This window comes from Nicotiana tomentosiformis, chromosome 11 (genome assembly GCF_000390325.3).
Source record: "Nicotiana tomentosiformis chromosome 11, ASM39032v3, whole genome shotgun sequence".
NCBI classification, from domain to species: domain Eukaryota; kingdom Viridiplantae; phylum Streptophyta; class Magnoliopsida; order Solanales; family Solanaceae; genus Nicotiana; species Nicotiana tomentosiformis.
In genome coordinates, this window is record NC_090822.1 from 15,504,152 (window position 1) to 15,576,240 (window position 72,089).

Genomic DNA, 72,089 nt, shown 5'->3' on the forward strand with positions numbered 1-72,089 from the left:
GGTAGACAACCACAAGCAATGGCACGCAAAGTTACCATTTGCCTTATTGGGGTACCGTACCATAGTCCGCACATCAACCAGGGCAACTCCCTATTTGCTGGTCTACGGTACCGAAGCTGTCATTCCTGCCGAGGTTGACGGGATGCAGAATGGATAAGAAGCTGCTATGAACAATTAACTCTCATTGACGGGAAAAGAATGAATGCAGTGTGTCATGGTCAACTCTATCAGAATAGGATGTCCAGAGCTTTCAATAAAAGGGTCAAACCTAGACAGTTTGCACCGGGGCAGCTGGTACTGAAGAGGATATTCCTGCATCAAGATGAAGCCAAAAGGAAATGTTCGCCCAATTGGTAAGGGCCCTACATGGTTCACAGAGTACTAACAAGATGAGCACTCATACTCGCAGAAATGGACAGAGAGGTTTGGCCAAAGCCTATCAATTCAGACGCAGTCAAAAGATATTATGTTTAGAATGTTTCGCATCTGATGTAATTGAACTACCCTCAACCTGATTCCTGTTTAAGAGGTGATACGTAGGCAGCCCTATGGGTTCGGTCACAATTCAATAAAATTTTCATTTTTCCCACAACCAGAAACTGGGGCAAAATTTTTAGGAAAGACCCTCAAAATTCCTGAGCAAGTCCAGCTAATGTTATCATATGCAAAACGGTCAGAGAATCGCCTAAGTATACTGGGGCAGAATTTTGAGGAGGACCCTCAAAATTCTAAGGAAGTTGCAATGTTTCTAAAGTGTCACAGTCATTGGTTCATCTAATTTATCCGATATTGCATACTAATGTATTATAAATAACTACATTCATCATATGCACGCACATTTTTGAAAACTTTATTTTTATGAAACAGCCAGATGCTACCCGTGGTAACTCGAGCAGGATTTCGATGCAGAGCAAGGCAAAGCAAGTAGGCAAAGGCACGAACGAACCTTCCCCGTAGAACTCACGATTTTCCTTTAGATGCAGGAACAAGGAATATTCGCAAATACGGGCACACCTCAGAATTACTATCTTCATAACGACAAAGCTGCCAAGCGCAAACATATTTCCAGCTAAGAAATACCCTGCTACTACTTATTATCTATTCATTGCATGACACTAAGCATTGTCTCCATCTTGCATGGGGCTAAGCCCCGTCTCCTTAATTGCATAAGGCTAAGCACTGCCTTCCCCTCTATAAAACTAAGCATTGTCTATATTTTGCATGAGGCTAAGCCCTACCTCCTTAATTGCATAAGGCTAAGCACTGCCTTCCCCTGCATGAGACTAAGCATTGTCTCTATTTTACATGAGGCTAAGCCTTGCCTCCTCAATTATATAAGGCTAAGCATTTCTTTCCCCTGCATGAGACTAAGCATTGTCTCTATTTTGCATGAGGCTAAGCCCTGCCTCCTCAATTGCATAAGGCTAAGTATTGCCTTCCCCTACATGAGACTAAGCATTGTCTCTACCTTTGCATGAGGCTAAGCCGTGCCTCCTCAATTGCATAAGTGTAATGACCCGACTGATCGTTTTGAGCATTTACGCTCCTTCCAACTATTTAAAGTCTTGAATAACTTCCTATGAGGTATTATGACTTGTGTGAATTGTCGGTTTTGGTTTTAAGGTATTTCAGAGTTAGCTTGGAAGAATGAATTTTTATGTTGGAAGCATAAGTTGAAATAGTTGACCGGATATTGACTTATGTGTAAACGACCTCGGAATTAAATTTTGATGATTCCAATAGCTCCATATGGTGATTTTGGACTTAGAAGCGTGTCCGTAAAATTATTCAGAGGTCCGTAGTGGAATTAGGCTTGAAATGCCGAAAATTGAATTTTGGGAAGTTTGATCGGGAGGTTGACTTTTTGATATCGAGGTCGGAATCTGATTTTGAAAATTGGAATAACTCTGTTATGTGATTTATGACTTGTGTGCAAAATTTGAGATCAATCGGACGTGATTTGATAGGTTCCGGAGACGTTTGTAGAAATTAGAAATTTCAAAGTTCATTAGGCTTGAATTGGGGTGTAATTCATGGTTTTAGCATTGTTTTAGGTGATTTGAGAGTTCGACTAAGTTCGTATGATATTTTAGGACTTGTTGGTATATTTAGTTGAGGTCTCGAGGGGCTCGGGTGAGTTCCGGATGGTTAACGGGTTGGATTTTGGACTTTTTCTAATGCACCATTTGGTTTCCTTCATCGCGTTCGTGAGTGGAGCCTCACGTTCACGAAGAGGAATTGAGAAGCTGGAAATATTTTCTCTGTGCGTTCACGAAGAGAAGAACGCATTCGCGAAGGGTGAACCGGGTGTGCATTGCGAACGCGAGAGGTGTTACACGTTCACGAAGAAGAGAGGAAGCAGCTGAGGACCCCAGGCAATTGGTCTACGCGTTTGCATAGAGGGTGTCGCGTTCGCATAGTGAGGGGGAACGAAGCATCGCGTTCGCGATGGTGGAACGCGTTCGCGTAGAAGGCATTGAGGCAGAGGCATTTTGTGCTTCGCGAACGCGAGGGTGATGTCGCGTTCGCAAAGGAGGAATTTGGACGGGAACTATTTTGTGCTTCGCGAACGCGAGGCACTGACCGCGTTCGCGAAGAAGAAAAGCCTAGGCAGTGAGTTTAAGTTCTGAAAATGGGACTGTTTTTGACGGATTGGAGCTCGGGAGAGGCGATCTTCGGGAGTTTGTCATGGAAAACAACAGGGTAAGTGTTCTTAACTCAATATTGGTTAAATTACCCGAATCCATGGTTATTTTTATCATTTAATTGGTGAATTAAGTTGGAAAAGTTTGAAAACCCTCTTGGTTTAAATTGAAGATTTGAGGGTCGAGTTGGGGTCAGATTTTGGTAAACTTAGTATGGTTAGACTCGTGGTTAAATGAGCTTCCAGATTTTATAAATTTTGTCGGGTTCCGAGACGTCAAATTTTGAGCTAAATTTTGAATTTTTATGGGAAATTAGTATTTTCTTATGGAATTAATTCCAATAAATTTTATTGACTGAATTGATTGAATTGTGGATAGATTTGAGGCGTTTGGAGGCCAATTCACGAGGCAAAGGCATAGCAGTGTAAAGAATTACACAGTTTGAGGTAAGTAACACTTCTAAACTTGGTTCTGAGGGTATGAATCCCCGAATTTGGTATGATATTAAATGTTTGGAGGTGACACACACGATAGGTAACGAACATGTAGACGTGAACTACAGAAAGTGTGTCTTGAATAAATCCTGTGAAGTAGTAAAATTAAAGAACTATGTTATTATCTTAACATGTGGCACGTGTTAAAGGAATTTATCTAAGGCTAGTAATAAAGATCATGTTTAGGCTATTTGCCGATATTTTAGGACCCATAGGGTCGTGATGCTGTTGAATTAATTATTCTAAAATATACATTTCACACTCAGTAATAATTGTCCATTGTGAGAGTATTTATGTGATTGAGATGCGCAACTCAGCAGGCCATTCGGCTTTATATATGTTATTATTAAATGGATCGGGGCTGCCCGCCTGCAGCAGGCCAGAATGGCTTTATACATTATTATTGTTCTGGATCGGGGCCGCCCGCTTACAGCAGGCCTTATTGGCTATACTATTTTATGGATCGGGGTTGCTCGCCTGTAGCAGGCCTTATAGGCTTTACTATTTTATGGATCGGGACTGCCCACCTGCAGCATGCCTTATTGGCATTGTATTACGCTTGGGCTGAAGGAGCCCCTCCGAAGTCTATACACACCCCCAGTGAGCGTAGATGATCATCGATATTCGGGATGGACTTCCCAGGGCATGGACTTTCCTTACTTACTGCTTATATATATATATATATATATATATATATTTGGGATGGAGTTTTCTAGGGCATGGACTTGCCTTACTTATTTATATGGTAATGAGTTATGTGGACATGGATCTTGTCAGTATCATTTATATTCAGGGATAACCAGGGCTGGATGGGCCTTATACGGTATTGGGTGACTGATTGTCAGTCGATGTGCATATATATACGGGTTGGAATACCCCTGGGCTGGATTGGCCATAAACAGTATCAAGTGACCGGATAATTTGTGACTAGTATTTACTTGATGTCTTTCTACTGAGATGTCCTATGCCTCATATAATGTAGTATTGATCTATTTCACTTGTACTGGGTTTACAGTTGAGCTTGAAAGCATGCCTATATTTCTGTACCATTATTTTTACTGGATTGTACCTGCGGAGCTCATAATTTCTTTTAGCCCAGAGGTTAGTCTTGTTACTTATTGAGTTAGTTGTACTCATACTACACTATGCACCTCGTGTGCAGATCCAGGTACTTTCGGACACGGAGATTGTTAGATTTCAGAGAACTATCAGTTGGAGACTATCAAGGTAGTTGCTTGGTGTCCGATGACCTTGTCTCTCTTTCCTTCAGTTATTGTATTGTTCTATATTTTCAGACAGTTGTTTTTATCAGTCAATCATTGCACTAATATTAGATGCTCATGTACTCAGTGAAACCGGTTTTTGGGAGTGTTATATTTGAAATTGTGAGATTTCCTATGCTGAATTTAATTATTTGTTTTCAAATTTAAATGATATGATGGATTATTGAGATTTTTGGCTTGCCTAGTATTGAGATAGGCGCCATCACGACAGGTGAGATTTTGGGTCGTGACAATAAGGCTAAGCATTTCTTTCTCCTGCATGAGACTAAGCATTGTCTCCCGCTTGCATGAGGCTAATCCATGCCTCCTCAATTGCATAAGGCTAAGCATTGCCTTCCCCTGCACGAGACTAAGCGTTGTCTCCCAGTTGCATAAGGCTAAGCCCTGCCTCCTCTGCATGAGACTAAGCATTGTCTCCCATCTGCATAAGGCTAAGCCCTGCTTCCTCCTTGAATGAGACTAAGCATTGTCTCTTATTTCGCATGAGGCTAAGCCTTGCCTCCCTAATTGTATAAGGCTAAGCTCTGTCTTTCCTTGCATAACACCAAATGCTATGCTACTTAAAATCTAGCATTATTTTCTATTTTTCTCGGGGCTAAGCTCTGCCCCCGATTAGGAGTGTTCTCCGGTCGATACGGTATGGTATTTAGATATTTCGGTTTGGTATATTCAGTATTCAGTTTCTTAAAATGCAATACCAATACCGTACCTAATTAAATTTGGTATGGTTCAGTTTTTCTCCTTTCGGTTTGGGTTTATTTGATTTGGTAACTTCGGTTTATTCGGTTTGTATACTAACTAGTGCATAGAGTCATAGCCTGTAATATTCTAAATTAAAGTACTCAAAAGTACAAAACAAAAAATATTTGTTGACAAAAGTTTTGTTCCAAACTAGCAAATATCAACCCAGAGAGAGAAAACTGTACATAAAAGAATAAATTTGATCATTAGAATTGTTTTGTTACTTACTTAGAATTAATTGATGAACTTAGAGAATAAAGAAAAGTTAAAATTTTAGATTTTTATATTTATTTTATAATTAATAATATGCGTATTGTATAATATAATATATATATTTTGGTACGGTATCGGTATTTCGGTATTTTATTTTAAAATACCAAATACCATACCTAATACCAATATTTTTTAAAACTTAAACAAAATACCATACCGAATACCAAATTATCGAATACCAAAAGTTTTGGTTTCGGTATGGTAATTCGGTATTTACCAAATTATGCACAGCCCTACCCCCGATCTTACACAAGACTAAGCTCTGTCTTGTTTCGCTTCTTATATGACCAAACATCATGTCTTTGCATCTCATGGGCTGAAACATCGCCATTCTGTCCAAAGACATCATAGTCCGAAGGCATCATCCTCATAGCCAAAAGACACCATGCCATGGCCTGAGGATCTCTCAATATTTCACATCATTATTCAAAGGTGTCATAGTTCAGAGGCACCATTTTCATGGCCCGAGAACATCATTTCATGGCCTGCGAATCCCTTATCATGCAATTCATAGCCCAGGACATCATGGTCTAAGGACATTATCCCCATCGTCCAAAGACAACTTTCATGGTCCAAAGGGAATTTGCATCATGTTTAAATTATCGCTATATACACCTGCATGCATTGTATTTAAGTTTTGAAGGTAATCCAGGAGGTAACCGTTCTCCCAACGTTCGCTCCAGTTTCCGTTCAATATTCACACCCTGTAACTACCTTAAATACACCCAACCACCATCCGTTGCCCATTTTCACTTGATGACCATTCAAATACCCATAACCGTTCCAAGGTACATTCATTCACAACTCCGATGTCGTCCTATTTAGAAGAACTTGTCCATTCCTACAACAACTCCATCAGCTCAGTTCACCGTTGGATCCAGAACTACACACGACCTGATTCCCGTAAAACCAGGGTTATGTAGGCAACTCAGAAATCGGAGTTCGGCCTCCATTTTCAAATCACCACATTCGGTCAAAATCGGTCATCATTTCTTTATCCGATAACTCTTTCATCATTCTCGGGTAAAGAGGGGCAGCTATTGATACCCAATTTTCCCTCATATTTTTAAAGTATATATATACACTTTCAAAATAGTATATTTGCATTATCATTTAGTTTATAAACCTATACAAGCCTTTTTTCATAATTTTCCACAATTTTTAAAGGCTTTAAATAAATTTCTTTCTGCATTTTATTCTATAAATATCCAATAATTATCCTTCAAATTACTTTTATGATGCTTTAATCATCCAAACTTATCATTTACACCAACATGTATATTTTTAAATATTTTACTGCATTGTTTATAATTACATTTGTATTTTTAGGCTAATTACATATTTTTACAATAATAGCCCATATTCATGTATAATTACATTATTTAAGCAAAAAATAACTTTTTATATTTTTATAATGTAAGTTATTATTTTTAATCATTTTAGTGCACAGGTAATATTTTTGTTATTTATTAATTACTTTTATAATTTGTTTTTTTTTTTGCTAAAATATTGGGTATTTAAAAATCTAGCCCACTCTTGAACTTATTTTCGGACCAAACAAAGGCTCAAAGCCTAATACACTAGACCAAACAACCCCCAACCCAAACCAAATTATCCCAACCCCTAATCCGGCCGCAACCCGTTTCTAATAACCCGACCCAACTAACCTTTAATCATGGCCGTTGATCTTTGAGATCAACGGCCCATATCAAACCCTCCCCTTTAAACTAACCCAAACCCCAACCCTAATCCCAACCCTAATCCAATTCTCCCCCGTTCGCCGCCCTAATATCCCTCACCTCCCTTCTCCCTCCTAAGAACCCCAGCCGCCGCCCCCTAAATCCTCTCATAATCCCGTCTAATATGGGATTCTATGGCTACTACTTGCCATATATGACCTCCTCCGGGTATTGGTTACTCTCCTATACTGCTTATCTAAACATGGCAAGCAGATCTCCACAAGATTGAACCAAAATAGGTTCAAATCACTGATATTTCTGCTATTATGTCTATGTTCATCCTTTGTTCTATTGTGAGTACGGATATTTTTTGTTGATTCTTATTTTTCCTAAAAAAACTAGGGTTTACAGATCTCTTCAAATCAAACCAAAATTGGTTCGATTCTCTAATTTTGAGAATTATTTGTGTCTATATTCGTCCTATGCTACCGTTTCTGTGTATATTCCGTTGATATTTATTTTTCCTAAAAAACTAGGACTAGGGTTTACCGGCTTATTCTCCTAATTTAATTTTAAATTGATTTATGTGTTCTTCTTTCCTTTTATGGTCTGGTTGTTTGTATTTCCTTACTTATGTGCTAATTTTTACCACTATATAAACCAATTCCCTTTACTTTTTTTTGGACAGACGAAAATTCACTAAAAAAACTCTCACTAACAATTGAGGTTTCTACTCTATATTTATTTACTATTCTGTTCTATTTGACTCTTGGCCGGCTGAAAGCCAAGCCCACCGGATTTCTACTTTTTTGACCATCTCTTGGGTGTGAGCATTGCCCTGGGTTCTTGAAACCCTTGGGAACTTGACACATTTGAGACTTTGGGTCCTTACTGCTATTCTTTTCTTGTTTATTGAACAATTGCTGGTTAGTTTTTGAACCCTCGCAATATTTATTCTCTTATGTTAGCATGTTCTTTGAAACTGCATGGCTTAATGTATTCCCTTGACTCTCTTTATGTGTGATTCTGCCTATAATTGCTAGCCTAATAATGTCTTTGCACATAACTTAGTTAATTTAGACAGAATGAAGCATGTTTAGTTTGGTGTTGTTGATAATTAGAATGTTCTGCCTTGATTATATGGTTTAATCCATGTTCTCTACCTAATTCTGAACTTCTAGTGATTAATCGATGTTGTTAGCATGCCTTAGCGTGTTTAAGATCTTTACTCTAAGTGTAGTATGCTCCTATGACTATGGTTGCCACTCTATGTGTTCTTTTCATGTCCAATTCTACACCTCTAACAACCTGTTATCCTTTAAACTGATACCCTCTATGATATCTAATCCTGTTTGTATTATACTGTGTGATCCTGAGTTTGGTATAATCTGATTCTTTAAGTTCAACACTGGTTGCATTACTTGGTTTTACTAGTCTAATGCCCTTACCTGTTAACTTGTAATCCCAGGCTCCTTGTTCCTTATCATGTGACACCCTGCCCAGTGTGTTTATTTGCTTTTGGAGTTCATTATGTGACTATCTTACAAGTTTGAAAATGTTTTACAAACCTATTACCCTACTACTATTTTCACTGGTTGTTTCTTATTTAATTCTGGGGCTGGCTGAAAGCCAAAGTCCTCCCTCTAAGTCTCCTCTATCAACCTCCCTAGTGTGAGCACTGCCCTGGGTTCTTGAAGCCCTTGGGAACTCTGAAACACTAGGGTCCAAGGTTCTTTGCCACATTTTTTCCTAATTGCTCAACTTTGCCCCCTCTTCTCACCTACTGGACAAACCAGTTGGTTTGTGTAAATGGCTGTTGATCAGCTCTGGGTACTGGGTTTTGGCTATTTTGTGTAAATGAAGATAGTTTTTCTGGGTTTGATTGGCTATGACTTCTGGGCTGTGGTGAAGCCGGTTGGATATGTAATTGAAGGCTTGGCTGGGTTAGGTATACATTGGGCCTGCCTTAGGCCCACTATAACTATTCTGTAATTCTGTAATTTATTTCACTCATTGGGCTTCTAATAATGTTATAATAACAATTGGGGTGTTAGTAAAATTGGGAAAAGGGGTTTATTTTAATATTTACATGAAATGGGCAGAAATCCTGCCTATAGGTGTTTACTTTGCTCGAACATGTTCTGCTATTATGTGTGTTAGATAACCTGCCTATAGGTATTTAATTCGTTTAACATATTTTGTTTCTACATGCTATATGTCATGTCTATAGAAAATAAAATGACCAATGTCTCAATGTGCATTATAGCATATTCATTAGGTGCTACGACCATAGGGTTCTGTTAATTTATGTTCTACTAAATCTGCATTTTAGAAATCATGCCTATAGGGTTTAATTGGTTAATGTGTTGCTGTTATAATCGCTCATTTAGGAAACATGCCTATAAGAGCTAAAATCAGTTTCAATCGCTAATCGTAGAAATCTTGCTTTAAGTGCTAAAGTTGAACTTTCAACACTGTTTCATTGCTTAACTCTGCCGCTATTAGAAAGCATGCCTATAGGATCAAACTGGGTAATTCTAAGTATTTTCAATAGTTATCACTGCCAACTACTGTGCAAATCACCTAGAAATCATGTCTATAGGTTTAACCACTTGTAATCTATAATTTCAATAATCAACTCGCAAAACTAGATTCCCTAAAATGTATAGTTGTTCAGAAATCACGTCTATAAAGGTAGCATCTTTGCATACAAAACTGTCTTCACGTTCAAAATCAAGTTTATATAGAAACCATGTATATAGGGCCTAATGGCTTTAATTTGCCACAATCCTGAAATAGTCTAACGTTTAATGTGAAAATTTGTTCGCGTGCATTTGTTATCTAAGTGTGGAGGCTAACTTGAGCCCTTAATTGCTTTTACATGAAGTCCAATTTGTTTTGTATGTCGCCTAGTTTTATCATTTCTGAGTAGCTTAAGCTAAGTTTAGAAACCATCTAAAATAGAGGTCCAAACGCCTCCTGGGCCATAGGCATGGGATGGGTAGTGCACGCATAGGGCACGGTTTAGAATCAACTAGTGCGCTTTAGGTAAAAACTTAAAGATAGTAAACGGATAGCAGGAGATGATAGTTTGTGCCCGCTGAATAATACGAGTAACACCTCATCTCGAGGGAGTCACGAAATATTATTTATGTTGCACGGGGTGCTCCTTTAGGCTAAAAAACTTAGGACCCCCCATCTTGACTTTAAACCAATTATCTGTGTTTACTCAAGGACTTTCTAATAATGATTTTTTTTTCAAACTTCTTGTTTTTCTCTCTGACTATTTAACTAATTCATATAATTCAAGTTCGGTCGGAACCCATAGTTGTGGACCTCGAAGAGTGCCTAATACCTTCTCTTCGAGGTAATTTGAGTCCTTACCCGATCTTTAGTGACACAAACTGGTTAAACCAGAGTTATTTATAAATAGGTGCCCTAACGTACCTCAAACCCGTTAGGTGGCAACTCTCTCTTTTAACACCTTCCTTTAAAAGAGTTGTCACGTGTCAAAACCCGATTTCGCAAGAAAGAGGGGCGCGACACTCGGTAATCGATAAATACAAGGTGCAGCAGGTCTAACGAACCTGTCGTTAGCTACGGGATTCTTTAATGTCTCCTCCAATTAATACTCTTTCTTGTAAACAGTAAATACTCATACAAAAGCATTTTCAAAATAATGAAGGGCATATCATTTCTTATCAAATCTTGAAATTTTATTTCGGTAACGGTAATCATGTCTCGAGTAACCGTAAAAAATATGTCTAGTAACAGTGAGAATATTTTAAATAACGGTTACATCTCAAGTAACGGTAAAACATATCTAGTAACGATGAAGATATTTTGGTTAACCGGTAAACATCTAAAGTAAACTGTTCGGTACCATATCAAGTAAAGGACTTGTCCCACACGCAAATTTCAAAGCATCGGTAACACATTTATTTTCAAAATTATATATAAACCATGAAAGTTATGAAAACACAAATTGTGATAAGATTACTACTCACATTACTCGTGCCGAATTACCAAATACTTCACCTCGAGCAATTCGTACAGCTTCCTCCAATCAATCTATAATTACATAATACATTTAGTTTTCATGTTTTGGCTAATTCATAGCTAATTTAGAATACCCAACCCTTGAGGTTTCATATTTGACTCTTAATTCGCCTAATTATATTTACTCATAGAACTAGTCCATAATCTATCAACTTCAAACTATTTAGTATAATTTATTCCCCTGAAATTAGACCTATCAGTGCTTAAACCAAACCTTTATAGCCTTACTGTCCATAGAATTTTTTTTTTTTAAAAAAAACAAACTGATATTGAATTCTTTTGTACTTTGAGAAATCGCATAGATGCAGTAAAATAATTCAACGAGCGATTAGAAGAAGGTTAACCTCTTGCGCCGAAGGAGAATTGCTACTTTCAATTCTAACTCCTAGTTCTTCTTAAAGCCTCTGTCCAAAGATTTCTTCTTCTTCTCTTTTTTTCTCTTTCCCAGTCACGACTTACTGTTAAAGCCCCTCTTTCCAAACCCCTAATTTGATTTCTTAAGTAACAAATAAGGTTTTAGACTCCCCCGTTAAATCAAATTCCCGTCCCAGGTTTTCTCGGCACTTTAGCGCTTTGTCTTCTTTTGTTTTACTGTTTTTGATGCTTTGTGGCCTAAGGTATTTTTTTGTTTCTAAAATCCATTTTCTTGCCTTCGTACTTGACTAGATGGGCTAAGGCCCACTAATTGCATTCACTCTTTATTTTATTATTATTTCTTTTTTTGTGTCTTATAGTATTTGATTGCTATTTATGTACTTATTATTATTTTTTTGCAAATTACTTAATTACTTATTATTTAATAGGAGATATTAAATTCTCCTCACTTTTTGAAATTCGGTCCCTGAATTTAAATCGAGTGCATACATGTGGACTGAAATAAGTGAGGATACTTGACTCGCATAGCCTCTTCCACTTTCCATGTAGCTTCTTCAATTGTATGATTTCTCTATAGAACTTTTACGAACATAATTTCTTTTAAACGTAGATTTCTTACTTGCCTATCAACAATAGCCATTGGCTCCTCCTCGTAAGACAACTTCTCATCAAGCGGTATAGTCGGTGCTTCAAGAACATGAGAGGAGTCTAATATATATTTTCTAAGCATAGAGACATTAAATACTGGATGAATAAAAGACAACTCAGGAGGAAGTGCCAAACAATAAGCCACAACTCCCACTCGGTCTAGTATCTCATACGGTCCTATAAACCTGGGGCTCAACTTGCCTCTTTTCCCAAACTGCATCACACCTTTCATAGGGGAGACGTGTAGGAACACTTTGTCCCCAATTGTGAACACTAAATCTCTTCTTCTCTTATCTGCATAAGACTTTTGTCTGCTTTGAGCTGTGAGCAATCTCTGCCTGATTAATTGGACCTTGTCAATAGCTTCTTGTACTAAGTCGGGTCCCAATAAGTTAGTCTCACAAGTTTCAAACCATCCGATAGGACAACGATATCTTCTACCATACAGAGCTTTGTACGGTGCCATTTGAATACTGGATTGGAAGCTATTATTGTAAGCAAATTCAGCTAAAGGTATATAAGTGTCCCAACTACATCCAAACTCAAGAATTCAAGCTCTCAACATATCCTCCAAGATATGTATAGTACGTTTAGAATGCTCGCCTGTCTACCGATAAAATAGAGTACTAAGATCTACTCGTGTAACCAATATTTTTTGAAAAGATTTTCAAATCGTGAAGTGAATGTGATCCTCTATTAGAGGTGATGAACAATAGAGCTCTATTGAGTCGGATAATTTTCTGTTCATATATATCTACGCATATGTTACCTCACTATAAGAGGTTTTAACTAACAAGAAATGTGCCTACTTTGTAAGCCAATTTACAACTTTCCCCCATATAATCATACCTCTAATGGTTTAAGTAATTTAGTCATATAATGTATTGTTCTATTGTATTTCCACTTCAGAGTCTTGAGTTATTTTAGTGGGCCTCTGAATCGCAAGTGCTTTCCTTAACATACTGATATGTCAAATAGTTAGAAACAAAGTTAACAAAAAAATAATTTCCTTCTTTCTTTTCCAACAAATCATTTTTTTTCTTTTATAGTCATGGTGCATCTTAGAGACTGGAGATATACAGTGTATCTAGAGTTGTGAGCTCCATCACGAATAGCTTGTCTCAACCCATATATGTTTGCTACACATAATTAGTTACCTAGTCGGAGAATACCCTCACTATTAACAGTCATATCCTTATTTTTACCAGCTAGAAACTAATCTCGGTAATTAAATAATCGCTCATCCTCGTATTGACTAGCCTTTATACACTCTACATCAGGCTTGACCAATAGCCAATAATGTCTTTAAATTTTTTTTCTACATTGAATCTAATACGTGTACCCTCTATTCTATGCATATCTTCGTTTTGAAGTATCTCTACAGGAGCTATATGCGCCAAATCACCCATAGTTTTTATTTTTTGTACAAGCTATAATATTTATCTTTCCCGAACGATTCAAAACGGCACAATTATATCTTCAGTAGTTCCCTCCATCAGCATTGCTAAATATTTATATCTCTATTGATTTTAAATGTACTTCAGGCTCTTGTGCTAGGTATAAATCCCATAGGTTTCTTCATATAAATAGTGTCTCTAAATCTTAAAAGAAAATACCACTATGACCATCTCCAAATCATGAATGACATAATACGACTTGAACTTCTTCAATTTCCTTAGAGCATAGACTATCACGCGACTATTTTGCATGAGAAAATATCCTAATCATATCCTCGAAGTATCACATAACATCGTGAATTCTCTAGAACCTATTGGAATAAGGCTAACATTAGTGTAATTGTCAAGCATGCTTTCTCATTGTACATTTCTCCATCCACTGAAATTTAGCGATTTTCTATGTTAACTTGGTGAGTGGTGGTGCTATTCTAGAGAAATCCTATACAAATGCCTATAGTAGCTTGTCAAAGAAATGGGTCTCGACCATTTATGAACTGTTTCTATCTTCTTAGAATCTACTATTTTTTCATTCTTAGATAACATGTGTCCTATGAATACCATCAAGACCAGCTAATTGAAGAACAGTTGATTTTTCTGTAGTGTCTTTGACATATTTTTCAAGTAATTCTCGTGCTCTTCCCGGGTACGAGAATATACTAGAGTATAGTAAGTAAAAACTATGATTTTTGTTTTCCAAAAATAACTTTGAACAGCATATTCATTATATACATCAAGGTAATTGGGGAATTGGCCGATCTGAATGACATCACATGTAACTCATAATGTTTGTACCGAGTACTAGAGGCAATATCGAAATATCTTCCTTTATTATTCTAAGCTGATAATAACCAAACTAAAGATCAATGGCTCCTTGTAACTAATCAAACAAGATATCTATACAAGACAAGGGATATTTGTTGTGTATTGTTATCTTATTTAATTTTCTGTAGTTGGCCCACATTCCTAAAGACTCGTCCCTTTTTTTTCCAAACAAACAATGTGTACCCCATGGTGCAACACTCGGTATGATAAAATATGTATCCAGTAGGTCTCTCAATTATTCAATTAGTTCTCTCAACTTTGTTGGTGCCATATGGTATAGTTTACGTGTCAGGTGTCAGTTTAATACCGAAGTCTATTTCTCATATTGGAGGTAGTCCTAGTAAATCCTTAGGAATACATTAGAGAATCTCTCATTATGATACTTTTTTTTCAAACTAAGTGTTTCTCCTTTTGTGCCCCTTACCGTATCTATGAGATCCAAACAACGTTTCACCTATAACCGTTAAGTCTTCAAAATATATAATTTGCTCGTCTCTAAAACCTATAATCCCCTTTTGGACAAAACTAGCTTTTAAGTTCACCAAACCTAATAGTCTTTCCATAGTAATCGGGGGTAGCATGGTAAGAAGATAATTAATCCATATCCATATGTACGTTAGAGTCAACCATATCAAGTACAACTTGGTTAGCTAGGGTTTATTTCTCTTAACTTGAATCTTAAAAGTTTTAAACACATGTCTAACAACTATAAATTTTTCACAGATGTGGCAACCCAAAAAGGATCGCTTAATATCTCAAAATATTCTTGATTTTTAAATCTTCGACCCATATTAAAATTCATACTAAAAGATATTCTAATCTCGATCTTCTTATGTGAGTTCTTGCACGCCTATCATGTCCATATTTTCAATCTTTATGGTAAGTGAAACTGCTACAAAATAGGTTTAAGTCTTCATATATGCAGTTACTATCTTGTTTAAACAATTAACCAACCTTTCAACGAGCCTCTAAACTTAAGATGTTACTTGCATATCCAGCTGAGAAAGTTCGGTGTTATATGTAAGTATACCCAACGTATAAATCAATTTCTTAAATGATCTAGTAGGCAAGTTCACGTCACAAACTATCAAGAAGGAAGTGATTCATAAACACTTTAGTGAAATTATTTCTAAATTAGTTGTGTTGCTCTTGTTGGCATCTCTAATAGTACCGTAGCATTTCATGTATTCGCCATGTTCTCTAGTCTAAAAGTTGCATGTTCCATAGACCTCTTCATAAAATATCCTATAGCTCATAACGTGGTAAGTATTTTACTAAAACCTTTAAGGATCCTTTGAACTATCAGAAATAGTAAACTTAGTAGTTTCACCTTAAGGAACTTTATTAAGAATATTTTGTTGTTCCCCATAATCTTCAAAGTGCATGAGGACTTTAGAGCCCCTATTTTGTTGCTCATTCTTCTCATATTCATCTATTATATCCATAAAGATCTCAATTGTTTTTTTTTTTCATGGAGGTAAGTACCTTTTTATGATAGCACTCCTTTATCGCTGTAGTGGTGGACTAGTATAAATTTTCGAAATGGACTCTATTACGCATCTTACTGGAAAGCACCTCATATGGCACAATGAACCTTTCACTGGTCTTGTATACTACTTATGTAGCATTTCTTTGCTTGGAGATGGCTGCATGTCCATTGGCGAAATATGACGTCTTTGAAGTTTGAACCTCTAGCCAAATTCTATTATAGGTTAATTGGTCCGAGCCATACATGAATAGGATAAGTAATGAAATATTTAGTTATTTGATCATAATCATCACAAACGTACGGAGGAATAAAAAAGAAAGACAAGACACATCCTATCACGCCCTCGCAGAATCACGATTATGGGAATGACCGGCTACATAACCATAATTGAGATTCTACTACCGGCATGTGCTCCATTAGTCAAAAGAATAACCTAGGGCTCTAATACCAATTTTGTCACAACTTAATTTAGGACTATGACCGGTACTTAGGAGCAAGTGCCCCCAAGTAAGCCTCATCATATTTTACAGAAAATCGGACAGAGTTTCCCTTATTTTTGGACTATCCCAAAAATTTCCCTATCTCAAATCAACAACCAAACATCCTAATATCAATCCAAACAACAATAGCTTTATCAATTAACCTAAACCAAAATCTACTATTAATAGTCCATCCACTAACAGTTACAAATGCTAATTTATCTCCAACTTTGATAATAAAGAGCGATACTCAACATAAGTCTATAATAACAAAAGAATACTCATAACACAAAAAGAATGACTATGGAGCGACTCTAAAAGTTCAAAGAAAAGACCATAACAATAAATAAAATCTCCACCCACGCGAACAAGTGCGAGACTCACCAAGAACTATCAACCTATGCGTTCTAATTAATGAAATCCTCGCCTGCGTCAATTGATGTCTCTGTAAAACAAAATTAGCGGGGAATGAGTCGCTAGCTTAGTGAGTAATAATATTTAACCACAACCGTTTTTATTGGGGACAAGCCAGAAAACATGTTAGTATATCAAACAGAAAATACCATAAGAATGCCCTTTCTAAAACAGTAAATATAATCAGTCTTTTCATGTGTTTCCTCTAACAGAAATCAATTTTAAAAAATTCGGTAATAAACTTAGTAAACACTTTCTCATAGCAAATCTTTATGTTTGGGAGATTTCCAAGAAAGGATCATCTAATCTATATCACTGTGTGGACCCCTTCATAAAAGGAGTCAAATATAACTGTAGGTCCCTACTCGAGGAAAAACTGCAACTGTATGATAGTTCTACCTTCCCACTAGCAAGGGCTATAACTGTACTCGGTAATCCATAAATACAAGGTGCACCAGATCTATCAAACCCGCCGTTAGCTACGGGATCCTTCAAAGTCTCCTCCCATTAATACTCTTTCTTGTAAACAATAAATACTCGTACAAAAGCATTTTCAAAATAATGAAGGGCATATCATTTCTTATCAAATCTTAAAATTTTATTTCGGTAACGGTAACCATGTCTCGATTACCCAACCCTTGAGATTTCATATTTGACTCTTAATTCGCCGAATTATATTTACTCATAGAACTAGTCCATAATCTATCAACTTCAAACTATTTAGTATAATTTATTCCCCTAAAATTAGACTTATCAGTGCTTAAACCAAACCTTTATAGCCTTACTGTCCATATAATTATTATTTTTTAAAAAACAAACTGATATTGAATTCTTTTATACTTTGAGAAATCGCATAGATGCAGTAAAATAATTCAACGGGCGATAAGAAGAAGGTTAACCTCTTAAGCCGAAGGAGAATTGCTACTTTCAATTCCAACGCCTAGTTCTTCTTAAAGCCTCTGTCCAAAGCTTTCTTCTTCTTCTGTTTTTTTCTCTTTCCCAGTCACGACTTACTGTTAAAGCCCCTCTTTCCAAACCCCTAATTTGATTTCTTAAGTAACAGATAAAGTTTTAGACTCTCCCCTTAAATCAAATTCATGTCCCAGGTTTTCTCGGCACTTTGGTGCTTTGTTTTCTTTTGTTTTACTGTTTTTGATGCTTTGTGGCCTAAGGTATTTTTTTTGTTTTTAAAATCCATTTTCTTGCCTTCGTACTTGATCAGATGGGCTAAGGCCCACTACTTGCATTCACTCTTTATTTTATTATTATTTCTTTTTTTTTTTGTATATTATAGTATTTGATTGCTATTTATTTATTTTTTATTTTTTTGCAAATTCTTTAACTACTTATTATTTAATAGGAGATATTACATTCTCCTCGCAAAGGGGTCCGAACTTAGTATCTGTAACGACCCGACTGGTCGTTTTGAGCATTTTTGCTCCTTTCAACTATTTAAAGTTAGCTTGGAAGAATGAATTTCATGTTAGAAGCTTAAGTTGAAATAGTTGACAGGGAAGTTGACTTTTTGATATCGGGGTCGGAATCTGATTCTGAAAATTTAAATACCTCCGTTATGTTATTTATGACTTGTGTACAAAATTTGAGGTTAATCCGACGTGATTTGATAGGTTCCGACGTCGTTTGTAGAAACTTAAAATTTTAAAGTTTATTAGGCTTGAATTGGGGTATGATTCGTAGTTTTAGCATTGTTTGATGTGATTTGAGGGCTCGACTACGTTTATATGGTGTTTTAGGACTTGATAGTAACTTTGATTGAGGTCCCGAGGGGCTTAGGTATATTTTTGGATCATTGGTTTAGAGATTTGTAAAGTTAAAAATTTTGAGAGTTTGGCCATGGTCAATATCGGCTGAGGACGACCTTGTTTCAGTGTTTTGAGTGCGCGAGCAAGTTTGTAGCGTGTTTTATGATTGAAATTCATATATGGTTTGTGTCCGGGAGGTTCCGGATGAGTTTCAGAGTGAGTTTTGAGCGAGTCCGGGCATTTCGGCACTTCAGAGGAAAAGTGCGGACCACAGAGGATAAATGCGGACCCCACAATTTTGTGTGCGGCTGCACTCCACCTAGTGCGGACCGCACAATTTTGTCTACGGCCGCACTCTAGGGAGTTCTGCAGATTTGCTGGTCCGATTTCGGAAGCTTATATCTTTTGATCTACAAGGAATTCTGAGATGATTCAAAAACAAAAGTTGTAGCCCTTCATGTCTAGTTTGCAGAAAGGTAAAGAAGTTATCATTTGGACATCTGTAGAGAAATTTATGGCCAAAATACTAAGTTGTGGCAGTGCAGTCACCAAAGTGTGGTCACACCATTTTTGTGCGACCGCAGGAGCTGGGATGTGCGACCGCACTTGGAATTTTGCGGAACACACATGGTGAGTTCAGAGAATATGCTATATAACCGAGGCTTAGGTTATTATTTCAATTTTGGACCTTGGGAGCCCGGTTTAAGATGATATTTCGTGGGTTTTTCAAGAAATTCATCGGGGTAAGTGATTCTAACTCATATTTGGTTAACATACATGAATATATCATAGTTTTCATCATGTAATCAGTATTTTGAGTTGAAAATTTGGGAAAAATTATAGAAATTCCATAAAATGAATTTTTGGGATTTGAACACGGATTCGGAGTCGGATTTGAGTGAAATTAGTATGGTTGAACTCGTAATTGAATGGGTTGTCGGATTTTGTGAGTTTTGCCGGATTCCGAGACGTGTCCCCCACGGGCAATATTTGGAGTGTAATTTCAGATTTTTATAAAAAATTAGCATTTTCTTATGGAATTAATTTCAATAAATTTTATTGACTGAATCGAATTATTTATGGCTAGATTCGAGGCGTTTGGAGGCCAATTCACGAGGCAAAGGCATACCGAAGTAAAGAATTACACGGTTTGAGTTAAGTAACACTTCTAAACTTGGTTCTAAGGGTATGAATCTCCGAAATTTGGTATGATATAAATTGTTTGGAGGTGACACACATAATAGATGACGAACATGTAGACGTGCACCACAGAAATTGTGTCCTAAATAAATCTTGTGCAGTTGTAAAATTAATGAATCATGTTATTATCCGTATATTCTCCTCGTGTTAGGAAATTGAGTTGAGACTCTTATTAAAGATCATGTTTAGGCTACGTGCCAATATTTTGGGACTCATGGGATCGTGTTGTTGTTGAATTAATTATTTTAAATTGAAAATTCATACTCAGTCATATTCATGTCATTACATATCATATATCAGTCTCTGTTGTTATTTATTGATATATCATATCATCATTTTCGGGCTATTTTTTATGATATTGTGAGCCCATGAGAGAGAGACTGGAGAGATTGATGACTGAGTGAGGCCGAGGGGCTGATTGTGAGGATAATTATGGGATCGGGTTGCACGCCGCAGCAGGCCATATTATTTTTATATAATTTACTATTATATGGATCGGGGCTGCCCACCTGCAGCAGGCCTTATAGGCTTTATTATTATACGGATCAGGATTGCCCACCTGCAGTAGGCCATATAGGCTTTATATAGTGTTTGGGCTAAAGGAGCCACTTCGAGAGTCTGCACACACCCCCAATGAGCGCGGTTGATTTATAGCGCTTGGGCTGAAGGAGCCCCTCCGGAGTCTGCACACACCCCTAGTGAGCGCGGTTGATTTATATTGAGGGATGGATTTTCCCTGGACATGGATCTTGCCCGAAGTATTTATATTGAGGGATGGATCTTCCCTGGGCATGGATCTTGCCCGAAGCATTTATATTGAGGGATGGAACTTCCCTAGGCATGGATCTTGCCCGAAGTATTTATATTGAGGGATGGAACTTCCCTGGGCATGGATCTTGCCCGGAGCATTTATATTGAGGGATGGATCTTCCCTGGGCATGGATCTTGCCCGAAGTATTTATATTATAATGAGTTTACCCGGACATAGATCTTGTTCGTATCATTAATATTCGGGGATAAATTACCCCAGGGATGGATTGTCCTTATACGGTACTGAGTGACTGACTCTCAGTCAATCTGTATTTATATAAGGGGTGGAACAGCCCTGCGCTGGATTGGCCATAAACAGTACCGAGTTATCGGATAATTTGTGACCGGTATTTACATGAGGTCTTTTACTGAGATGTCATATTCTTCATATCATGCAGTATTGAAATATAGTTCGATAAGTCCTACCTTGATCCAAAAGCCATGTCATTCTAAGTTTGAATCCTGGGTGTATTGTTCTAGACCTGGCTTACCTGAGTGGACAACTCGAGCCGAGAGGGGGGGAGGGGGGCAGTGTACCGAGAATACAGAAGCTTCACCGGGTTTGCAACTTATCTGAACCTCGTTCTAAAATTAGGATATGACTCTAATAGAAAAGAAGTCAAGCAAAGCGCACGCTTCCCAGAAAATTTAGAAGACTCAGAGAGAAGAAGTGTTTTCGTAACAGTTTATATACAGTTCATAACAATATCAAAGCGGTAAAGAGAGACAATTAGCACATTAGGCTCAAACAAGTAATATCAGACAATCACAAGTAGCCAAGTATAACAGTCATTCTAAACTCGAATTCTGGACCCTGAACCAGAGATTCTAAGTTCGATCACCAGCAGAGTTGCCAGAGCTGTCATACCTCCTTTTTCCCAAGGGGATAGGGGAGTTTTTCCAATTAAAGTGACATTGTTCGAAATGTGATTATTTATTCATTCAAAGTCGCCACTTGGGATAATTTATGGTGTCCCAAGTCACCGATTTATTTTAAATCCCAAGTCGAGGAAGTTGACTCTATTTATGGTCTGCGAACACAGAAGATCGAGTAAGGAATTCTGTTAAATCGGGAGAAGGTGTGAGGCACTCCCGAGTTCCGTGGTTTTAGCACGGTCGCTCAACTATTAATAATTGGCCTAATTATTTGATTAATACATATTTAAAATATATTGTGCATTTTAGCTTTTTAACCACTTTTAATTATTTATGGAGTTTATTTAAACAAGCAGCGATGTCGCGGACTCGTTTATTTTTGTACACATTGCGAATCGCGCCACGTGAAATGCACCCGCAATTTACAACGTCTTAACTTTTATTATTATTATTTGAAGTTATGGTCGAGTCACGTGAAATGTACACTCGAATTAAAGATTATGCATCATGACTATGCCATGGGAACCGTACTCATAGTCATGATGATTTATTATTAATCGCACCTAAAGCAACTAGCGCATTTGAATTATTTTCCTAATCTTTGAGATTATTGTGGAAGGTCTCACAATTATGGAATTATTTGCGAGTAAGTGTGATATAAATCTAAATTACAGGGTCTGTTAAAAGTTTAAAATTGAATTGGGAAATACGTAAGTGTGGCAGGAGTTTAAACAAACAATTGAAGTCCTTATGGGAGTCTTCATTAATTAATGAATGCATCAACTGAAATCTCACGGCCCGCACAATACCTCGGTCATTGTTAAAAGCATCTCAAAATTTGATTCACATCACCAAACAATTAATTACTTATCTCAAATATAAACAAACAAGCTTAACTGGAGACATCGAAACGGGACAGAAATTATCAAGACGGAATCAAACCATTAAAACAGAGAAAGATAAAATGTAAAAGACAAAGCAAGAAATGAACCTTTTATTGCTAAAATTTTCCGACTGTAGTAAAAGAAGATCCAAAACAATGAATCTTGAGCGAGCTATAGGACAAACACTCGAACCGGAAACCTCGATCGGCAACAAGAAATTGAACTAGGAATGGACAGATCAACACTCTCATTTTTGACCCCTTTGAGACCGATAGCTTTTCCCATCTCAACTTGGCGATTCTAACCGGAGCTTTCGCTTTAAGCTCAGGAGGACTGGGTTTAAGAGCTTGATTGGCTGTTGGTTTTAACGGAGAACGATTTTGCTTGGTCGAAGAAGAAAGAGTTGCTGCTTTTTCGTGCTCTTTTCTCGCTTTTTTTTTTCCAGATCTGTTTTGCAAAGGATGTGTCCTCTGTTTTTCAGGTATCCTCCTTTAGTCTGTTCAAGTGAGGTTCTTATGTAGCATCAATTATGTGAGTATTCTTGGAGAGCAAGCAGCAATTTTGGATAGGAAATGGAAACCGACCCAAGACATGTGATGCGCGTGTGAGAATAAGGACGGATCTGTAAATCCTTCACGTCCACTTGTTAAAAGATCAATTTAAAAAATGTGAATCTTCAGTATGAGAATGTGCATATGTATATTTGAAAAAAGACAAAATTAGTTAAAAGGAATCTTTGCTAAATGTCACTTTTCCATTGGCTTCTTATTTTATTTTATTTTTTGGTTTTCTTTTAAGAGATAAAGTAGAATTACTACACAACGTATTTGTTAAAAACATTAAAAATTGCACTAAACTAAAGAAGAACTATATCTTCTTCTCTCTTTTTTTGGGGAATTTTTTTTTCTCTGTAAATGAAGATAAAACTTATAGTAAAAATGTGACTCTTTTTTTTCAATTTCCTTAAATAAAACCTATAAAAGGGTAAAACAAAGTTTAAATATGTAAATAAAACTTAAATTATTTACATACTAAAAGTGGTAAAAATTTTAAATATCTAAATATGGTAAAAAAAAATTAGATGCTCACAGCGTGAAATCGCTCTTACGATTCAAGTGTGTTTCTAGGCAATGGTGTTCCTAGATTTCAAGCCCAAAATTCCAGCTCTCGAATCAACGACGCCAAGGAGCGATCACCATGGTGTCTTAAAGACAAAATATGGAGGAAAGTTAAATTCCTTTACGATAACCGCTTACACTACTAAAAATCACTTGTTTAACGACGCGAATTACCGACGGACATTCCTCGGTAACAAGGTTGTACCGACGGAAGTCCGTCGGTAAGTGGTTGGTAGGTAAATCCTTTCTCGGTAAATAAACCAACAGAATCCATCGATAATTACCGATGGACCCCATCGGAAAGCCATCGGTACATTTCTGACAGTAGTTGGTCAAATAATTTTACTTACCGACGGATATCCGTCGGTATATTATAAAATAATATAATATTAATAATATCAATACCGACGGATATTCGTCGGTAAAGTAAATAATAATTTAATTATACTGACGGATACCATCGGTAAGTTTAGAATTTTAATTTAGTAATTTAAAAATTAAAACTATGAATAAATTCATATTCCGATGGATATCCATCGGCATTTTCAACAAAATTTGAAATTTTGGTTCAAGTCTACCGACGGACTCCCTCGCTAATTAAGAATTCTAGATTGAAAATGAATAATTATTCTGACGGACTCTGTCAGAAAGTCCCTCGGTAAATCTAGTACATTTTTGCCCGGAAGTGCCTATTTTTTGCTGCACCACCTTCCAGCCAGAATATTACAATAGACCTGCCAGCCAGAACATTATAATAGAAACAAAAATGCAACCACAATAAAACTCAACTTAACAATAGCAAAACTTTATAAACTATCCAAACATCCAAATTATCCCATCAAACATCAAAACTATCCAACCAAACTTCAAAATGTAACATTCAAAGATAACATCCAATTAAACAACAATCCAACCAAACATAAAATCACTCCTCGTCTTCGAATTCTCCCTTATCTTCTTCATCATTTATATTATTTCCATAGGTTTGATCCTGTAGAATTTTACCCATTTTCTCATTGAACGAAAGGTACGAAATAAATCAGATTGATAAAAGTACCATGTGAAATCTTCGGTTTTTCCCCTTCCTCGATCCCTATCCCATAGGTTAGGTACAGTGTTTGAATCAATAGAGAACCTTTTCTTCTGTATGAATCGATATTATTCCATTCAAAATCCTTCCCTTTCATTCTCTTCATAAATGTGGCTTTTTGGCGGAGAGCGGGGAGGCCGATTAAGTGGTTCACTTGAGCCTTGAGGGAGTCGATGTCATTCCTAAGTGCGTCTCTAATCTTCTCTTCGTGCTTTCTTTTTTCTCGTTCATTCGCATAGTTCCTAGAAAGTTGTTGAATCGTTCGCCGCATCTCCTCAAGGTCCTCATTTTGCATGGTGGCGGATGTCTCAATACCTTGTAATCCACAAAAGAGAAGTGGAAAAAATACACGAAGAGTTAGAATTGAATAATTCAGCACCTAACTTCATAAACGTCAACTAGGGAACATCGACTACCATACATACCAACAGTGGCGGACCCAAAAAGTGATTAGCGGGTTCAACTGAACCCGCTTCACAAAAAAATAATACTGTGTATATGTATAAATTAAGATTAAAGCTATGTAAATTTTGTATAAATATTTTATTTGGACCCATTTGACAACTACTATTTTACAACTAAATTTATATAGTTCTAAGATTGAACCCGCTTGCACAAAATTCTGGGTCCGCCACTGCATACCAAGTGGGAGAAACTTCGGCTAAGTTTTGAGCAACATATTGCTTTCACTAGATATAGGGATACTCTTAATATGGTAGAGAACATCTTCAACTAATTAAAACTAACTAGTTCAATTAATTCTTATGATATAGGGAGAGTTGATTTTGTAAAAGGCAAGTTGATAAATTTGAAATTGCTCTAACAAAACGTAACTATTAACACTAGAAAAACTAAAGTTGTCTAACTTTTCCCGTAAAGAGTGATCAGCGTTGTCAACAAATTGTAAGTGGAAGTTGTCCAACCATTTGATTTCTAGTGATGCTAAATTTCTACTATGACTTGGAGCCGAATGTTATAAATCAATTTGGTGACCAAGCAAACTCAGGGTCAAAAGAGTGTAAACTTTCGGAGTGATCATGAAGTTCAAACCACTGTCAAAGAGTGCAAACTTTCGGAGCGATTCAGAGAATTTCAAAGCTTTTGCTGATGTCTTTGAAGTTGTGATCATGAAAGATAGAACCACTGTCATGCTCCTGGTTTTGGTTTGCAAAGGCTACTGTTGTTTAAAAGCACATGAATGATGGTAGAGCTATAAATAAAGCAGTAATTTTCTAAACGACACCTTACAAAGTGTTCATTTGCAATTTTTATTGAAATTCTGTGTCAATTTTTGGAATAAATTCACGTGTTGTCGATGAAGCGTATCAAATGTAGAATTTCTAATTGTGTATGTCCATATTTCTTCAAGTTCTCTCTGTCGAGATACTTACCAGTGAGGCAGTGAGTTATCTAATTGTTGTTTTAGAAGTGTTGTAATTACTTAAGATTACTATAATATATTGGAATGCACTTTTATGGATTTAAACAGTTCCATCTATTGACATGTCTGAAATATTGACATTGCATCACTTGGTCAAAGAAACTGATTCAGTCTGATGAGTGTTAGCATTACATAAGCGAATCTGTTTGGAGCCATATAATTCAAAGGTATTAAAAGTGCTCAGTTATAGCATCATTGGTTAATTGACCTCATCTACATTTAGCTGGAAAGGATAGCCTATAAAGTAGTATTTGCAAATCTTAGAGTTTCTTAACAAAAAGAAGAGCTTATTAACCAAAAAGTATATACCTTGTAGTCCACACACGAGGCGATGAAAATTGCGCTCGGAGGAAAGGCCGTATGCTATACACGCCTCCAACCACGTTCAACCACACTGGAGAGTTTCTTCCTCCATATTTAGAGCTTATCTCTAACAGAGTTCCTTGATAGTGTCATTGAATCCTTACTCTTCCCAATAAATATGCCATTGAATATGAATCTAGTAAGGTATTAGTGTTGAGGTTTTTGTTTTAAGATGAAATAGTCTTAAAATGAGGGTGAATGGGAAATGGAGGGAAAATGAAATTTTTGAGTAAAATTTTAAGTTTTTCCCTCTTGACAATGAGACATTGTCCCATATTGGAAGAGGAAAAGATTTTTGGTGGGTATATATATAATTGCTCTTCTTGTAACTCTTAAAGAGTTAAGAAGAAAGCAAGCCTTGCGCCGTCGTCGTCGTCGCTCGCTCGGCTCGGCTTCGGCTACGGCTTCGGCTTCGGCTTCGGAAATCCGGAGGAAAGAGGCAGTCAATAGTGAAATAGAATCCATATTGAGCAACCATACATGGAAATTGGTTGATCTTCCTCCAGGAAATAAACCTTTGGGTTCTAAATGGATTTTTAAGAGAAAAATCAAAGATGATGGCACTATTGATAAATTCAAGGCAAGGCTCGTAGTCAAAGGGTATAGACAACGAGAAGGTCTAGACTACTTTGATACATACTCTCCAGTTACAAGAATTACGTCCATACGGATGTTAGTAGCATTAGCTGCAGTGTATGGTCTTGAAATTCATCAAATGGATGTTAAGACGGCCTTCTTAAATGGAGAGTTGGAGGAAGAAATTTACATGGAACAACCTGAAGGGTTTGTGGTTCCAGGTAAAGAAAAGAAGGTATGTAGACTTGTTAAGTCTCTTTACGGACTAAAACAAGCACCCAAACAATGGCATGCGAAATTTGACCAAACAATGTTGTCAAATGGTTTTAAGATAAATGAATGTGATAAATGTGTGTACATTAAAAATGTTCCAAATCACATAGTCATTGTTTGCCTATATGTGGATGATATGCTGATAATGAGTAATGACATTGCCAACATAAATGCTACTAAGCGTATGCTCAATAGCAAGTTTGATATGAAAGACTTGAGAGTTGCTGATTTAATTCTGGGAATTAAGATCCATAAGACTCCTCAAGGTCTGGCATTATCACAATCTCATTATATTAAGACAGTACTTGAAAAATTCAAGCACTTGGGCTTTAAAGTTGCAAAGACTCCAATTGACGTGAATCTTGCATTAGCAAAGAACAAAGGCCAAAGCATATCACAATTGGATTATGCTCGTGTGTTGGGATGCTTAATGTATATCATGAATTGTACACGACCAGATATAGCTTGTGCTATAAGTAAACTGAGTCGATATACGAGCAATCCAGGCCAATCTCATTGGATGGCAATGAAACGAGTTTTGGGATATTTAGAACATACCCAGAACTTTGAATTGCACTACAGTAATTTTCCTGCGGTGATTGAGGGATACTGTGATGCAAATTGGATCACCGGTTCAACTGATTCTAAGTCCACGAGTGGATATGTATTCACTATTGGTGGAGGAGCGGTATCTTGGAAGTCGTCCAAACAAACATGTATTGCCCGCTCTACAATGGAGGCTGAATTCATAGCCTTAGATAAAGCCGGTGAAGAAGCTGAATGGCTCCGGAATTTCTTGGAAGACATTCCATTTTGGCCCAAACCGTTGGCACCAATATGCATACATTGTGATAGTCAAGCGGCAATTGGAAGGGCTGGGAGCGTTATGTATAACGGTAAATCTCGTCATATACGACGAAGACATATAACCGTTAGGCAATTACTCTCTAGAGGAATTATCACGATTGACTATGTAAAGTCAAGTGATAATGTGTCGGATCCACTTACAAAAGGCCTAACTAGAGAGGTAGTTGAGAAATCATCAAGGGAAATGGGGCTATGGCCGAGAACAAGTCATTGTGGCGGTAACTCTACCTAGAAGACTGGAGATCCCAAGATCTAGGTTCAAGGAGATCAAACAAAATCATTAATGACGGTTCAACATTGTCAAATAAAATTTTAGTCCGTTCTCGTGATGAGACAATGTTCAGTACCAAGGATAAAGCATTAAGGCTTTTTAATGATTTCTAAATTTCATACGGGGTATATCAAATAGTGTATCTACAGGATGACACGTTTAGAAATCACCTATGTAAGTGTGAAGTGTTAGCCGCTTCAAGGAAAACTTTATAAGGCCAGTTCTCGACGCACTTATGAAACCAGGCGGTGTTCGTGGCTGAAACGAACACAACAATGAGAACCAAAGACGGTTAAGGGTTGATTGTGTGACTTATGGTTGTCTAGGTATACACCAAAGATCGACGGTTCAAAGATATCAAATCTACCGATTGACCGAGTATATCCGACATAAGTTTACTACGGAAAGTTCAAAGGGAAACCTACTTATCCAGATGCGATTAATCCTTGCTTGTAAATCACACAGTTTTTCCATGCATACTTCCGTGATATAGCCATTCCCCATTCATGTGGGGGATTGTTGAGGTTTTTGTTTTAAGATGAAATAGTCTTAAAATGAGGGTGAATGGGAAATGGAGGAAAAATGAAATTTTGAGTAAAATTTTAAGTTTCCCCCTCTTGACAATGAGACATTGTCCCATATTGGAAGAGGAAACGATTTTTGGTGGGTATATATATAATTACTCTTCTTGTAGCTCTTAAAGAGTTAAAAAGAAAGCAAGCCTCGCGCCGTCGTCGTCGTCGCTCGCTCGGCTCGGCTTCGGCTTCGCTCTGCTCGGCTCGGCTTCGGCTTCGGCTTCGGCTTCGGATTTGGTCAAATGATCGATTGATTGATTAATTTTTTGGACCAAATTTATTTGTTAATAGTAAATATTAACGTAAGATTATCCGTATTTGTAACAAATATTTTTCAATCCGTGTATTGACCATTTGGCAGCCTCCTAATGCTCTTCCCACCATGAATGTGCTTGCTCCACAAACAAGCTAATGCTTGCTCCACCATGGAGGGTGGACGATTGGTCTTCTTCAACACTGGCTGCTATATATATGTGCAGCAGCTGTTGAAGAAAGATACACACAACACACAAGAACAACAAACTGAAAATCGCTCAACAGATTTGGCTATACATTGTACTCCTTTCTCTCAGCATTTCCATACGATTTTTTGAGTTTCTACTCCTTTGTTCTGCATTGTTTTAACTTCAAACAAAGCAACTATAAGTGTGATTTGCTACCGAACTTTGTGTTCGCTGAAACACTGGGGTTTGAAGTACCGCTACACCAGTGTGTGATTCGTTTTATCCTGGGAGGAAATAATCCATTACCTTGGGTACTAGGAGGGGATTAAATTCCTTAAGGAAACACTGTGAATTCAGTGGGCTCGAATTAATTACTGTTTCATTACGTTAACTTATATTTTGCAGAATTATTATTTACAAATACAGCAATATTAACGGGACTAACAATTAGAAATTAGAAACAGGTAAACACGATCAAAGAGTAAAGACCAACTTGGAAACAAGGCAGCGACCTCCAAAAAAGGGAAGGATTCTCTTCTTTTCTTATACTTCTTAGTATTTAGGAGCCAGATTGCACCATTGAAATTTCTGAACCTATCAATTGCTAATTTCACAAATAAAGCTCAACAATAGTATACTATTCCTTCCAAACATTGCCACCCAACCCCAAAGAGAAATAAAATCTTGATATAGCAGGACATGTTAGCTAAATAGAATAATATTTGTTGTCAATTTACAATAAGAATAAGGAGAAAATCAACTATAAACTGAAGCTATTCATCACAGTGCCAGACCGGTCATGGTGGGAGAAAAGAACTTAAGTATGAGGACTTCAACACAGTACAAGAATGTTTAGTAGAAATTCTAAGATTACTATGAGACAGATAGCAAATTAACTTGTTAAAATAAGATGATTTATCCTTACAACCAACAACCTCTGACTTAGTACTGATAAAAGAGAGAAATGGAGTAAACGTAGTTACAAAAGCAATAAACATCTACGACTCGTAGTCACATATGCAAGAAGATGCACATTTATAACTGTTAAGTCATTAATTTTTTCTCTCCAGAGACGACGCATTGGAATTGCAGAAAACCCTAAGCTCCGTATGTTTCTTTATTTCGAAACTAAATTAGGAGATAAAAATTTCCCCAGAAGCGGAAACCACACCTGCAGTTAATTTTCCGCAGAAGCGAAGATGCTGGACATAACACATAAAATCGGGTTTTAGCCATTTTTACTCATTTTTGAGTTTTGAGTCTCGGATTTTGGCGATTCCAAAGCGATTTTTTACGACTTTGAATTGGATAAGTGTTCTATAACCAAAAGTGATTATATTTCATAAATCCATGTCTATATTCATCATTTATTTTGGATTTAGATGGAAGAAATTGAAATTTTATAAAATCTTCCAAAAATGAAAAATTTAGATTTGAAGGTCCATTTGACATCGGAATTGGATAATTTTTGTATGGTTAGACTCGTCTCGAAATGGGTGTTCGGATTTCATAAAATTTTTTGAGATTTGAGACATGAGCCCCACTGTCGATTTTTAAAATGAATTTCGGATTTTAATCCGAAAAATTAGTAAATTCATATGAAATTAATTCCTACAATTTATATTGAATATATTGAATTGTTTATGACTAGATTTGAGGATTTTGGACACTAATTTGCGAGGCAAGGGTATATTGGAAACTTAAAATTTTATTTTGAAGCGAGGTAAGTGTCGTGGTTAACCTTGACTTGAGGGAATAGAACCCTTAAACTATTTGTTATGTGAAATGCATGTAAACGACGTATAGGCGAGGTGACAAGTGTCTATACGTCGTCAAATTAATTGTTTGCATATTACTTAAAAAATCATAAATCGTTTTAAATCATGATTTAATTATTATAATAATTATTTTTCTCCTATTCTTTATCAAATATTAATTCTTGAATTCCTGCATTAATTGTTACATGCTATTTGAATTATGTGTCTTAATTGTTATTTGACATTTAGCATATTAAATATTAAACTACCTATTTTCTCCCTAATTTCCATAATAATTTGCTATTTGTCATTGTATGTTTCATAATTAAATCATAATTATTGTATGCTTATTGTCTTATAATTTTATATTAATTGTTACATTTATTGGGGAAATTTCTTCTATAAGAATTGGTAAATGAATATGTTGGAGGAGCGGGTTGCACGCCGCAACAGAATTGATTGAAATGGATATATTGGAGGATCGGGTTGCACGCCACAACAGACTTATTAAAAGTCCATATTGGAGTATCGGGTTGCACGCCGCAACAAACTTATTAAAAGTCATATTGGAGGATCGGGTTGCACGCCGCAACAGACTTATTAAAAGTCCATATTGGAGGATCGGGTTGCACACCATAACAGACTTATTAAAAGTCCATATTGGAGGGTTGCACGCCGCAACAGACTTATTAAAAGTCCATAGGGTTGCACGCCGCAACAAACTTATTAAAAGTCCATATTAGAGGATCGGGTTGCACACCGCAACAGACTTGATTAAAATGAATATATTGGAGGAGCAGGTTGCACGCCGCAATAGAATTGAATGTGAATATTTTGAGAGAGTGGATTGCACGCTGCAACGAAATTGATGGAAATGATAATTAGTTATGACTGTTGAGTTGGCTTTAATTATTATAAATGAGTTACCTGATTATTTTTACTATTTGTTGTTGTTACTAATATTGCATACAGGTTAATGTAAGTGACCCGCCTTAGCCTCTTCACTATTTCGTCGCGGCTAGGCTCAGCACTTACCTGTATATGGGGTCAGTTGTAATGATACTACACTCTGCACTTCTTGTGCAGATTTCGGAGTTGGTCACAATGGCGTACCATAGACTTGCTCGGATTTCAGCTACTCAAAGGAGACCTGAGGTATAACTGCACGACGTCCTCAGTTCTGAAGTCCCCGTCTACTTTACTTTAGCTGTGTATTTATTTCTAGTCAGCTTTATTTTATTCAGGCCTTTATTTATATTTATTCTAGAAGCTCGTGCACTTGTGACACCAAATTCTGGGATGGTATTTAGACACCGTTGTTTTTATGGATCATTCACTATATTTCAGACCTTACTTCCGCATTTCTTCCTTTGTTATTAATAAATTTAAAAATTGTTTAAAAATGGTTAATATTATTCTAACGTTGGCTTGCCTAGCAAGTGAAATGTTAGGCGCCATCACGGTCCGAAGGTGGGAATTTCGGGTCATGACAGTTGGTATCAGAGAACTAGGTTACATAGGTTTCACGAGTCACGAGTAACCTTAGTAAAGTCTGAAGGATCGGTACGGAGACGTCTGTACTTATCTCTCAAAGGCTATGGAGTTTAGGAACAATTTCACTTCTATTCTACTCTGTTGTACGATTTTATTCTATCATTGACGATTGAACTCTTCTATTATTGTACTCTCACAAATGGAGAGAACACGCACTGCGTATATAACCAGACAGGAGCCAGAGCCCCCAGTGACAGCTATGACTAGGGGTGAAGACCGAGGCCGAAGTCGCGCCAGAGGCCGAGGTAGAGGTAGAGCTTAGTCCAAAGCTAGAGCAGCCGCACCTGTTGTAGAACCTCAGGTGGACCTTCAGGAGGAGGTTCCAGTTTAGAATGTACCAGTTGGACCAGTTCAGGTCCCGGAAGGATTCATAGCTACTCTAGTTCTTAAGGATGTTGTAGTCTATTTGGTGAGTCTTATGGAGGGCGTGGCCCAGAATGGTACATTTCCAACGGCACCGGCCATTTCACAGGCTGGGGAAGGAGCACAAACTCCCACTACTCCCGCTCTGGAGTAGATAGCTCCCCAGAATCAGGCTCCAACAGCCCCGCCAGTTGAGGTAGTTCAGCCAGTTGTATTGGCACAGACCGGTGATAGGCCTGCCATGTCTTTTGAGGCCTTATTGAGACTGGATAAGTTTACTAAGCTCTTTCCAGTTCACTTCAGTGGTACACCTTCTGAGGTTTAAAATAAATTGATATGTTTAAATCGGGCTACGAGCTGCGGTGGAAGTTATATAAGGACGAGATCCTTGTGATGAAAATTCTTGTGTTTAAGCTCTCCCTTGTGAAATTAAATGTGTACTATAGTACTAATAGGGAGTCATGCATGTTAGACTTATTTGGGAATTCTTGTATGAAATTCTCTGTGCATATTTGCCAAAATTCGTGTTTGAAATTATTGAGTTTTAACCTACGAGGTAGGTGCTCGCCCAGGTGGCATTAAATGTTACTCGTTAATTCGGGTAAATAATTATGAGGTCCTCATGCCTCGCATCTCGTTATCAGTATTGTGAAGGTTTGCAATGAGATATTTTGTTAACATGAGGTTAATTGGCAATTCGGTAATTGATCATAAACAACTATTAAGAACAAATATCCGCTACCAAGAATTGATGACCTATTTGATCAGCTTTAGAGTGCCAAGGTATTTTCGAAGATTGATTTGAGGTCTGGTTACCATCAGTTGAAGATTAGGGCATCTGATGTCCCCAAGACAGCTTTTCGGACTCGGTATGGGCATTACGAATTCCTAGTGATGTCATTTAGGTTTACAAATGCCCCATCAACATTTATGGATTTGATGAATCGGGTGTTCAAGCCCTATTTGGATTCTTTTATGGTTGTATTCATTGATGATATCTTGATTTACTCCAACAGTCGAGAGGAGCATGAGCAACATCTTTGGAGTGTGCTTCATACTTTGAAGAATAATCAGTTATATGCTAAATTTTCAAAATTTGAGTTTTGGTTCGACTCAGTTGCCTTTTTGGGGAATGTTGTATCGGCAGAAGGCATAAAGGTGGACCCTAAGAAGATTGAGGTTGTTCAGAATTGGCCTAGACCTACTTCAGTTACAGAGATCCGGGGTTTCCTGGGTTTAGCAGGTTATTATCGTCGGTTCGTGGAAGGGTTTTCATCTATAGCAAGCCCACTAACCAGACTGACCCAGAAAGGTGTCCCATTCAGATGGTCAGACGAGTGTGAGTTGAGCTTTTAGAAGCTCAAGACCGTTTTGACTACGGCGCCAGTGTTGGTATTACCCACAGGTTCAGGATCGTATACGGTATATTGTGACGCATTTCACATTGAGCTTGGTGCAGTATTAATGCAAGATGGCAAGGTGATTGCACATGCGTCGCGGCAGTTGAAAGTTCACGAGAAGAATTATCCTGTTCATGATTTGGAACTGGCAGCCATTGTTCATGCGCTGAAGATTTGGAGGCATTACCTCTACGGTGTCTCGTATGTGGTATTTACTGATCATCGTAGCCTTCGGTATTAGTTCAAACAAAAAGATCTTAATTTTAGGCAGAGAATATGGTTAGAATTATTGAAAGACTATGATATCACCATTTTGTATCACCCCGGAGAGGCCAATTGTCACGATCCAAAATCCCGCCTTGGGCGTCATGATGATACCTAGTCTCTAAGACTAGGTAAGCCGATTTCAATTACATTTTGAAGCCATTTGTTTTAAAAAAATTAAATAAGTAATCAAAACTAATAGCGGAAAAAATATGAACATACAACCTCCCAAGACTGGTAGTACTGAGTCACGAACTCTAACTGAATACAAAAAATATTCACGAGGATCGAATATAAAATACTGTTTGATTAAAAATTAACAGTACAATGAAATGAAAAGACTCCAAAGGACTGCGAGGACCAAGCAGCTCTACCTTGAATCCTTACGATACCACTCTAATTCTGTCCGAGTCCGATATCTCCAATACCTGGGTCTGCACAAATATATGTAGAAGTGTAGAATGAGCACACCACAGCGGTGCCCAGTAAGTATCAAGACTAACCTCAGTGGAGTAGAGACGAGGTACAGTCAAGACACTCACTAGTCTAATAGCCTGTGCAATAAGATATACAAAATAATAGGAAACAAATAATAATAAGGGCAACAAGAATACCATTAATAACGCTCAACAATTTATGAATATAAGTACACCCAATTAAATCAAGTATTTCAAATAAATATTTTGAATATAATTCTTTCAATTAAAAAGTCACCATATGACACTTCATTTCATAATCATACAACTACGGGTCTCAGCCCATTTTCATATTTTTTTCATACACACAGGTCTCATCTCACTTTCATATTTCCATGGCACTTCGTGCCTATAATTAAATCATCATATTTTTCTGGCACCTCGTGCCCTCATTTCATATCACAACTGCACGGACAATTCACGTGCCAAATATCATTATCAATGCATATAAAATCCACACGATCAATTTATTTCCGATAAAGTAAGTTTAAAATTTTTAAATCAAGTAAGAAAATCAACAAAGAAATGAATTTATTTTAGAAATCATTTGGCTGAAGAAAATAATATTTCAATTAAAATGAATCACCTGATAGTTGCTGATTTGGATGTAAAATTTATTAAATTAAAACATAATAGTAATTTCTTTTATTCGAAACCACTCAACTCTCGAAAACCAGTAAAGACCATAAACACAAATCTGCTGAGTTTCGTACCAGAGCCAAAGCCAACACATTACAACAAGGGATACAAACACATAATAGAATCAAATATTACGTCACAAAAGAAGACAATAATTTACCTATCACGAAAATACAAAAATAATCGAAGACAAGTGCAACCATAGATAATGTCAATAAAGGCACTCCCGAGATACCGTCTCGTAGTCCCAAAAGTAAATATGCAATAACAACAATGCCCTCAGGCCATCACAAGTCATCACAATTCAATCCCCGACATAGCCCACCTTGTCTCGCCACGTGTGCAATAGTAAATTAAATTCCCGCCTTGTCTCGCCACACGTGCATAATAATATTCCCACCTTGTCTCGCCACATGCGCAAACCCTCCTCCCTCCCTCCCCCCCCCCCACACACACATATATATATATATATATATATATATATATATATATATATATATATATATATATATATATATATAACCCTCCTTGTCACGCCGCATGTGCATAAATCAATAGTAATAATAGCACGACAGAAACCTCGTGCAAACACCCAAACATAACTCCCACAATATAACGTGCCAAAATCACATCTCATAAACTGCACTTCAAGTGCTCAGATATTATAACATATCACAGATTTGCACATCAAATGCTCAATTATTACAACTTATCACATATTGCACATCAACTGCTCAATTACTATAACTTATCACAAATTACACATCAAGTGCTCAAATATCACAACTTGCCTCAAAAATCAACAATACCTTATTTTTCACAATAAGGAGTCCATGGCTCGACCATAATGTGCGCGAAAATCTTAACAAATTATCCGGAAGTGAACAACTCAACAAAATAATATTTTACATAAAAATCAAGGTGGCAATCACACCAAATTATCATGTAAATACAATTTCAACAAACAATGATCTAGGCATGACAAATAGAGGATTTGATAAGTGCCAATAATTTTCAATTTAATACATAAGGGCGTCTAAGGATTTTTAATCAATGAAATTTTCACATATAAACCAAGTACGTACTCATCACCTCGCGTACATGGTTTTCAATTACACAATTTGCACATAAGACTTAATGCCTAAGGAAAAATTCCCCCACTCGAGGTTAAGCAAGACACTTACCTTATTTCGCAACCAATTTCAAGATTCCAAATAAACCTTTGCCTCATGAATTCGTGTCCGAAAGCTTCAAATCTAGTCACAAACAATTCAATATACTCAACACGAATCGTAGGAATTAATTCCATATGAAAATACTAATTTTCCAACAAAATCCGAAATTTAATTCAAAAATCGCCCATGGGGCTCGCTTCTCGGAATCCGACGAAACTCACAAAATTCAACAACTCATTCAATTATGAGTCCACCCATACCAATTTTATCAAATTCCGATATCGGATTGACCTTCAAATCTTCATTTTATATTTTTGGAGGATTTTACAAAAATCTGATTTTTCTTCCATAAATTCACGGATTCATGATATAAATGAGTATGGAATCATGAAATATAATCAATATAGGATAAGGAATATTTACCCCAATGTTTTTCCATGAAAATCGCCCAACATTCGCCTAAACCGAGCCCCATAAACTCAAAAATGAGTAAAAATGGCAAGAACCCCGTTTTATAGACCCTCTATTGTTTTCGAGCATCACATGTAGTGTGGGACGCAGCCTGTGGCTCAGTTTTCAGTACCAAAAAATTCCCAGTGCCAAGGCTAGTGCCCCACGCTACACTGGGCGCTCGCAGCGATGGGAAATCTTTTACGATACGAAAATGGTTATAACTCTCTCATACGATGTCTGAATTCAACGATTCTTTTTGTTGTGACTCCAAAATTTTAATACGGATCTAATGCTTCAATTAAAACTGAATTTGGAGATCGTTTGCTTAATGGAATACCACGTATTCTTCAAGAATAGATGTCGAAATATAGCAAATCAAGTTCGATTGACCTCAAATTTTGCATACATGTCATAATACATCATATGAAGCTATTCGAGACTTCAAATAGTAGATAGGAGAGTAATTACTCAAAACGACAAGTCGGGTCATTACACCAATATGGTGGCCGATGCTTTGAGTAGAAAGGCTGTGAGTATGGGCAGTCTTGCGTATATTTCGGTTGGTGAGAGGCCATTAGCTGCAGATGTTCAGACTTTGGCTAATCAGTCCATGAGGTTAGATGTTTCAGAACCCAGTCAGGTTCTAGCTTGCACAGTCGCTCGGTCTTCTTTATATGAGCGCATCAGAGAAAGGCAGTATGATGATCCTCATTTACTTGTCCCTAAGGACACGATGCGGCACGGTGATGCCAAACAGGTTGATGTAGGGGAAGATGGAGTTCTGCGAATGCAGGGTCGTATTTGTGTGCCTAATATGGATGGGCTTCGTGAATTAATTCTTGAAGAGGCACACAGTTCCAAGTATTCTATTCATCCAGGTACCGCCAAAATATATCAAGATTTGCGGCAACATTATTGGTGGAGAAGAATGGAAGGATATAGTTGCATATGTAGCTCGGTGTCTGAATTGTCAGCAAGTTAAATACGAGCATCAGAGACCTGGTGGCTTGCTTCAGAAGTTAGAAATTCCTGAGTGGAAATGGGAGCGTATCACTATGGATTTTGTTGTTGGACTCCCGTGGACTCAGAGAAATTTCGATGCAGTTTGGGTCATTACAGACAGGTTGACCAAATCAGCACATTTCATTCCAGTGGTAGTTACCTATTCTTCAGAGAGGTTAGCTGAAATTTACATTCGTGAGATTGCCCGCCTACACGGTGTGCCCGTGTCTATTATTTTAGATCGAGGTACGCAGTTTACCTCACATTTCTGAAGGGCTATACAGCGTGAGTTAGGCACACGGGTGGAGTTGAGTACTACATTTCATCCACAGACAGACGGACAGTCAGAGCGCACTATTCAGATATTGGAAGATATGCTTCGCGCTTGTGTTATAGACTTTGGAGGTTCTTGGGATGATTTCTTGCCACTTGCGGAGTTTGCTTATAATAATAGCTACCCGTTGAGCATTCAGATGGCTCCATATGAGGCATTATACGGAAGGCGATATTGATCACCAGTTGGTTGGTTTGAACCGGGAGAGGCTCGGTTATTGGGTACCGATTTGGTATAGGATGCCTTGGATAAGGTCAAGATTATTCAGGATCGACTTCGCACAGCTCAATCTAGGAAAAAGAGTTATGACGACTGTAAGGTTTGTGATATTGCATTCATGGTTGGAGAAAGAATATTGCTCTGGGTTTCACCTATGAAAGGTGTAATGAGGCTCAAAAAGAAGGGCAAGTTGAGCCCCGGGCATATTGGACCCTTTGAAATTCTTGAAAGGGTGGGCGAAGTAGCCTACAAGCTTGCATTACCACCTAGTTTATCAACGGTTCATCTGGTGTTCCATGTGTCTATGCTCCGAAAATATCATGGTGATCCGTCCCATGTGTTAGATTTCAGCTCAGTCCAATTGGACAAAGATTTGACTTACGAGGAGGAGCCGGTGGCTATTCTAGCCCGGCAGGTCCAGCAGTTGAGGTCTAAGAGTTATCCTTCAGTTCGAGTGCAATGGAGAGGTCAGTCGGTAGAGGCATCTACCTGAGAGTTCGAGTCGAACATGCTGAGTAAATATCCATACTTTTTCTCCAGCACAAATACTTTTTCTAACTCCGTTCGAGGACGAACATTTGTTTTAGAGGTGGAGAATGTGATGACCCAAAATGTCATCTTTAAATTTAATAAGTAATTTTATGTTCTAATACCTCAAAAAGAACTAATTATTATTCCTCGACTTGCGTGCGCAGTCCGTAAAATTTTTCGGAAAGTTTTTATGTGAAAAATGAATTAAAATGTAAAATAGAGCCTTAAAACTCAATTGTGTTGACTTTGGTCAACATTTTGAGCAAACAGACCCGAATTAGTATTTTGACAGTTTCGGTATCTTCTTATCGTGATTTGGGACTTGGGCATATGCCCAAAATTTAATTTGGAGGTCCCTAGCTCAAGTTATGATAATTTAACGGAAACTAGTAATTTAAAGGCTAAAGATTTTCAAGTTTGACCATGGGGTTGACTATTTGATATCGGAGCCGGAATTTGATTCTAGAAATTTGAATAGCTCTGTTATGTCATTTATAACTTGTGTTCCAAATTTGAAGTCATTCCGGATTCATTTAATATGTTTTGGCACGAGATTTGTAGGTTAAAAAGTTTAAAGCTCAAAGTTCGAATCGAGGGGTGAATTGTAATTTCAATGTTGTTTGACGTGATATGAGATCCCAAGTAAGTTCATATGATATTTTAGAACTTGTTGGTATAACTGGTTGAGGTCACGGGGGGGGGGGGGGGAGGGAGGCTCGGGTGGATTCCGGCTGGTTAACGAATCAAAATTTAGACATAAGGAAAAATCTGAAATTTTGGCCTTCTGGTGTAATCGCACCTGCGGTCAAATTTCCGCAGAACATGAACCGCAGATGCGGTCAAATTTCCGCAGAAGCGAAAATCGCTCCTGCGGTCAATTTTTCGTAGAAGCGAAAATCGCACCTGCGGTGAATTTTCCGCAGAAGCGGAACCGGAGATGCGGTCAAATTTCTGTAGAACCGGAGATGCTGGACAGAACACATAAAAATCGGGTTTTAGCTATTTTTACTCATTTTTGAGTTTTGAGTCACGAATTTTGGCGATTCCAAAGCGATTTTTTATGACATTGAATTGGGTAAGTTTTCTATAATCAAAAGTGATTATATTTAATAAATCCATGTCTATATTCATCATTTATTTTGGATTTAGATGGAAGAAATTGAAACTTTTATAAAATCTTCCAAAAAAAAAAAATTTTAGATTTGAAGGTCCATTTGACATCGGAATTAGATAATTTTTATATGGTTGGACTCGTCTCAGAATGGGTGTTCGGATTTCGTAAGTTTTTCTGAGATTTGATACGTGAGCCCCACTATCGAATTTTAAAATGAATTTCGGATTTTAATCCGAAAAATTAGTAAATTCATATGGAATTAATTTCTACAATTTATATTGAATATATTGAATTGTTTATGACCATATTTGAGGATTTCGGACACTAATTCGCGAGGCAAGGGTATACTAGAAACTTGAAATTTGATTTTGAAGCGAGGTAAGTGTCGTGATTAACCTTGACTTGAGGGAATAGAACCCTTAAACTATTTGTTATGTGAAATGCATGTGAACGACGTATAGGCGAGGTGACGAGTGTATATACGTCGTCAAATTAATTGTTTGCATAATTACTTGAAAAATCATAAATTATTTTAAATCATGAATTAATTATTATCTCTCCTATTCTTTGTCAAATATTAATTCTTGAATTCCTGCATTAATTGTTACATGCTATTTGAATTATGTGTTTTAATTTTTATTTGACATTTAGCATATTTAATATTAAACTACTTATTTTATCCCTGATTTCCATAATAATTTTCTATTTGTCATTGTTTGTTTCATAATTAAATCATAATTATTGTATGCTTGTTGTCTTAAATCATAAGAATTGGTAAATGAATATGTTGGAGGAGCGGGTTGCACGCCGTAACAGAATTGATTGAAATGGATATATTGGAGGATCAGGTTGCACACCGCAACAGACTTATTAAAAGTCCATATTGGAGGATCGGGTTGCACGCCGCAACAGACTTATTAAAAGTCTATATTAGAGGATCGATATATATATATATATATATATATATATATATATATATATATATATATATATATATATATATATATATATTGGGGGATCGGGTTGTACGCCGCCAACAGATTTGATTAAAATAAATATATTGGAGGAGCGGGGTTGCACGCCGCAATAGAATTGAATGTGAATATATTGAGAGAGCGGGTTGCATGCTGCAACAAAAATTGATGGAAATGATAATTGGTTATGACTCCTGAGTTGACTTTAATTATTATAAATGAGTTACTTGATTATTTTTACTATTTGTTGTTGTTACTAATATTGCGTACAGGTTAATGTAAGTGACCCGCCTTAGCCTCGTCACTACTTCGTCGAGGTTATGCTCAACAGTTACCAGTACATGGGGTCGGTTGTACTGATACTACACTCTGCACTTCTTGTGCAGATTTTGGAGTTAGTCCCAGCAGAGTACCATAGACTTGCTCAGATTTCAGCTACTCAGAGGAGACTTGAGGTATAACTGTATGACGTCCGCAGTTCTGAAGTCCCCGTCTACTTTACTTTAGCTTTGTGTTTATTTCCAGAAAATTTTATTTTATTCAGGTCTTTATTTATATTTATTCTAGAAGCTCGCGCACTTATGACACCAAATTCTGGGATGGTATTTAGACACCGTTATTTTTATGGATCATTCACTATATTTCAGACCTTACTTCCGCATTTGTTCCTTTGTTATTAATAAATTTAAAAATTATTTAAAAATGGTTCATATTATTCTAACGTTGGCTTGCCTAGCAAGTTAAATGTTAGGTGACATCACGGTTCAAAGGTGGGAATTTCGGGTCGTGACAGTAATTATCAATATCTATAAGCTAATTGTAACTATTACACCTCTATACTTAATGTAATTATCAATGAATTGCCCAATAAATTATTAATATTAATTAATGATATTGCTAATATATTTTTACTTACTTTAGTTGTCAATTTAAGATAATTAAACAATCACCAATATTTGTCACGTATACCATTAATAAACTTCTACCCAATGTGTGACATTACTTAAGGATATATTCTTAGTACACTTTTACTTAGTGTATGTTACACCCCATATTTTCGTACATGAAAGTACGCCGTAAGTAAATTGAGATAAGCTCGGAAATGAGATGTTACATTCCGTATTTTCGTATGTTAAAGTTTCGTCGTAAGGTAATCGACGTAAGTTCGGGAATGAGATTATTGTGAGATTATAAGTATTATGCCATTTCAAACAAGTGATGAGCAAATTCGTAAAGGTGAGAGGGTAGGAAAATCAAAATTTGACATTTTGGAATAAAATACGACCCGAGTTAAAATACCTGGTATTTATGGACTAGTACCATACAAGGTGCCACATGACCATGATAGTAAGGTGTATAAGGTATGTAAAAAGTGAGTAGTATTTTAAGTAAGTGAAAATAATTCTTAGTTATGTGAATAATTAGTTAATTATTGGGTAATGAGATATTACCTAGTTAATTGATAATTAGTGGCGGAGTATTTGAAGTTTAGGATAAAGATTAAACTCAAAAACGTGGCAGCCCACTAATCTAGCATTATGACTCATATACTATACTTGAAAGGTGGCAAAATTTAGTAAATTATGTGACATTAGTCATTATTCAAATGGGGCCTACACCCAAACAGTAAAAGAGACTCTCTAATTCACTATTCAATCTCTACAAAGTTTAAAGAGATATTCAGCAACTCATTCATAAAATTAGCAACGTGATTTTGCTATCAAAATTTAGTAATTCAAAGTCTCTTCATTCTTCTACAATAAATATTTAGAAACTAAGACTTATAAAGGTAATGTACAAAAATACTTTATTTTCTCATGTCTTGAATACAAAGACACTACTAGACGTTAGAATCTTCCTACAAGCTCTCAACATGAATTCTTGCAACCAAAAGCTTTCTATAACTAGTAAGACTATCACGTTACTTCACATTTTTGGCAATGTAAGTTCATATGTCTTACAAACCAAATACGTGAATTGCAAAACAATTGATAGCGTACCAAATCTGTGGCTGATCATGAGCTCTTTATAGAGCAAAATAAATCCGTATACCAAAAGTTGATAACATTGGTTGATTGATTTTGTAAAGCATGAATTGCAAATTCTAAGAGAATCGGTTCATGTATGTTAAGGCTATCCCTTATTTCATTTGGCATGATCTATAAGACACGAACGAAACAAGCAGATGCACAAATTCCATAAATAACTTTATTCATAGAAATACTAGAGATGCTTATGTTCTTGTTTCTCCATGTGTCATATTATTTTATCATCTGTTCATGGGTCTTAAAAATACGTAAGTTAGTAAAGTTTATTTCATGATATTAATCAAAGGCATAACGGTCTTATGACGTACCGAGATATTTTATTAACGTATTTCCTATGCATTTCATGCATTTATACATGCACATTGACCCATGACCAGATGGCATTATATACGTGTATATATATGTGTGTGTATGTATATATATATATATATATATATATATATATATATATATATATATATGTATGTATGTATGTATGTATGTATGTATATGGGATATGGGAAAGGTTATGGCATTATATACGCACCACCACCTGATCAGCTGGTATATGTTGATGATTTGCCCATAGTGGCCAAAATGATATGATGGGATGCCCTCAGAAGCTTGATGATGTTATGAACGCATGTACCTAAGCATGGTATGACATTATATGCATATGCATAACATTATAAATATAAAATGATTTACAGAGCTATTCAGACATACATGTTTAGTCTTTTACTCCATGTTTCTCTCATTTCTATTATTTACTGATTTTCATTCCTTACATACTCGGTATATTATTTGTACTGACGTCCCTTTTATCTTGGGATGCTGCGTTTCATGCCCGCAGGTCTCGATAGACAGATCGAGAGTCCTCCAAGTAGGCGATCAGCTCAGCAGAAGATATTGGTGCACTCCATTTGCTCTGAAGTTGCTTGTTTGGTCAGTATGATTTATATATGTATGTTTTGGTATGGCAGGGCTCTGTCCCGACCTTTATGATAATTATGTACTCTTAGAGGCTTGTAGACAAATGTCATGTACGTGAAAGATTGTACGGCCTTGTCGGCCTATGTTTTGAGTTTATAAATGATCATGTTGGCTTATTAGGCCTGTATGTCACGTGTATATGATGAAGTAATAAGAAAGATACGTTATGCTGGTACTCGGTTGAGTATGGTACCGGGTGCCCGTCGCGGCCCATCAGTTTGGGTCGTGACAAAAGTGGTATCAGAGCAGTTCTGTCCTAGGGAGTCTACAAGCCGTGTCTAGTAGAGTCTTGTTTATGGGTGTGTCGTGCACCACACTAATAAGCAGGAGGCTATAGGGCATTTAAGACGGTCACTCTTTCTTCTTACTCTAGATCGTGTGGTAGAGCTCCATCGCAAGAACTCAATTTTCTAAACTCTATCTTATTCATAATACGACGATACCTACATCCCGAAAGATAGTTGGTAGAGATATAGCTGTGGAAGAGTTGAGTTAGAGAAACTCGAGTTTGCATCATTCCTATGATGGATAAATGTGAGGTCTTCAGCGGAACATGTGTGTACCTTACGTGTAAGCTTCTTGATAAGGAGCCTTAAGGCAAGAATATCTATCCACCTCGATGGTAAAAGGCAATGAGGGGTTCAAAAGATAGATACAAGCTTCAACAAGTAAAAAGAGCAAGATGAGAAGGGTACAAGGTACCCAGATAATGAAGATTATCGGTATTTTCTACTCCGGCCGAAAAATATAAGCATTGTGAGTTACCTTCAACAGTAACAGAGGTATGTACAATTGGCCACACCCATTTTATTTATGCCTTATGGGGGCTAACAGAAGTAGTATAAGAGACGGACGGATATCAGGATCCGACTGGGGTTAGAGTGACCCAAAATGGTGGATGAATTGTTTGCGTTAGTTGACTTTTCCGAAAGATATTGCAAATGTGCTAATAGATCTCCATGTGTGACACCCAGATGGTGCGCTCTTAAATAGTACAGCTAGATATGAGTACTACAAATATAGGCACTGAAAGCCTTGAAGGGATAAATATTACCCTAGTGTGGCTTGCGTCCCTAGTAGAACGGGAACGTTAAGCAACCCCAAGAGCCACTGGATGGAGCAAGGGGAGCTAAAAGCAAAAGAATGTCTTGTTTGAGTTTTCAGAATAAAGTGATAGACATAAATATTAGCTGGAAAATAAGAAGAGAGTTAATAAAGCTTTATGAGTAAGATGTGATACATGGACGATGGCGATAGATCAAAAAAATGAAAATGACAGTATTACAGAGTCTATAGTCAAGTGAAGGAAGAGACGAGAGGTAGGCCTTGAGAGAACAAAGGAGTATAGGCCCTAAAGTCATATCCTCATTTCGAGAAGTAAGTTCGCGACGCTAACGTGATTACCAGAAGAAAATGTTAGACCTCAGAGTAATAAAATCAGTATGGACTATGGTGAAAAAGATAAAATGAACATGAACTAGGGACTGAGTGACTTGATGATGGTCGGTATCATGAGAACTTCATATTACGTTCCGGCGATAATAGAAAGGACCACATAAGAAGATTCCAACGAGTAGTTAGTAATTGATCAAGAAGAGCCTAGTTATGGCTAAACAGGAGGTTACAGATGAGTCAGCAGATCGTGTAAGATAAACATAGTAAAACCTAGTATAGTGAATTCAGCCTCGCAGTTATGGCATCGTGATCCTTGAGATACATTCATATAGGAGTTGGGGGGAAGTTAAAAAGGCACTGTATGAGTATTACGAAAATAAAAGAGAATGCCACTGGGAAGATGTCACGACCCAAAACTAACCCCTGTCATGATGGCGCCTATCGTGGAACTAGGCAAGCCGACTCATTTCCAAAATAAACCGATATTTTAATTTTAAAGATAATTTCAAGGTTATTTAACATAAAAACCTTCGTAAAGGAGTTCCAATCAAAATAAAAGTGCAGAAGGAAATGCCCGACATCGGGGTGTCACTAGTCATGAGCATCTACTATAATCTGTCTAACAATATCAAGGCTAACTCAGCCTGAAAAATAGCTAAATACAACTAGAGGAAGATAAGAGGGAGAAGAGCAGGGGCTGCGATCGCCAAACAGCTACCTTGCTATCTCCAAGAAAATCTGCAACCAGAACACTCAATAACCGCTACCATGACCAGCTACACCTGAATCTGCACACAAAGTGCAGGGAGTAACGTGAGTACGCCAACTCAGTAAGTAATAACAATAAATAAAGACTGAGAAATAGTGACGAGCAATAAAGCATATAACATTCATATCGGGAAATCTCAGTAAAATACCACATGCTTTTAAAAATCAGGATTTGAATCAAAACATCTCGTTTAACCCAGTTCCAGTAAAAATCATTTAAAGATATTTTTCAACAGTTTTCAGACAGAGGAAAAATGCAAAGGTGAGCAAAAAATGATGAAATCATAAACAGCTCCTCGGGAAAAACATCACTCATAAACAGCCCCTCAGGCAGACCTCACAGTTATTCGTGCCACTCGGGCATACCTCACAATCACTCTTGCCACTCGGGCATACCTCACAATTACTCATGCCTCCCAGTCACTCAGCACTCAGCACTCGCACTCAGTAGGTACCTGCGCTCATTGGGGGTGCGTACAGACTCCAGAGGGGCTCATTCAGCCCAAGCGCTATAATCTACACGGACAACTCACGTGCCATAATAATAAAGTATGCTGCAGGTGGGCAGCCCCGATCCACACTCATCCTCACAAATCAGGCCATTGGCCTTACTCAGTCATAAACCTCTCAAGCCACTCGGGCATTTCAGTAAAACAGGCATTCGACCCAAAACATTTATATGCATCAAAATAGAGTCATAAAACTGAGTTATGCGATAAACAAGTATAAACATAACTGAGTATAGATTTTCAATCGAAAACAATGAGAGGATGGTAAGAAACAGCCCCTAAGGGTCCAAATAGCATTGGCGCAAGGCCCAAACATGGCATTCAACCCAATTTACAAAAATTATTTCTAAAACATATAAGTATCATATGGTTTCAACAAAGTATGCAACTTTACAGTTGCTACGGGATGGACCAAGACACAAATCCCCAACAGTGCACGCCCACACGCCCGTCACCTAGCATGTGCGTCACTAAAAATAGTAGAATGATACAAAATCCGGGGTTTCATACCCTCAGGACTAGATTTACAATCGTTACTTACCTCAAACCGGTCAAATCTCTACCTCGCAATGCTATTGCCTCTGGACTCGGCCTCCAAATGCTCCAAATCTATTCACAATTAGTACAATATCATCAATATATGCTAATGGAATGAATTCCAAAAGAAAAGCTTCAAAATTAGACCAAAATTCGAAATTGGCTCAAACCCGGCCCCCAGGCCCACGTCTCGAATTCCGACAAAATTTATAAAACTAGAAAGATCATTCACTCACGAGTCTAACCATACCAAATTCATCAAAATCCGATATCGTTTGGTCATTCAAATCCTTAAATTACTTTCCAAAAATTTCAAGCCCTAACCCCTCATTTTTACTAATTACCATGATTAAACAACGCAAAATCACCATATATATACAAGTATTAGGGCTCAAGTAACTTACCTCAACGAAACCCCCTTGATTCCCTCTTCACATCTCTCCCAAAAGCTCCAAATACCGAATAGAAATGGTGAAGAATGCACCAAAATCGCAAAGGGTTCTATTTATGATTTCTTCCCAGGTTTTTCGCCCCTGCGGCCATTTTCTCGCACCCGCGTGACCGCACCTGCGGTACAAGGAGCCGCACATGCGCCACTCACTTAATCCCCCAGCTTCTGCACCTGGAGATACCTTTCTCGCACCTGCGGACTCGCATCTGTGGTCCCTATTGCGCATCTGCGAAACCAGCCCAAAATTCTCATCTCCGCATCTACGCTCAAGGCCTCCCACCTGCGGGCTCGCAGATGCGGCCAATTCTTCGCACCTGCATTCCCAGCCTTGGCCTAGTGTTTCCTGCACCCGCGCAATCCCCACGCGCACCAGCAGCCTCGCATCTGCGAGGCTTTCTTCCGCAGGTGCGAAAATAGCAGTAGCAGCAGCTCTAGCTGCAAATTCCAACTTTGACAAATCCATTAACCACCCGGAATCACCCCGAAGCCCTCGGGAGGTCAACCAAAAATACCAACAAGTCATATATCAACATACAAACTTAGTCGAACCTTCGAATCACTCAAAACAACATCCAATCATCAAATTACCCTCGGATTCAAGCCTAAGAACTTCTAAATTTTTAAATTCAACAACCGATGCTGAAACCAACCAAACCACGTCCGAATGACCTCAAATTTTGCACACACATCACAAATGACACTACGAACATCCTCCAACTTCCATAATTCCATTTCGACCACGATATCAAATTTTTCACTGCCGACCGAAATCGCCAAATTTCCAATTTCGCCAATTCAAGCCTAATTCTACCACGGACCTCCAAATCACATTCCGGATGCACTCCTAAGTCCAAAATCACCTAATGGAGCTAACAGAACCATCAGAATTCAAATCCGAGATCATTTACACATAGGTCAACATTCGGTTGACTTTTCCAACTTATGTTTCTACTTAAGAGACTAAGTGTCTCAATTCACTCTGAAACCACTCTGGTCCCGAACCAACTAACCCGACATAACATAATATATCTTAATAACAAAAAAAGTAGAAATGGGGAAAACGAGGCTATAACTCTCGAAACGACCGGCCGGGTCGTTATATCCTCCCCCTCTTAAACATCCGTTCATCTTCAAACGGGTCTAGAAACATACATGGAGTCTCGAATAGGCGTGGATATCTGCTCGGCATCTCCCGCTCGGTCTCCCAGATGGACTCCTCCACAGGCTGACCTTTCCATTGCACCTTCACTAAAGCTATATCCTTTGACCTTAACCTTCGAACCTGCCGATCCAAAATAACCACCAGCTCCACATAATAAGTCATATCACCCTCCAACTGAACCATGCTTAAATCTAAAACATGGGACGGATATCCAATATACTTCCAGAGCATGGAAACATGAAACACTGGATGCACACTCGACAATCTGGGTGGCAAGGCAAGCTTATAAGCCATCTCCCCTATTCTTTAAAGCACCTCAAAAGGCCCAATGAACCGGGGGCTCAACTTGCCCCTCTTCCCAAACCTCATAACACCCTTCATGGGTAATACCTTCAGCAAAACCTTCTCCCCAACCATAAAAGACACATCACGGACCTTCCTATCCGCGTAGCTCTTCTGCCTAGACTGCGCCGTTCGAAGCCGCTCCTGAATCAATTTCACCTTATCTAATGCGTTCTGGACCAAGTTTTTACCTAAGAGCCTAGCCTCACCCGGCTCAAACCATCCAATCGGAGATCTACACCTCCTCCCATATAAAGCCTCGTACGGAGCCATCTGAATACTCGACATAACTGTTATTATATGCAAACTCCGCGAGTGGCAGATCTGGTCCCATGAACCCCCAAAGTCAATGACACAAGCACGCAACATGTCATCCAATATTTGAATAGTGCGCTCGGACTGCCTGTCCGTCTGAGGGTGAAAAGCAGTGCTCAACTCAACCTGAGTACCCAACTCTCGCTGCACGGCCCTCCAAAACTGCGATGTGAACTAAGTACCCCTATCTGAAATGATGGAAACTGGGACACCATGTAGGCGAACGATCTCTCAGATGTAAATCTCAGCCAACCGCTCTGAAAAGTAAGTAGTACTACCTGGAATGAAGTGTGCGGACTTGGTCAGCCGATCCACAATAACCCAAATAGCGTCAAACTTCCTCGAAGTCCGTGGGAGCCCAACTACAAAGTCCATAGTGATCCACTCCTACTTCCACTCTGGGATCTCTAACATCTAAAGCAAGTCACCCGTTCTTTGATGCTCATACTTAACCTGCTGACAGTTGAGACACCGAGCCACAAACCCAAATATATCTTTCTTCATCTGCCTCGACCAATAGTGCTACCTCAAATCCTGGTACATCTTCGCGGCACCCGAATGGATGGAATACCGCGAGCTGTGGGCCTCCTCAAGAATCAACTCTCGAAGCCCATCTACTTTAGGCACACATTCATATTCGACCCTGCATTCTCAGCACGCCATCATCACCAATAGTCATATCCCTAGCATCACCTTTCTGAACCCTGTCCCGAAGAACGAGCAAGTGGGGGTCATCATACTAACGCTTCCTGATACGGTCATAAAGAGAAGACCTGGAGACCACACAAGCCAATACCTGACTAGGCTCCAAAATATCCAATCTGAGAAGCTGGCCTGCTAAGGTCTGAAGATCTAATGCCAAAGGTCTCTCTGCTACTGGAAGATATGCTAAACTACCCAAACTCTCTGCCCGACGACTCAAAGCATCAGCCACCATATTGGCTTTCCTCGGATGGTACAAAATAGTGATATCATAGTCCTTAAGAAGCTCCAACCATCTCCGCTGACGCAAATTAAGATCCTTCTGCTTTAATAAATACTGCAGACTCCGGTGATCTGTATAGATCTCATAATGAACCCTATACAAATAATGATGCCAAATCTTCAAGGCGTGAACAATGGCTGTTAACTCAAGATCATGGACATGATAGTTCTTCTCATGGGTCTTCAACTGGCGCGAGGCATAGGCAATCACCCTACCCTCCTGCATCAAAACACAACCAATGCCTATCCTCAAGGCATCACAATACACGGTGTAAGAACCTGAAGCTGATGGTAGAACTAACACTGGAGTTATGGTCAAAGCAGTCTTGAGCTTCTGAAAGCTCTCCTCACACTCATCCGACCACATGAATGGAGCACCCTTTCTGGTCAATTTGGTCAAGGGCGATGCAATAGATGAAAATCCCTCCACAAAGTGACGGTAGTATCCCGCCAAACCAAGAAAGCTCCTAATCTCCGTGGCTGAGAACGGTCTAGGCCAACTCTGCACCGCCTTTATCTTCTTCGGATCCACCTGAATACCCTCGCTGGACACCACATGTCCCAAGAATGCTACTGAACTGAGCCAAAACTCATACATAGATAACTTTGCATAAAGTTTCTCCTCCCTCAATCGCTGTAATACAATCCTCAAATGTTGAGCGTGCTCCTCCTGGCTACGAGAGTACACCAGGATGTCATCAATGAATACAATGATGAATGAGTCCAAATAGGGCTGGAATACACTGTTCATCAAAGGCATGAACGCTGCTGGGGCATTGGCCAGCCCAAAAGACATCACCAAGAACTCATAATGTCCATATCGGGTCCTGAAAGCTGTCTTAAGAATATCTGAATCCCGAATCTTCAGCTAATGATAACCGGACCTCAAATCAATCTTAGAGAACACCCTCGCTCCGTGAAGCTGGTCGAATAAATCATCAATACGAGGCAAAGGATACTTGTTCTTGACTGTGACCTTGTTCAACTGCCTGTAATCAATACACATTCTCATGGAACCATCCTTCTTTTTCACAAATAGAACCGGTGCACCCCAAGGTGACACATTAGGCCGAATAAACCCCTTATTAAGGAGTTCCTGAAGTTGTTCTTTCGATTCCTTCAACTCCGACGGTGCCATACGATACGATGGAATAGAAATGGGTTGAGTGCCCGACACCAAATCAATACCAAAGTCAATATCCCTGTCGGGCGGCATGCCCGGCAGGTCTGCAGGAAACACATCCGGAAAATCACGTACCATCGGAACAGAATCAATGACAAGAATCTCTACACTAACATCCCTCACAAAAGCCAAGTAAGATAGGCAACCCTTCTCAACCATGGGCTGAGCCTTCAAATATGAAATCACCCTACTTGCTACATAATCTACAGAACCGCTCTACTCAACCCTCGGAATTCCCGGCATAGTCAACGTCACCATCTTAGCGTGACAATCTAGAACAGCATGACATGGAGATAACCAATCCATACCCAATATCACATCAAAGTCAACCATATTGAGCAACAATAGATCCACTCGGGTCTCCAGACCCCCAATAGTCACCACACATGACCGATATATGCAGTCCACAATAATAGTGTCGCCCATATGAGCAGATACATGTACAGATGAAACTAAGGACTCACGGGGCATATCCAGGAAATTGGCAAAATACGAGAAAACATATGAATACGTGGAACCAGGGTCAAATAATACTGAGGTATCTCGGTGACAAACTAAGACAATACCTGTAATCACAGCATCTGAAGCAATAGCGTCTGGTCTGGCAGGAGAGTATAAAAACGGGCCTGACCAGCCCCTGATCTGCCTCCCCCTCTATGGCGACCCCTAGCTGACCGACCTCCACCCCGAGCTGACTGGGCGGGTGGTGAGGTAACTGGTGCTGTAGTCAGAGGCTGACTCCTCTGCTGAGATAGACCTCCATGACGACGAGGGCACTGCCTCCACATATGCCAAAGCTCCCCACACTCAAAACAACTTCCTGGTGCTGGCGGTGGAAACTGAAGGGTATCCCTAGCACCGGGATGACTGGTAGAAGAACTTGGCATGGAAGAGCCCTGAACAGGTGGAGCACGGGACAAACTCTAAATTGGAAGGGCACTAAGTGATGAGTGGCCGTGATGAGAACTGTGAGAACCATGGCCAGATAATGCACCTTGATGAAATGGTCGAGCTGACTGAGCCTGCCTGAAATGACGACCTCTACCGTGCTGGAACTGACCCCCAAAAGGAGCACCACTGAATCCACCCTGACCACGAGGCCTCTTGGCCTCCCTCTCAACCCTTTCCTGACCGTGAACCATCTCAATCTGCCAAGCAATGTCGACAACCTCATCAAAGGTAGCACCCGAAACCCGCTCCCTAGTCATGAGCAACTGTAGCTGATAAGTGAGGCCATCAATAAACCTCACGATCCTCTCTCTGTCCGTGGAAACCAACCAGATAGCATGACGGGCAAACTCAGAGAATCGCATCTCATACTGTGTCACAGACATATCACTCTGGTGAAGCCGCTCAAACTGTCTGTGCAGCTCCTCTCTACGAGATCGAGGCTTGAACTTCTCCAAAAAGACCACGGAGAACTACTGCCAAGTAAGGGGTGCTGCATCAATAGGCCTACGCCTCTCGTAAGTCTCCCACCATCTGAGTGCAGCCCCAAAAAATTGAAAGGTAGTGAATGAGACCCCACAAGTCTCCAGAATACCAGTAGTACGAAGTATCCTCTGACACCTGTCCAAAAGGTCCTAAGCATCCTCTCTCTTTATGCCACTGAAAGGTGGTGGCTGAAGTCTCCCAAACCTCTCCAACCTACGCTGATCATCCTCAGGCATAGCAGGAACCACATAATCCTGAGCAACAACAACCGACTGGGCTGGTGGTGCCTCCGGTGTCTGAAGTCCCTGAATAACCTGCTCGAGTGTGCGAGCGACGGGAGTCTGAGTGCCTTCCCTGGCCTGAGAAGTGGTTGCGGCCGTCAAAATAGAGACCGCCTGAGCAAGGCCAGTACACGCTGTCAGAATCTGAGCTAGGGCCTCCTGAAGGCCTGGAATCACAATAGGCACAGGTGGTGCCTGAGCTGGTGCATCAACAATTAGAACATGGTCCTAATCTGGGACAGCCGGTGGATCTGCAGGTACTGCCCCAGCTGTTATACGGGCTGCACCTCTTCCCCCACCACGGTCTCTATCGCGGCCTCGGCCTCTTGTGGCCCTGGCTGGTGGTACTGGTGGCTGGCCCTCCTGACCGGTAGTACGAGTCCTCGACATTTGTGATAGAATAAAACAACAGATGCTTAGTTACTAGAATCAACAGATTCGCACGACAAGAATTCAAGAATGTGGAGTTTCCTAAAGGTTCCGCAGCCTCCTGAAGATAAGTACAGACGTCTCCGTACCGATCCGCAAGACTCTACTAAACCCGCTCATGACTCGTGAGACCTATGTAACCTAGGCTCTGATACCAATTTGTCACGATCCAAAACTAACCCCTATCGTAATGGCGCCTATCGTGGAACTAGGCAAGCTCTCATTTCCAAAACAAACCGATATTTTCATTTTAAAGATAATTTCAAGGTTATTTAACATAAAAACCTTCATAAAAGAGTTCCAATCAAAATACAAGTGCGGAAGGAAAAGCCCGACATCGGGGTGTCACTAGTCATGAGCATCTACTAAAATTTTTCTTACAATATCAAGGCTAACTCAACCTGGAAAATAGCTAAATACAACTAGAGGAAGATAAGAGGGAGAAGATCAGGGGCTGCGATCGCCAAACAACTACCTTGCTATCTCCAAGAAAATCTGCAACCAAAACACTCAATAATCGCTACCGTGACCAGCTACACCTGAATCTGCACACAAGGTGTAGGGAGTAACGTGAATACGCCAACTCAGTAAGTAACAACAATAAATAAAGACTGAGCAGTAGTGACGAGCAATAAAGCATATAACATTCATATCGGGAAATCTCAGTAAAATACCACATGCTTTTAAAAATCAGGATTTGAATCAAAACATCTCGTTTAACCCAGTTCCAGTAAAATCATTTAAAGATATTTTTCAACAGTTTTCAGATAGAGGAAAAATGCAAAGGTGAGCAAAAAATGATGAAATCATAAACAGCCCCTCGGGCAAAACATCACTCATAAACAGTCCCTCGGGCAAACCTCACAGTCACTCGTGCCACTCGGGCATACCTCACAATCACTCTTGCCACTCGGGCATACCTCACAATCACTCATGCCTCCTAGTCACTCAGCACTCGGCGCTCGGCACTCGCACTCAGTAGGTACCTGCGCTCACTGGGGGTGTATACAGACTCCGGAGAGGCTCCTTTATCCCAAGCGCTATAATCTACACGGATAACTCACGTGCCATAATAATAAAGTATGTTGCAGGCGGGCAGCCCTGATCCACAATCATCCTCACAAATCAGGCCCTCGGCCTCACACTCAGTCATAAACCTCTCAAGCCACTCAGGCATTTCAGTAAAACAGGGCATTCGACCCAAAACATTTATATGCATCAAAATAGAGTCATAAAACAGAGTTATGCGGTAAACAAGTATAAATATGACTAAGTATAGATTTTCAATCGAAAACAATGAGAGAATGGTAAGAAACAGCCCCTAAGGGTCCAAACAGCATTGAAGCAAGGCCCAAACATGGCATTCACCCCAATTTACAGAAATTCTTTCTAAAACATATAAATATCATATGGTTTCAACAAAGTATGCAACTTTACAGTTGATATGGGACGGACCAAGTCACAAATCCCCAACAGTGCATGCCCACACGCCCGTCACCTAGCATGTGCGTCACTAAAAATAGTAGAATGATACAAAATCCGGGGTTTCATACCCTCAGGACTAGATTTACAATCGTTACTTACCTCAAACCGGTCAAATCTCTACCCCGCAATGCTCTTGCCTCTGGACTCGGCCTCCAAATGCTCCAAATCTATTCACAATCAGTATAATACCATCAATATATGCTAATGGAATGAATTCCACAAGAAAAGCTTCACAATTGGACCAAAACCCGAAATTGCCTCAAACCCGGCCCCCGGCCCCACATCTCAAAATCCAAAAAAAATTACAAAACTAGAAAGCTCATTCACTCACGAGTCTAACCATACCAAATTCATCAAAATCCGACATCGTTTGGTCTTTCAAATCCTTAAATTACTTTCCAAAAAGTCCAAGCCCTAACCCCTCATTTTCACTAATTACCATGATTAAACAACGGAAAATCACCATATATACAAGTATTAGGACTCAAGTAACTTACCTCAACAAAACCCCCTTGATTCCCTCTTCAAATCTCTCCCAAAAGCTCCAAAAACCGAATAGAAATTGTGAAGAATGCACCAAAATTGTGAAGGGTTCTATTTATGGTTTCTGCCCAGGTTTTTCGCACCTGCGACCATTTTCTCGCACCCGCGTGACCGCACCTGCAGTCCAAGGAGCCGCACCTGCACAACTCACTTAATCCCCCATCTTCCGCACCTGCGGACTTGCATCTGTGGTCCCTGGTGCGCATCTGCGAAACCAGCCCAAAATTCTCATCTCCGCATCTACGCTCAAGGCCTCGCACCTGCGGGCTCGCAGATGCGGCCAATTCTTCGCACCTGCATTCCCAGCCTTAGCCTAGTGTTTCCTACACCTGCACACTCCCCACGCGCATCAGCAGCCTCGCATCTATGAGGTTTTCTTCCGCAGGTGCAAAAATAGCAGTAGCAACAGCTCTAGCTGCAAATTCCAACTTCGACAAATCCGTTAACCACCCGGAATCACCCCGAGGCCCTCGGGAGGTAAACCAAAAATACCAATAGGTCATATATCAACATACAAACTTATTCGATCCTTCGAATCACTCAAAACAACATCCAATCATCATATTACCCTCGGATTCAAGCCTAAGAACTTTTAAATTTTCAAATTCGACAACCGATGCCGAAACCAACCAAACCACATCCAAATGATCTCAAATTTTGCAAACACATCACAAATGACTCTATGAACCTAGTTAAAATTCCGGAATTCCATTCCAACCCCGATATCAAATTTTTCACTGCCGACCGAAATCGCCAAATTTCTAATTTTGCCAATTCAAGCCTAATTCTACCACGGACCTCCAAATCACATTACGGACGCACTCCTAAGTCCAAAATCACCTAACGGAGCTAACGGAACCATCAGAATTCAAATCCGAGATCGTTTACACATAGGTCAATATCCGGTTGACTTTTCCAACTTAAGTTTCTACTTAAGAGACTAAGTGTCTCAATTCACTCTGAAACTACTCCGGTCCCGAACCAACTAACCCGACATAACATAATATAGTTGAATAACACAAAAAGAAGTAGAAATGGGAAAAATGAGGCTATAACTCTTGAAACGAGCGGCCGGGTCGTTATAGATGACAATCGAAATATAAGTTCAGAAGCAAACCTACAAGTACAAGGCCGTGAAGGTAAGTAACTACAGATAATTATAGGCGAGGAAGGACATCAAAAAATTCCGTCTAGTATTTAGTGTAATAAGCTTGGAGCTTTACAAGAGTTAGAAGATCCTCCCTAAGTACTACAATGAAAGACTAGCTGAGGGAATAAGGGAGAAGGCTTCAACCTAAGCACAAGGACCTAAAGAGGAAATGGTAGTGTGACAATAGTCTCACAACAACATTGTAAGCACTCCAAAGGAAAGTGGCACCTACCATGGCTAATGAACGGGAAGTAAAATTAAAAATAATATTCAAGATCATATGAGTTGCACGAAAACTCCGGCATTCGTAGGAACTAAGATAAGCTAAGTATGCACACGAAAGGATGAAAAAGACTAGGAAAAGTAAAATCTTACGTTTAAATAAAGCTAAGAAGGAACAAAAGGAATTATTCGATTAATAATCCGGAGTTAGTTACGTTATGGACGCACTTAAGAGTTTGGAGTTTTATACCTGTAGCATATACAGTCGTAGAAGATTCTGGTATACGTTAAAAGAAAGCATTGAGCCCAAGTCATAGACGAAGGATTGAATTTCTAAAGGATCGTATCATGGATACGCCCATGAAATGGTAATAACTAATACTAGGAGTCGTAGATCGGAAGATAGCTTAAGCGTACATAAAGGCTAATCATAAAGAAGAGGAAACTAAAGAGTTACATCAACTAAGTAAAACACGAATGGACCAAGAGAATTATAGACCTCAGGATCACTCTTAAATAGCAGAGGTATAAGAGAGATAGTACAGTAGCCATATTTTATAACATCTCTACGATGAAGCTAACTGAAGAGTACCAGCCTCATAAGAAGTCAGTATGAAGCTCCCACCGGATTATGTATGCACCAGAGGTACAAGTATTATAATAGAGTTTCAGGTTGTGTAGGTAGATTATACCTATGTGGAATGGAGGTCATGAAAGAGATAGAAGATACGATGCAAGATTTTAAGGTAGTAAGGTAAAGGTGAATAATGTACGAAATACTCAAATGCAGAAGGTTGTGAATAGTCCATACTTCGGATAAAAGGCTAGAAGCACGGGGATTCAGTATAGGAATAATAGCGGCATCGTCAGTAGCGTATCTTTCTGCCTATGGTTTTTAAGTACCGAAAGGTCCAATTAGAGATTAAAAGAAGAGATGTTCTAGAAAAGCATAAGGAAATCGGTCGCAAGCTAAAGTATGATAAAATGACAAGGTTTTAGAAAGACAGGAGTAAGGATAAGAAAAGGGCAAGTGAGAAGGTGACGAAAATCGATAAATCCTCGGGATTAAGCCCGTGAAAACAAGGGAGCTGATAGTTCCTCTAAGTTATAGAAAGATCAGTATAACCTGAATGAACTCAAAGGAGTGTAAGACTAATAATATCTAGAAAAAAATGGAATGCTTCCCTGGTAGTAGAATAAGGGTGTAAGTATGATAGATAAAGGATGACGTTTAGGCCTTCGATTGAGTAATGATTTGAAGAGGATTTCATGAATAATACGGGATTAAAATACCAACGTAAGGTGAATCACATTGGGATGCTATGAAATAAGGTTATGGAAGTACAATATCGCCCCTAAGTGGATTAGGAAAATCACTTCAAATATTCCTCGATACAGCATAAGCCCTAATGGCAATGTATTACGTAAGAAGTTTCAAGTTATCAATGGAAGATTGTAGATCAACATTGAGGTGAATCGATAATGGATGGATAAAATATACGAGATGAGATTAGACCATTATTCTTAAGACGAACAGTAATGAAGAAGCGTTAAAAGACTTGGCTTTATGCATATGGGATAAGTAACGAAAGTAACCTGGAGTTCTGTAACAGACCTCAGTAACGATAAAGAGAAATAAGAATTATGGTATAGTATGGCCTACTTAGATGTAGTAAAGCTAATGACGCCCAGAGGGACATCTTGACATAATTTTGTATATGCTCACTAATTGAGGCCTAGAGATTGGCTAAGAGCTGGAGGATCGGTACGGAGACGTCTGTACTTATCTTCCAGAGGCTATGGAGTTAGGAACAGTTTCACTTATATTCTTCTCTGTCGTGCAATTTTTATTCTATCATTGCTGATTGAGAAAAAGGGAGAGAAGCGTCGCATAGGCGCACATACAAAGTTAGAGTCGTACAGGCTACATGATAGAAGGTAGCAACAGTTACGAGATTAGAAGGATTCCGACTACAAGTCATGGTGTGAGAAAGAGGCTTAAATGGGGGAATGCCCTGGGCATTGAATTTATTCAAAGAATAGTTGCCTAAATGGCAAGAAAAGTATTAAAGTATTCACAAGAGCTATGGGTTATGAGAATGATAAGTGCATCAGTCAACATTCGAGCACGAATATTCCAAAGGGGGGAATGATGTTACACCCCATATTTTCGTACATGGAAGTACGCCGTAAGTAAATTGAAATAAGCTCGAAAATGAGATGTTACATTCCTTATTTTCGTATGTTAAAGTTTCGTCGTAAGGTAATCGACGTAAGTTCGGGAATGAGATTATTGTGAGATTATAAGTATTATGCTATTTCAAACAAGTAATAAGTAAATTCGTGAAGGTGAGAGGGTAAGCAAATCGAAATTTAATATTTTGGGATAAAATACGGCCCGAGTCAAAATACCTGTTATTTATGGACTAGTACCATACAAGGTACCACATGGCCATGATAGTAATGTGTATAAGGTATGTGAAAAGTGAGTAGTATTTTAAGTAAGTAAAAATAATTCTTAATTATGTGAGTAATTAGTTAATTATTGGGTAATGGGACATTACCTAGTTAATTGATAATTAGTGGTGGAGTAATTGAAGTTTTGGATAAAGATTAAACTCAAAAACGTGGCAGCCCACTAATCTAGCATTATGACTCATATACTATACTTGAAATGTGGCAAAATTTAGTAAATTATGTGACATTAGTCATTATTCAAATGGGGCCTACACCCAAATAGTAAAAAAGACTCTAATTCACTATTAAATCTCTACAAAGTTCAAAGAGATATTCAACAACTCATTCATAAAATTAGCAACGTGATTTTGCTATCAAAATTTAGTAATTCAAAGTCTCTTCATTCTTCTGCAATAAATATTTAGAAACTAAGACTTGTAAAGGTAATGTACAAAAACACTTCATTTTCTCATGTCTTGAATACAAAGACATGACATTACCAGACGTTAGAATCTTCCTACAAGCTCTCAACATGAATTCTTGCAACCAAAAGCTTTCTATAACTAGTAAGACTATCACGTTACTTCACATTTTTGGCAATGTAAGTTCATATGTCTTATAAACCAAATACGTGAATTGCAAAACAATTGATAGCGTACCAAATCCGTGGCTGATCGTGAGCTCTTTATAGAGCAAAACAAATCCGTATACCAAAAGGTGATAATATTGGTTGATTGATTTTGTAAAGCGTGAATTGTAAATTCTAAGAGAATCGGTTCAGGTATGTTAAGGCTATCCCTTATTTCATTTGGCATGATTTATATGACACGAATGAAACGAGCAGATGCACAAATTTCATAAATGACTCTATTCATAGAAATACTAGGGATGCTTATGTTCTTGTTTCCCCATGTGTCATATTATTTTATCATCTGTTCATGGGTCTTAAAAATACGTAAGTTGGTAAAGTTTATTTCATGATATTAATCAGAGGCATAACGGTCTTATGACGTACCGAGAGATTTTATTAACGTATTTCATATGCATTTCATGCATTTATACATGCACATTGATCCATGACCAGATGGCGTTATATACGCGTATAAATATATGTATATATATATATATATATATATATATATATATATATATATATATATATATATATATATATATATATATGGGAAAGGTTATGGTGTTATATACGCGCCACCACCTGATCAGCTGGTATACGTTGATTATTTGCCCACAGTGGCCGAAATGATATGATGGGATGCCCTCATAGGCTTGATGATGTTATGTACGCATATACCTAAGCATGGTATGACATTATACGCATATGCATGATATTATAAATATGAAATGATTTACAGAGCTACTCAGACATACATGTTGAGTCTTTTACTCCATGTTTCTCTCATGTGTATTATTTACTGATTTTTATTCCTTACATACTCGGTACATTATTTGTACTGACGTCCCTTTTGCCTGGGGACGCTGCGTTTCATGCCTGCAGGTCTCGATAGACAGATCGAGAGTCCTCCAAGTAGGCGATCAGCTCAGCAGAAGATATTGGTGCACTCCATTTGCTCCGGAGTTGCTTGTTTGGTCAGTATGATTTAGATGTGTATGTTTTAGTATGGCGGAGCTTTTTTCCGACCTTTATGATAATTATGTACTCTTAGAGGCTTGTAGACAAATATCGTATACGTGAAAGATTGTACGGCCTTGTCGGCATATGTTTTGAGTTTATAAATTATCATGTTGGCCTATTAGGCCTGTATGTCATGTGTATATGATGAAGTAATAAGAAAGATACGTTATGCTGGTACTCATTTGAGTAAGGTACCGGGTGCCCGTCGCGGCCCATCGATTTGGGTCGTGACAGTGTAATTATCAATCTATAATCTACATATAACTATTGCACTTCTAAGTAGTGTAATTATCAATATATAGGCTAATCAATTATTAACATTACTTAACGATACCACTAATAAACCTCTACTTAATTTAATTATAAAACTAAAGATAAACAATAAATATTTCTCACAAATAGCCTTAATATATTCCATAGTGTATAATTATCAATGTATAGTTCACTAATACTTATATAAGGATGTCATTAGTTCACTAATACTTAGTTCTATTATCATGTATATAGGCTAATCAATCACCAATATTACTTACATATATATTATTAATACACTTATACTTCGTGTAATCAGCAATCTACAAGCTAAATACAACTAATACACTTTTGCTTAGTATATTATCAATGTGTATGATAATCAATTATTAACGTTACTTAAGGACACCATTAATATATTTCTACTTACAGTAATTATCAATTTATAAGATAAACCATCACTAATATTTCTTACGGAAACAACTAATACACTTCTTCTTAATGTGTAATTATTAATGTATAGGCAGGGGCGACCCTTCCCTAAAGCAGGTAAAGCAATTGCTTTAGGCCCCACATTTATAGGGGGTCCTATTTTTTGTTACACCTAATATGCTAAATATAAGTTTTAAAAAAAAGTTCCGTGTAAGAAAAAGATTAATTTCTTTCTTTAACAAATATAGAGAAGAAAGATTTGCAACAGCTATAATTTTTGTCAAAGAAATTGAATTTAAAATGAATATCGAATCCGAAATTTCGTAAGAAATGCGTGATAAATAGGAAGAAACACTTAGATGAGAGTATTGATAATGAAATCTCAAAATCTCTCGAAGTGTCCTTTAGAGTTGATTACTTTTATACATAGTAGACAAAGCTATTTTTCACTTCAAAATAGATTTGAACAATTTGAAGCATAGCAAATAATTTTGGTTTTCTCTTAGCGTAAAATACTGAGATCACTATATGATGAAAATTCGAAAAAATATTGCCTTAATCTTGAACGTTCCTTAAAGCATAATACTCAATCTGATATTAATGGTTTAGATTTATTTTCTGAATTAAAAATATTAAGAAAAATAGTACAATTAGAAGATAACAATTTAATTGATATACTCAATAAAATAAAAAAATAATTCTTTTCCAAATACCTATATTGCTTATAGAATAATCTTAATAGCTCATGTTATCGTTGCTTCGGCGAAAAGAAGTTTTTCAAAATTAAAATTGATAAAATCTTACCTTAAGATCAACATTGTCTCAAGAGAGGTTAAATAGATTAGCTATATTGTTAATTGAGAAAGACTTATTAAGAGAAATTTATTATAAGAAAATTATTAATAACTTTGCATCTAAAAAGAAGCTAGAAAAATAGACATAAAATAAAATAAATTTTAAAAAAAAAGTTAAGGCCCCTCATAAAGCTTGGCTTTAGGCCACAAAATTGGTTGGGCCGCCCCTGTGTATAGGTTAATCAATATAGTTAAGGATACTGCAAATTCACTTTTACTTTGTGTAATTATATATTACTAAGCTAATTGCCACTAATATAGTTTTAAGTAAATTACCTCCACTTAGTATAAATTTCAATAAATAGGCTAATCAACCATTAGGATAATTAAGCAAATACTTACTGAGGGACTTACCGACGGCCTCCCTCGGTATGATGTAATAAAAAATACAAATAATTATGTATAAGATTATATATTTAAATTACCGACGGAAGTCCATCGGTACTGTAAGAACAAAATTCAAAATATTATGTAAATGCAATAGCGATTGAGTACGTCGATAACTATATTTTCTTTTTCTTTTATTTTGTTTAAAAGCACCGAGACACACCGTCGGTACCTAAAAAATAATTCAAAAATATAAATACAAAATGTTCCGAGCGAGTCCGTCGGTAAATTACCGACGGAGTGCATCAGTACAACCAATTAAATTTTGACCGGTCAAAATATCATTATTTACCGAGAGTTATCTGTCGATTATTTGTTTTTTAAAAATAAAAATTAAAAAGTTCAAAAGTACCGAGGGACTCCGTCGGAAAGTCCCTCGGTACTGCTGCGTAGGTAAATAGTTGTTTTTTAGTAGTGTTAGTCCGTGATGGGATTACACTGCATGGACGACTTCACTATAGGGTAAGGGTTAAAAAGCCCTACAACAATGAAGACGAGAGTATGTGCGATAGTTTTGGTCCTCGCAACGAAATAATTTATTTTGATCCTATCTGAAAAGTTCCACATGTTTTCCGTTCCTGAGCCTAAGTCTGATCAAGGAGAGAATGTTATAATTGGTTTAGGAGTTTTAAATGATTGTCTAAGTATGACTTGCTTGGAAGATGATAAGGGGGGTGTTGAGAATCTTCTTTGCTACGATTTGAAGAGAAACTTGGTAAATGTTGATACATTGTTGTGTGCGTTTCAATTTCACGGTGGATAATGTTACTATAAAATCATAAAATGAAAGGGCTAATCAGTTTATTTTTTTTGGTAGGAAACAAGTTGGCATTGAAACTAAAATATCAACAAGTAAAAGTCTCATGTTGATGGTGAGAAGGCAACAACGACAACAACAACAAAAAACGGGACCTGTACAACCTAAAACGGGAAACCATGTATGTTAAGCAAGTGCAACATTTATAATCTCAAGAGCAATATGTAACAGGAAACCACGACGAGATAACACCAACAAGCAGAACGCTTAAAATTTTTATCCTTTATCACCACCACAAGTTCTTAATGAAAGATCCAGTAAAAGATTGTCATAAAATTAGAAACTTATTCTTAGAACAAAGGACTATGGAACATAATTTAAATCCATCAGAGACCAAAGACCATTTAAGCTATTCCTCAACTTTGTCATTAAAAAAAATAAAAAAAAGAAGAAGTTAGGGAAGCCTTTTAAATAGCTGTCCAAATTTTGTGTGCTGCTCCTCGTTCCAGTAGAACACCTTTGGCGAGATCAAGCTTTCCACATAGCTAATCATGGCATTTATTTTCTCTCCGTCAACAAGAATGTCTTGCACATTATCATTCTTAGGATTGTATATAACAGTTTTTCTGTTATCACCATATATCATTAAAACTAATTCTCCATTCTCTGTAATGAAGAAGGGTGATGCAAATCCATAATGAGGATTTATTTCTAAATTCCTAATGAAAAATAAGGATGTCCATGATTCCTTTACTCCATATTCTTTCATGACCAATATCTCAATACCCCCTTTATCGTCTTCTAAGCAAGTCATACATAGACATTCATTTAAAACTCCTAAACCAACTATAGCATTCTCACCCTGAACGGACTTGGGCTCAGGGACGGGAAACTTGTGGAACTTTTCAGAGAAAGGATCAAAATAAATTATTCCGTTGCGAGGACTAAACTATCCCACGTATTCTCGTTGTAGGTCTTTTTTATCCTTACACTATAGTGATGTCGTCCGTGTAGTGTAACCCCAGCTCGGATTGAGCGGATAATGTAAGGGAATTTGACTAGCCTCCATCTTTTGTCTTCAAGACTAGCAACTATAACAAACCCACCACCATAATCTGGTTTCTCATGGTGCATCAATAGCACTGCCTTGTAAACATTTTTGGAGGAGTCAAAACAAAGTCCCCCGCATATCGAATAGCCATGTAGTTCAAGCGGTCAAGCTCAAGCACTTTGGTGTAAAATTGGGTGGCGGGATTCTGTTACACCCCATATTTTTGTTCATGAGAGTACATCATAAGTCAATTGATGTAAGCTCAGAAATGAGATCGTCTTTGAAAGTACATAAATTAAGTTAATCATGTTACCTTGGAGGTTACAAATCTTTAAGATCATGGATAACAACTACCAAGAGGGTTGAAAGGCTTAGGAGCTAAACAAATTGAAGAAAATAAGTTTCGTCGAATGTCGACAAGTTGAGAATGTTATAACATATACTTTCGGGGTGATACTAGGATTCTTAACGTGATAAGGAGGTTATGTTATGAGTTGTTTTAGTCGTATGATAGTCGTGTGTTAAATTTTGAAGTCAAGCGAGTATTGGAACAAACGTTGTTAAAGGTCATCACAAGTTACATTCATAATGTATTGAATATTAGGTCAAATATAGTAGTGCATTATCAAATTAAATATCTACGAGTCTAGTTTCTAACGCATTAAATCGTTTGTCTATACGACATTGGAGCAGAGAGATATTTGCAGTTTCGCAAGACTGCGCAGACTGCATATGTGACAAGTAGGTGGCTCACTAAAGTTTTTTGAGCAATACCTTTAGTGTGTTATATGAGGTCTTTTTGGGACATATTATATACCAAATTTAAGGTATTGGAATTTAAATTCTAACGCTTTTAACCGTTCATTCATACGACATCCGGATAAAAAGAAATAAGCATTGGAAGAAGGGCCAATGCTAGGGTGCCAAGTAGCACCTTTTGACTTTTCAAAAAAATGGATATTTATATCCCTTATGTTGGCTCTTTCTTTATTTTTCAGAGACCACAACCAAATAAGACCCATAAATTTACCCTTAAGCTCTCTACAAGGGTTCCAAAGAAGATTAACATCCCGAGTACAAAATCAAGAAGCGATAATATTAGAACGATCCCTATGACGTAAGTATCGCTATATCGCCTCTCTTTTTCTTTGTAGTTTAAGTTTTGGAAGGTATTTAATAGTTAATAAAATGCCTACTTTCTGTATTTAAGATTTTAAATATCAAGGAAGTTTGATAAATTCGTTTCCTAATAGTTAGAACTCACGGGACGGTGATCGAAAGTCGTGAGTTCGAGTTATTCGACTTGTAGTGGACTGTTTTGTGGGCTGTTTCGTGTTGTTTTTGGGATATCTATTTTATCACTGTTTAATGGAGTTTTGAAGGAGAAATGTTGTGGTAAAATACCACATAATGATAAAATAGTGGATTAGTCGTTCTTTGTAATATTTTTGGGGTATTTGACACTACTATAATTGTTGTTTTGGGAATAAAGTGATTGGGGTGTGTTATGCTGTTGTAAGCTAAATATAACATAGATTTCGACTTGAATCCACTGTAGGAGGTAATTATATGGTGTTCTTGCATGTGCTTAAGGTTATTTTGATGTTGATTAAGTTAAATGGATGGGCTAGACATGAACTAGTGAATAAAGTTGCTAATTGAGGATAGTTGGAGTTGTGGATTATTTTTTTGTTATAAATATATGGTATAAGGATCGAATCATTGATTAATGACTTCATTATCATGTTAATAATATTTTTAAGTTAAATTAAGAAGTCTATAAGGGGTGATATGGGGTATACAAGTTTTAATCGGAGCTTGCCGCTCGTCGTGAAATAGTTGTAACTTGTTATTGTTATATAGTGTCTTGTTATTAATAATTATGTATTGCTGGATTTCTCTGGTCATTGTTGTTGGTATATGATAATGGAGGAGGCTCTTTTTACAGAGGATATACTGCCCAAATTTACATAAGCGAGCTACTAGTTTAAGTTGCGGACTTAGCTTTTACTCAATACTGATTTTGAATCTCTTTATGCTATGGTAGATTGAGTTGAGTTGTTTGAAGAATTGCTTGGAAGGTATTAAGGAATTAATTTGAGTTAAGGTATGTTATGGCTATCCCTTCTTTCCTTTTGGCATGATCCATATGATGCAACGAAACGAGCAAGCACGCAACTTTCACAAATGATTCTATTCCTAGAAGTACTAGGGTTGCCTATGTTCTTAATTCCCCATATGTCTTACTATCATATCATTTGTTCATGGGTCTCATGACATTCCGAAAGATCTTATTGACTTACTTCATTATGCATTGCATTAATTTATACATGTATATTGACCCATAACCAGATGGCGTTATATACGCATATTGTATATGTATATGGGGTATGGAAAAATATTATGGCGTTATATACGCACCACCACCTGATCAGCCGGTCTACGTTGATGATTTCGCCCACAGAGGCCGAGATAATATGATGGGATGCCCTTAGAGGCTTGATGATATTATGTACCATACATCTATGCATGATGTGACATTTTATACGCATATGCATGGCATTATAAATATTTCATGATTCACAAAGATAAGACTTATAGGTTAAGTTCTTTACTCCATGTTTCTTTCATGTCTTTTATACACTGCTTTCATGCCTTACAAACCCGGTACTTTATTTGTACTGACGTCCCTTTTACTTGGGGATGCTGCGTTTCATGCTCGCAGATCCCGATAGACAGGTTGAGAGTTCTTCTAGTAGGCTATCAGCTCAATGGAAGGTATTGGTGCACTCCTCTTGCTCCGGAATAGCCTATTTGGTCAATATGATTTGGACATGTATTGATTGGTATGGCAGGGCCCTGTCCCGACCTTTATGACATTTATGCACTCTTAGAGACTTGTAGAAATATGACATGTATACAGATGATTGTATGGCCTTGTTGGCCTATATTTTGAGTGTACAAATAATCATGTCGGCCTTATAGACCTGTATGTCACATATATAAGTTTGTATTCCATGTTGGGTCATCCTATGTCGAGTATTCCCTTATGTTTTGTTCTGGTTATATCATGACGACCCTTCTAGCCCATTTACCCATGATGGTATGATAAGAAAAATACGTTACGTTGATGCTCGGTTAGGTAAGGCACCGGGTGCCCGTCGTAGCCCATAAGTTTAGGTCGTGACAAAAGTAGTATCAGAGCAGTTCTGTCCTGGGGAGTCTACAAGACTTGTTTAGTAGAGTTTTGTTTTGGGTGTGTTGTGTACCACACTTATAAGCAGGAGGCTACAGGGCATTTTAGACTGTCACTCTTTCTTCTTACTTTAGATTGTGTGGTAGAGCCCAGTTGTAAGTATTCAAACTCTTAAATTCTATTTTATTCATAATTCAACGACATCTACATCCAGAAAGATAGTTGGTAAGAGGTTGAATATGGTTGTGGAAGAGTTGAGTAAGAGGAACTAGATTTTGCACCATGCTTATGATGAGTAAATGTGAGGTTTTCAGCAGATCATTTGTATACTAAGATGTGTAAACTTCTTGATAAAGAGTCCTAAGGCAAGAATATCTATCCACCCATATGGTAAAAAGAAATAAGAGAATCAGAAGGTAGATACAAGTTTCGGCAAGTAAAAAAAGCATGATGAAGAAGGGTACGAGGTACCTAGTTAATGAAGATTATCGGTATTTACAATTCAGGCAGAGAAATATAAGCATTTTGAGTTACATTCAATAATAACAGAGATATATACAATTGGCCAACCCATCCTAGTTATGCCCTATGAGAGCTAACATATATTGTTTAAGAAAAGGCTGGGATATGAGGATCCAACTAGGGTTAGAATAATCCAAAATGGTGGATGTATTATTAGCATTAGCTGACATTTCCGAAGGATATTGGAAACGCGATAATAGTTCTCTTTATGAGACACCCAGATGGTGTACTCTAGAATAGTAAAGTTAAATATGAATACTAGCATGTTCATAAAATTCAGAGGATAGGCACTGGAATCCTAGAAGGGATAAATATTTACCTTAGTATAGTACCCGTCCCTAGCCAAGAGAGAATGTTAGGTGACCCGAAGAGCCAGTGTATGGAGCAAGGGGAGCTAAAAGCGAAAGAATATTTTGTTGAAGTTTTCAAAATAAAGTGATAGACAGAAATATTAATGGGAGAATAGGAAGAGAGTAAATGAAGCATTATGAGTAACATGTGATAAATGGATGATAACGGTAAATCAAAATATGACAGGATTACAGATTCTATAGTCAAGTGAAGAAAAAAATAATAGGTGACAGGCCTTGATACAATAAAAGAGTATTAGCCATAAAGTCATGTCCCCATTTCGAGAAATGAGTTGGTGACTTGTACGTGATTACCAGAAGGAAAATTTAGACCCCCAGAGTAATAAGAAATTAGTATGGGCTAGTGAATAAGATAAACTGAACATGATTTATGGACAGAAGGATTTGATAATAGTTGACATCGTGAGAATTTCAAAGATCGCGTTCCGGCGATAATAGAATGGACAATAGAAGAATAACCTCTAAAGGTCATTTAGGAAGACGCTTCCCTAAAAAAAGCACTATGAGCAGAGTTAAGCTTAAGGGGCTAAGTGTGACAGTTACACTAGGTGTCACCCTCGTACGTAAAAACAAATTCAGCTATCCTTGGTACAGAATGGTTACCGCAAGATGAGTAAGATGTCAGTGAAGATGTGAAAAGATGCCAAAGATGGTGAGGCGAAAGGATTGAGATTGCATATATTCAGATCCCACGGATATGTTACGACTCCAGAACATTATGCAAGAACGACAGGGGGAGAGGAAGTAAGGGTTCCCTCCCATGATGTTATTGATAAATAAGTGCGAATAAACACTTAATACATAAGGAGCCAATGCGAGAGGTAAGTTCAAACAAAGGACATATCCCAAGGGAGATTAAGCGGAATATAGATATGAGAATAGACCAACGAGTAGTTAGTAGTTTATTCACGAAGAGTCTAGTTATGGCTAGACAAGTGGATACAGACAAATCAGCAGATTGTGCAAGATAAACATAGTGAAACCCAACATAGGGAATTCAGTCTCGCAAATATGATGACATCATGATCCTTGAGAAATATTCAGATAGGAGTTTGGGTTGTTAAAGGTATCATATAAGTGTTACGAAAATAAAAGACGACACCGCTGAGAAGACAGTCAAAAATTTCAGTTCATAAGAAACCCTGCAAGCACAAGGGCGCAAAGGTAAGTAACTAAGGATAATTATTGGCGAGTAAGAATATCAAAAATTCTTTCGGGTATACGACGTAATAAGCTCACAGCTTTACAAGAGTCAAAGGGTCTCCCTTAAGTACTACAAAGAAAGACTAGCTGAGAAAATAAAGAAGAAGGTTTCAACTTAAGCATAATGACATAAAGAAGAAATGGTCTTGTAACAACAGTCTCACTACAATATTGTATGCACTCCATAAGAAAGCGGCACATATCGTGGTTAATGAACGGGAAGAAGAAAATAATCAAAAGCTGATATTTGAGATCATATGAGTTACAAGAAATTCTAGTATTCATGGGCAATGAGATAAGCCATGTATTCATGCAACAAGTGGCAGAATGACAAGAAAAAATAATTGTTTATGTTTAAAGGCAACTGAGAAGGCACGAAAAGAAATCTATGGTGCTAGCAAGTTAAAAGAAGGTTGCAAGTAGTATGAATAGATATGTGTAGGTCGCAAGCTAAAGTATCTTAGAGCGACAAGGGTTTAGGTAGATAGGAGTAAGGATAAGTAAAGATGAGTGAGAAGGTGGCAAGAATAGGTAAGGCCTCAGGATTAAGCCCATCAAAATAAGAGAGCTGATGGTTTCCGTAAGTTATAGAAAGCCCAGTATAGCTTGAATTGACTCACAGGAGTCTAAGACTAGGAGCATTTAGAAGAGATGAAATGTTGCCCTGGTAGTAGAATAAGGGTGTAATTGTGATAGATAAGAGGATGATGTTTAGGCCTTTGATTAAGTAATGATTTTGAGAAAAAAAGATTTCATGAATTGCACTGGATTAGAACCCATATGATGAATCACGTTGGGATGCTATGAAATACGGTTATTGAAGTATAGTATTGTCCCTAGGTGGATTGGGCAAATCACTTCAAATATTCCCCGATGAGACGTGAGCCCTAGTAACAAGGTATTACGTAAGAGGTTTCAAGTTATCAGTGGTAGATTATAGATCAATATTAAGGTGAATCGACAATAGAGTGGTATAGGTTCCAAAGTATGGGATGAGATTAGGCCGTCATTATTAAAATGAACGGTAATTAGGAAGTATTAAAGGACTTAGATTTATATATATACGATAAGAAGCGAGAG

At 37.9% G+C, this 72,089-nt stretch overlaps 2 long non-coding RNA genes across 2 annotated transcripts; both read right to left on the reverse strand.

Moving 5' to 3' along the window:
- Positions 1 to 16,603: 16,603 nt before the first annotated feature.
- Positions 16,604 to 23,014, reverse strand: LOC117274403 (uncharacterized). The gene is made up of 2 exons (XR_004504510.2): positions 22,499 to 23,014; positions 16,604 to 16,889 (listed from the first exon to the last, which is right to left on the reverse strand). It is a non-coding gene; the product is annotated as an uncharacterized lncRNA (long non-coding RNA).
- A 1,267-nt stretch (positions 23,015 to 24,281) lies between these two features.
- On the reverse strand, positions 24,282 to 26,431 carry LOC108943552 (uncharacterized). Its single transcript, XR_001967488.3, has 2 exons — positions 26,350 to 26,431; positions 24,282 to 24,914 (listed from the first exon to the last, which is right to left on the reverse strand). It is a non-coding gene; the product is annotated as an uncharacterized lncRNA (long non-coding RNA).
- Positions 26,432 to 72,089: the final 45,658 nt, after the last annotated feature.